The sequence below is a fragment of the Cupressus sempervirens genome, chromosome 1, assembly GCF_028749045.1.
Source record: "Cupressus sempervirens isolate cs-2001-9-10 chromosome 1, ASM2874904v1, whole genome shotgun sequence".
Lineage (NCBI taxonomy): Eukaryota > Viridiplantae > Streptophyta > Pinopsida > Cupressales > Cupressaceae > Cupressus > Cupressus sempervirens.
Window position 1 is genome coordinate 595,417,883 of NC_143118.1, and position 72,089 is coordinate 595,489,971.

General features: G+C 33.6%; 2 protein-coding genes and 1 long non-coding RNA gene across 3 annotated transcripts; 1 reads left to right on the top strand and 2 right to left on the bottom strand.

Moving 5' to 3' along the window:
• Positions 1–16,038: 16,038 nt before the first annotated feature.
• Positions 16,039–21,519, top strand: LOC149578834 (uncharacterized). Its single transcript, XR_016364866.1, has 2 exons — positions 16,039–16,505; positions 21,367–21,519. It is a non-coding gene; the product is annotated as an uncharacterized LOC149578834 (long non-coding RNA).
• Positions 21,520–22,640: 1,121 nt separating this feature from the next.
• On the bottom strand, positions 22,641–59,472 carry LOC149578835 (uncharacterized). The gene is made up of 19 exons (XM_089831981.1): positions 59,063–59,472; positions 38,559–38,868; positions 38,374–38,481; positions 37,862–37,911; positions 37,610–37,699; positions 37,383–37,466; positions 37,210–37,266; positions 36,975–37,063; positions 32,995–33,125; positions 32,758–32,891; positions 32,487–32,614; positions 32,235–32,286; positions 31,908–32,049; positions 31,458–31,648; positions 31,202–31,376; positions 30,676–30,804; positions 26,097–26,808; positions 25,522–25,852; positions 22,641–23,113 (listed from the first exon to the last, which is right to left on the bottom strand). Exons 1-19 carry the CDS (start codon positions 59,101–59,103, stop codon positions 22,819–22,821), a joined length of 3,249 nt encoding a protein of 1,082 aa, XP_089688107.1. The 5' UTR covers positions 59,104–59,472; the 3' UTR covers positions 22,641–22,818.
• LOC149578836 (uncharacterized) lies at positions 27,072–30,469 on the bottom strand. Its single transcript, XM_089831973.1, has 2 exons — positions 30,215–30,469; positions 27,072–29,297 (listed from the first exon to the last, which is right to left on the bottom strand). The coding sequence occupies exon 2, from the start codon at positions 29,284–29,286 to the stop codon at positions 27,283–27,285; it is 2,004 nt and encodes a 667-aa protein (XP_089688099.1). The 5' UTR covers positions 29,287–29,297; positions 30,215–30,469; the 3' UTR covers positions 27,072–27,282.
• Positions 59,473–72,089: the final 12,617 nt, after the last annotated feature.

Sequence of the window (72,089 nt, forward strand, 5' to 3'; positions counted from 1 at the left end):
ATGAGAACATGATGCATTCAACCATTGGAGATATGACAGTAAGCAATGAGATAAGCATGTTGAAGAAACATATTAGTAAACTCTTCATTACTTGCACATAATATAGAAAAGACAAATTCTTTACTTACCGAAAAGATCAAAAGGAAGTTAAATAAGGAAAGACAATTCAGCGTTTAGTCCAATACTACTTACTCGGCAAACATTATTAAAATTAGTTCATCTAAATAGAAGCAATTCATTACAATTGATACAAGAACATAATCGAAATGTATACACTCTTTATTGAAATGTTAAAACTACATTCGCAATTATTAAAATTTGGGTCATTTTTGAAGATGTTGGGCGTTTTGCAGGCTATCGACTTCACAAGAATGCATAAAAATGGATGAAAACTTGCTATCCAATTATGAGAAGTGGTTTGAGAGAAAATTTAAATATGGAAAACATCATTTTCTTCTCAAAAATAGCTCCAAATTTGAGGTTAAAAAATAAAAACATGATTCTACTCTTTGGACAACAATGTAATAAAATTTGCTTTCTGAATCTCTATGATGGAGACACTTTGCTCAATATGCATGCTTCAACCTCTATAATGCAGTGGTTTTGATATATCCCAATTGGGAGAGGCCATCTCACATACAAGTATAATAGGGAAAGGAAAAAAAGTGAGAACTCCTCATAGACATGGTAAAAAATACTGATGCAATAATTGTTGAATGGTAACACATATTAGGAGGAATGGTAAGACTTTAGGTAAAATATATATTTTGTATTGTTTTTCTTTTACATTATGATGAAATATATCATTTACGTTTTATAATAGACTATTTAAAATTATTATAAACATATGATCCATACGTACAAATATATATATATATGGTAGTTCATGATAGGGATATTTTTCAAAGAAATATTATTTAATAACTTGATATTATGAATCAAATGATAAAAGCAAGATATGACTTTATCTTGATTTCTATTCATTCTACCTATTATATTATGTTATTGTATAAAGATGAACAAATATATTTTTTCTATTGAATATAACCAATAATTATGATTATGGTATTAAAGAAAGAAAAATATGCATTTTCACTTATGAGATTTTTTTATATTATTGTTATTATTGATATTATTGGAAGTGTATCAGGGGATGGAGTTTCAAATGTAATCAAGAAAAGGCTTGAGTAAGATTCCACTTGCTACATAAGATCTGTTTATACATGCAATATATAAAGGAGATTTAGATTTGAAATGGTTAATTAAAGGATAAGTAGATTTCTTGTCCATACATGAATAATATAGGCCAAAGGTAGTATCGATGAGAAAGACCTATAATAAGGCCTTGATAAAGGTATGATTTTTCTTCTTCGCTCTTATAAAATGTTGGAGAGTTTTAATTTCATAGTTGTTATATATATATATATGAACATGTAAGTATTCTATATGCTAATTTGTTTATTGATTAAAGGAGGTTATAAATACATAATTTTATTATATGTTTTATATATAATTGAAAAAATTTTGTATAGGTGCATGTGGAAGCTTTGTGAATACTTGGGTGTAAATCAAGTGGGAGTCCAATATTTCATAAAAGGATTTTTTTGACTATAAGAGGTTATGAAGTTAATACAATTAATAGAGATTAAATTTTAATTATTAAGAATAGCAACGTCAGAAGAGGAGTTTCATTGGCTCGATCAAATTAAGAGACTTTAATATGAAAAATGGATATGAAGGTTACTTCATGCTTTTAAATGGCCACTCAACACATAAAGGTGATGAGGTAAATTATATGTTTTATTCATATATTATGAAATAATTGTTAGTATGTTTGTTATTATTGACACATTTTGTTATTGTGATAGTTTAAATACTTACTATCAATGGTTCTAATCAAATAATTACAAGGAAATGACATTTATTTTTAAGTTGACAATAACCAAAGAATGTTGTTAAAAGGACATCATCTTCCAAGATAAGGTAAGGCCTACGGTGGAATGGGCTGGGTGACATCACTCGAGGTACCAAATAAAGCCTACGGGTGTCGGGTAAGGCCTTAATGACGGGATATCTCAGGGTACATCATACAAAGGCGCTATCTTGGAGATGATGGTTGGAGAGAGATAACAATAATGAGGGAGAATGGTGAGGCCCACTGATTGGGTAACAGGGCACCCCATTATGGTATCTCCTCCTATAATTGAATGATAAGATTAACTATCTGATATTTCAAAGATTATGCTTTAAAAGACTTCTTATTGGAAAATAGTTGATAGAATCACCTTAAGATCATAATTCTCCAAGTTGAGATAAGGCCTACGGTGGAATGGACTGGGTGACATCACTCGAGGTACCGAATAAAGCCTAAAAGTACCGAGTAAGGCCTACGGTGACGGGATATCCTAGGGTACATCATACAAGGGCACCTTCTTGGAAATAATGGTCGGAGAGAGGTAACAATAATGAGGGAGAATGGTGAGGCCCACTAGTTGGGTAACAGGGCACCCTATTATGGTTTCTCCTCCCATATTTAGAAAATGATAGAGTTAATAAATAGGTTGAGACTATAAACACCTTGTCAGGAGATTGATTTATATATAATGTGTACTAATGATTTTTTTTTGGTTGTAGGTTCACAATTAAGGAAATGCATAATGTGTGTCTTATGTGTTTGCATCGTGTGTGCTCCGTGTCTTCATTTGTCTGCATTGTGTCTACTTCATGTTTTCATCTGTCTACATCGTGTTTGCTTCATGTTTTCATTCATTGAGATGTATATTTCATAAATATTTTAGGACTTTGGTATACAAATATGTTTGTATCTATGAAGGAGTTTGTATACGAATGATTTTGCTTGAGGACAAACAAATTCGAGAGGGGATGGCTGTGATATCCCCATTTCAATATATAAATTTATTATAAAGAATATATAATATTAATAATAGATATTATTGTAATTATATTAAGATACAAATACGAATTGTTATATAATTATAAATATTAATTATACATATATATATATATATATATGAATATTATCATATATTTAATTAGATATTTATATGTCATAGATAATTAATATATATCTATATGACAATAGCATATTATATTATATCTTTGTTATATATTAAAATAATATTTAATTAAAATAATTCATATGTAATATATATAATCATATATTATTATAATGTAATCATATATAAATAATATTAATATATTATTAATATATAATATATACCCATATATAATTAAATAATATAACTACCTTATTAAATTAATGAAAAGTCGCATCTCTATGAAATACTGATATATATATATATATATATATATATATATATATATATATATATATATATATGAGATATCGCATGTTGAATAGGGTATCATAAGAAAAATTATCAAATTGATATAAATAAATGTCAAATCTGAAGATGCCCCAAAAATGTGACATTACAGAAAACATCCACCTACAGGATGCTATGTTTTGTATGGGAGAAATGTATTAACCTATTGAAGTCACAAAGAATATTCTCTGTTTATTCCTCATTTTAAATTTAGGAAAAAAATAAATGCACAAAAAAAATAATAATAATAGAGACATATGTTTTAATATTCCAAAAATATCCCACACCCCTACCTAATAAACTTTTAAAAGTTATTGCACACCCCCAACCTATCCTAAGCCTTTCAAGCTACACCCTCTCATAATTATCTAGGTGTTGACTTGTTAAGGTTTCTATAAAATCTGCAAAACTAAAGAAAAAGAAATATGTGTGCCCCTAGGTGAGTTGACATATCACCTTCCTAGCAATAAGATTTTGGGCAAATGATTTTAGTGGAGCAAGTTTCAAGTTTGACTACAATGTAATTCTACCTTTTTGCCTCTGCCTTATTCCTTTATTCTTCCTTGTCTTTACCCAACGTGATCCTCTTCTTGGGTTGCGTTTCTACCTCCCTTAGGCTGCGTGGGGAGTTGAAAATTCTGCCATGTCAGTGAATTGACATAGGGCAAGCTCATTGGTTTGAGTGTTGAGGGATGTTGACAAGTATATTAAATATCCCCACTTAATTTCTTTTCTTTTCTTCCTTGTAGCAGTGTACCTTTCTCTTATGAGATGAGAGGAGTGGCATGGGAATGCGCAGGGCCTAGGGAGAGGAGTAGGGGGGGCCAAGTGGTTAGGGTGGTTAGGATTTCTAGGTTAGATTTAGGGTAAGCTAAAGTATAGGTTAGCATGTTTGTTAGTTAGTTTAAGTGATATATATGTTTTTTATTAGATAAACAGGTTTTATAGGGATCCTGAAACCCAATAGTTAAAACATATAAGGTTGATAATAAGTGTGGAAGCCCAGCCAAAAAAGTATAAGTTCAGAGGCTGATAATAAGCATAAAGCCCAGCCAAAAAGTAAAGTTCTGAGAAAAGACTAGGAAAAAAGACAAGTATTACGCTGGCCTAAAGCCAAAACAAAAGCCAAAAGACATAGAAAAACAAAAGAACAGGCGAGAGTTATTCCTCGTTCTTTCGCTCTAGCTCTTGCATAACCTGAGCAGCCTCAAAGGCTAGTTGATTCTCCTCCACTTCCAGCTGTTGCGCCCTTTGGTCCCCCTAGTCTTGATCAAGAATGGTGTGTTCTTTGCAGAGTCATCCTTTGTTCTGGCTTCTTCCCTGTCTTTTCCTTCCTCATCATCCTACATCTCTCTGTCTTTGATCCAACCCGTAAGAGAGATGATGATGTTGTTAATGGAGCTTAACAAAGAGAACATCTGATTCACAAGGTTGTGACTGTAGTTCTCCAAGTTGTGTATCCTTCTTTCTGCCAAATTGAGCCTGTCAGCTGAATCTGTCCTCTTGTTAGCATCCATCCCATTCCTTGTTGCCTCAATATGTCTCACCTATTCTTTGACTTCCTCTAGCTTGTGTATCTAAAATTGTCAATCATATTGTTATGAGCATTATTCAAGAGGTTCATCCTTGTCTCCCTCGCTCTATTCGAAATAGCCACTATCGTTGGGTCAATGAGTTCTTCCAGCCACGGTTCATCTTGATTTTCGACGAGGATTTGGGGATTCATGGCCTCCCTAAAGATTCCCATCTTCAAAGTCTTGACATTAAAGTTTTTCCAAGCTTTAATCCTATCATTGACCTGGACTTTCCCTTCCACATTCCCTACATTCTCCTCTTTTTGCTCCTTGGGTTGGGCTTGGAGGTGGACAGGAGATAGGGGCAGCACTGACGCCTCCTCAAACTAAGAGCGCACTTCCTCCAAATTCTCCCTCTTGCATTTCTTCCTTCCACTTTCATCCTTAATTTCCTCCTACATCTCCTTAACCACCTCCTCAGACTTTAGCTCCTCCTCATCATTGTTGTCTCCCTCCTCATCCTTCTCAGGAGGCTTCTGCCCATGATCCCTAGGGCTTTTTCTACTAAGGGTTATGGGGGAGGGCGATTTTTTAGCTTGGTGGGTCACTAATTTCCCTGAAGAAGAGATCCCTCCTTCCTCAGAGCTGAGGCTTTGTATATCTTCCAAATCAGAGGAGTAACTAGAACTACTAGACTCCACATTCTCTACCTGAGGGGGAGCAATGCTTATAGTCTGAGCCTTGAAGTGCTCATGGATAAGCAGCAGCAACCCCTCGTGCAGAGCCGAATTTGCGGTGGGCTTCTTTTTGAAGCTGTCCACCGCCTTGCTCATAGAGGTTAACAGATAATATGGAAAGGAAATATTAACATAATGCCAGAAATTATTCAATATAACAAAGTGGTGGGTACGAGCTCTATCAAACCTAGGGTCCAACATGATGTACTCGATAACAGCTCTCAGAACATACCTCCACCACTTCTTCATGGAGTTGGGGACATAGTAGGTGTCAATATTTCTCAGTGCCTTTAGTTCCTTCTCATTCTCCATAAAGTCCCTAACTGCATTGGCTAAGAGCTTCTTATCCCTAAAGAATTTAAAACCCTTGATAGGGATTTCAGTGACAGTCGCAATCACCTCCTCTGTTATCTGGAAGTAGACCCTGTTCACCTTCACCCTGCCATCCTTCCAGGACCCCACCATACTTTTGGTCACCTCCTAATCAAATCCATGCACTTCATGATATAATTGGTAACCCCACCCTCTTTTAGCTTTCCCCACACTTTCTCCCTACTTCTCCATTTCTCAAATCTCCCACCGGCTCCTTTCTACACCTTTCGCCTACCATTTCTACACACTGCACACCCTCTTTACTCATGTGCTCCTCACTCTTTGACTGAAAGAGACCTCCGAGAGTAAGCAATAAATAGAGAAAAATAGCCTTGCTATTGCTTCAAAAGCGAGTGTGAAAAAAAACCCACAAAGCGTGTCAATTAATCAATAATGAATCACTACAATTATGATTTCCCATGCTTCCATTTTGAAAAGTACCCTTATTTCTTAAAACCTTTACAATCATAATTATAGCTTGATTTTTTCCATCCTTCCTTGGATCTTGTCCAAGTCGATCAAACTTTTAACGTCTGTCGGCAAACAAATTTCGAGATACCAAGTCATATTTTGGTCTACGCTGACCCTAATGTTCACAAACCTGTTGGCAACCGAGTTTGCTTCTTGGAAGATATGAGTGACATGGATTCTATTAAATTTGGCGAGGGTCTCATGTGTCTCATCAATTAGATTTGCAATCATCCATGATGGATGTGAGTTGCCTATGATGCACTTTATAATGTTATTTGAGTCCCCTTCGAGCCATAAATTGGTAACACCAAATTCAAAAGCTAGTTTTACAACATTGCACGTGGAGTTCACTTCTGCAAAATGATTAGTTTGGACTCTCAGTGGGAGAGAAAAAGCCGCAATACTATCTCCATTTTCATTCTTTATCACATCTCCACTACCCAAGGAGCCAGGGTTGCCCTTGGAGGCTCCGTCGAAGTTGGCTTTGTGCTAGCCTTCAGGGGGGAGAAGCCACTTGGCTTCCTATCTTTTCCTTGATCTGTCTTTTACCTTCTCCTTTTTCCTGCCTCTTGTCTCAAATTCTCCCTCCTTCCTTATAGAAAAGTTTTCCTTTATGTTACTGAAAATCTTCCTCCCAACAACTAAAGTTGATTCCTCCCTATCTCTAAAAATTCGATTGTTTTCCTTTATGTTAAGTGATATATATGTTATTTAGTTTAGTTGTATGTTATTTTAAAAAAGTTTTAATTTAAAATTAGTTTAGTATTAGTTGCTTTATATATTACTAATGTTAGTTAATAAGTTAGTATGGTTACATTTATAAAGTTTTAAATTTAGTTAGCTTTCTTTTATTAATTTAAGATTAGTAGTAAATAAAGTGTTAGTTTAAGTTATTGGTTATAATTTAGTTTATAGGAGATCAATTAGTTTTAATTTTAAAGTATAGATTTAAGTTTAGTATAATTTGGATGGTGTTAGGATATTAGTTGAGGGAGCATTTATATTGTTACTATGTCTTAGTATATTTTAGCTGATGTGTTTTCATGATTAGATGTTATTTGGAAAAGTTAATACCACTATTGGTTTAATATGTTGTCGAAATGAGTTGGTTATTTTATTTAATCTATTTTTTTTAAAATTTGAAAAGGGGGATAATTTTAGATTATTTTGTCAAGTGGTTATATTGTCTTAAATCGAAAGATTGTGTTATTTTGTTTTAAATTATTTTGAGATTAATAGTGGTATCAAGATTAGTAAAATTTATGACTTGCTTGATACGTAAGTTTAAGTTATGATTAGTAATTTATTTAATTTTAAAATAACAAGACTATTAGATTAAACCCAAAGTGTTGAATAGACAACGAGATTTGATTAGTATGCTTAATGTAGACAATATTTGTGTTAAATATGATAGATGTTAGATAATGTAATTATTTCAAAATAAAGTTGAAATTTGTTTACTTAATTATATTAAGCTTAAAGTTAAAAATGTTAATGTAATGTTGAGTAGTATGTTCATAGTAAATTAAATTAAGTAGTCTGGTAGGAGGATTGTTATTTAGTTGTTTATTTTATTTTAGGTTTAATGCTATTATTGGGAATTGTTTTATTTGATATACAAATGTTAGAAATGGAACAAAATTGTTATTCGAATAAGGTTCAAATAAAGTTTATTTAATCGTAAGACATTATTGCAATTAGTAAGTTCTTTTAACCAACATTTCAAACAATTAGATTTATGTCTTTTAAAAAGGTCATTCTAATCAATTCATTCTAGGAGTTAAGTAATATTTTGCTTAATTGAAAGTTTTAATGATTAATGTTAACAATTTTTTTAAGTAGTTGAAAATTATGTTTGCTAGGAGTTCAGAGCACTTTTGTTTTGTGAGTATATATATATATATATGTGTGTGTGTGTGTGTGTGTGTGTGTGTGTGTGTGTGTGTGTGTGTGTGTGTATATATATATATATATATATATATGTATGTATATATATATATGTATGTATATGTATGTATGTATATGTATGTATATATATGTATGTATATATATGTATGTATATGTATGTATATGTATGTATATGTATGTATATGTATGTATGTATATGTATGTATATATATGTATGTATATGTATGTATATATACATATATATGTACATATATATATATATATGTATATATATGTACATATATATAATATATTATATATATATATATATATATATATATATATATATATATATATATATATATATGTCTGTTTTTGCCCCATATTTTGGGCATGACATTTTCTTCTCTTTCAGATATTTGAAAAAATATGTTAAGTCAAAGGACATTTAGAACTGACGATTTCTACGAGCATGTTGATCTAAGAAGAATTCATAGTGAAGAAAGGGAAAAATATTATCTTCAAAAATAATTTTTCTGGAAGCAGGTTTACTTAGGTTTCATCCTCTAGCTCTTCAAAATTTCAACCATTTCTATAGAGATTCTTTTTTTGATGAATTGGTTTGTTGTGAGGAGTGTGATCCCACAAAATTGTACTTTATTCTTGAGGAGATCTATTTAGAACAAGCCCCTTACCCCACATATTAAGATAAAAATGGTTCTCAATGGTTGAAAACAATGCTTCAAGCTCCATAGGTTAGTCCTCAGGGCCTAAAGAATTTCCACTATCATGGTCATTTTTTTATATATACAATTTGTTGGATTACTAGATATGCCTTGGAATAAGCATGTATTTGAAAGATGGGGGCCTCGGGTTTTTTTTTTTTGAATCTTTGATTTAGGAAAGAATAAGAAAAATTGTAATAGAACATATACCTACATGGACATAATCAATATGTGAATTTTTTTGTATTGAGGTACTCAGATAGTGGTACTTTGTATATGAGACAAAGAAACTTTGAGCAACTATACTAGTTTGACATATTAGATACTGGTGTTGATGACCTACTTTAATGAAACATGATTCAATGTAATGAATGTTGTGATTCAAATTCAAATGATCAATTCTTGATACTGTTGTAATCAATTTTTTTAAACATAGTATTTAAAATAATTCAACAATGATTTCAATGTTTAATCAAACAATTTCAAATGCAAAAAAAAGACATTCATAATCACATTTACTTATGTTGTAACTCATATTAGAATATAACATATTTTAATTTTTTCTCTAATTATTTAATATATTACATATTTGATCAATAGATTTTGTTATTTTTCAATTTAAAAGAAAAGCTCTCAAATTTTTGTATGAAGCATATTTATACTTTTAGATTACCACACACATGCTCTACACAATATTGATATGTTATAGTTCTATAATATCTTTATTTTTGTTTAAATTAAAAATGAGCATAATATTTTCCATGCATGATTTTTGAAAATAGGTGTGTGTGTGTGTGTGTGTGTGTGTGTGTGTGTGTGCGCGCGCGCGCGCGCGCGCGTGTGTAGTTTTGACATTTTCTTTTATTGTAAATCATACTTTCTATTGTATACATACTCTATATTTTTCTTAGCCACCATATATGATAAATTATATTAATAATTTTTAATTTTTAATTTTTATGTTTTATAATAGGATATAATGTTAATGTAATGGATCACTCTAACAATGAGTCTGAAATTATTATGCCATGTCTAGTTCTCGTAGTGAACTCTGATGGATCCCCTTAAATAGTTATTAATAAATGTGAAAAATCTACATTCAAGTGTTGTTATAAATTCCTTCTACATTTTGAAAATGTAGTAGCAAGAATTGATATTGTCAAGGAGCAACAATATCTAATTTTCTATATGTTTTAGAAGAGGTTAAAGTCGATCATGAAGAAAATGAAGCTCATAATACTAATCTCATTAGTGATTATTTTATAAGGTATTTACATTGGCTGAATTAGCTATTATTGATAAAAGATATGATATTATTCATGCATCAATACTAATGTCGTCAGTGGTTATTTTATTAGATCTTTACATCAACCAAATTAGCTATTATTGATAAAAATATATGATGTTATTCATGCATTAATTTTTTTTTAATATTATATAAACTATCATAGACTTTTATATCATAATGCACAATATATTTCTTCATTACATATATTTTCCCTTATTCTTTCAATTGCAAATTGTAACTTTTTTCTTTAATATGTGTGTTATATGTGTGTTTTATTAGTTACAATTCATTATTTTTAATTAAAAATGATTATTTCATAACATAATCATATCTACATTGAGTAAATGTGAGAATATTTATAGACCAAAGGAATGGGGGCGCTTAGGAATCAAGAACTTCAATTGGAAAAATATAGCCCTAGGAGCCAAATTGGTATAGAGGATGTTTATCGAAAAGGATAGTAAGTGGACACAACTTCTATATCAAAAATACCTTCACAGTCTAGAACCTTGATCTCTCTTTTGAACCATTAGTCCCCCTAAGGGATCTCATATATGAAAATTCATGATGCATTGTAGCCCCCTAATTTGCAAGAATATAACCTGGAATATAGGGAATGGTAGAGAGGCCCCTTTCTAGGAGGATTCTTAAGATGGACTGCCTACTTTAGACAATAGTGTTCTTCCCCCCAACAGCATAATTGCTTACAAATTTATGAGGAAATAAGGTTGTAGACTATAAATATAATTATAGGGACAAATGGAAATGGAAATCAATGGAAGAAACCAATCTCACAGCTTAAGAAAAAGCACCATATAATAACTTTATAAACCAAAGATCAACCAAACAATTGGAAAGGTAGGATAAACTAATTTGGGGTGCCTCTAAGCCAAGATCCTACAATGTAAAGAAATGACATGAACTAATAATTCATTCACAAAGATGGGACTAGATTTCTATTTTGCTAGCTCTATGTTGGGATCCAATATGCCTGCCAAAGGTAGATATTTTCCTATGGGTAGCTCTTCAAAAGATAATTTTAACTATAGACAGATTCACTAAAATGGATTTAGAAAGACCATCTAGATGCCCCCTTTGTAAAAGGACTCAGAAATAGCTAATCACCTACTGTTCCAATGTTACTTCGCTAAGGAATGTTGGCAATGGCTAACTCAAACACTTAACTAGTTTTGGGCCTTCCCTAACAATTTATGGGAAGCTCTACAATATTGGCCTAAAAGAGGCAAATCTAAGATAAATGATGGGCTATGGAAGGTATGCCCTACAATTATCTTATGGGAAGTATGTAAAGAGAGAAATAGGAGGATGATTAACAACAAAGAAATAAGAGGGAAATCTCTTCAGAACAAGATAGAAGCAATTATAGTAAAAGTTATAAATAATCACTTAAGAAACAAAATCAAGAAGAGGGTGCATTCTTGGATTAAGATGCAGAAATGAGGAAAAACATTCTAAACCCACCATTAACATACACAAAGGTTAATAAGCTAGCAAGGTCACTTTGTAAATGCATGCCTCCCCTTAAGGGATGTGCAAAGCTAAATTTTGACGGGGCCTCTAGAGGAAGCCCTAGCCAGACAGGCATTGGATGTATTATTCACTCTAGCTTCGAGTCTTGTATTGCATCCAAAGCCAAATAAACAGGGGTTAACTCTAACAATATAGTATAATTGGAAGCATTGATAGAGGGTTTAAAACTAGGATTGGGGCTTAAAATCCCCAAACTCTTTATAAAAGGAGATTCATAAATTATCATAAACACAATTAGAAAATGCTCAACTCCTAATTGGAAGATTAAATCAATCTTAAACAAGACCTACCTATCATTGACAAATTTGAAGATGTCCAAATTTTGAATATAAATAGAGAAGGAAACATTGAAGCTGATAAACTAGCCAATCTTGGTGTAGAAGGAAACGCTATAAAAAATTCTCAATTTAAAAGCATGAAGATACCTTAATTTCTAAAATTTTGTCGTAACTAATATACAAAAGTAGCAATAAAGATTGAAATTATTTCTAAATATACAAGATAGTCCACTTCAAGTCATAATTACCCCAAATATCATCACCCACATCAAAATATGGAATAGATACGATATGATAAAGACTGTGCAAACACACATGTGGAAAGACTACCCATGCACTTAATCCATCAACCCAATATATGGTAATAGTGGGCCATCAACAAACACCTCACCACCTCATTATGGAGTTTGAAGTACAACTTAAGGTCATTAATTTTATAACCACACTCCTATGTGTTTATGCAAACAAAAATAGACACAACCCAAATATAAGAGGAACATAATAAAGAGAAAGAATAGATCATAGATATATGTCAAACATTCAAACTTAAGGAAACTACAGAAAAAACTTAATCTGAAATATTAAAGAAAATGCAAACGTAAACTAAAAGTAAAACACTAAATTCTAATGAAACATAATTTGGCTTTAACCTATCGACCAAAAATAACTAAAAGACTCATAAAAATCTTTTGAGTGGATTAATTAACCTTAGATATGGACAATTTTGATAAACAAAAGGATTTCAATTTATGTTCTTTTTTGAAGTCTAACTATTAATAAATTCAATTGAGTTATGTATTAGGCAAGTTTATTTCAGCATTATACAAACAATCAAGACATCATGTAAAAACGTAACGTGAGAAGCAATGAAGGCTCTTAAAAGGGGTGAATTATCAAGAGCATAAGTTTCGTAAAAGAAATGAATATGTGTTTGTATTTGAATAAGCAAACTAGGGAATGCCCCTTTTAAGATGTAATCATTTTTTAGAGGACCATGGTCTTGGGCAAGACTGGAGGGTTTCTTGTTCTGTTCTTTCATACTAGCGCCCATTTGAACAAAGACAATGTATCTTTTTAATTTTTTAATATAATACAAGGGCTTAGGCCTTTTATCGAGCAAAAAAGACAAAAATAATAATAATCATATCTACAATTAAATTTTATTTATATATTTATGTATCAATTTAATCTCACTATGTTTAACAAAAAAAAACTACTTTTTAATATTAAAATAATAGTATATATTGAATCATATCTACGATTTTTTTAAAAATATATTAATCATTGAAATAAAGTATCCTTAAGCCAATAGTGACATGTTGTGATGGTTAAGTTGTTGAGTTGTTATCCTTGCCATCAAGTTTCAAATCTCACGGGGATGAGGTCCCCCATTTGTGGCCTCACTAGTTCATAGCTCCAGGTCAAAGTGTTTACCCCTCTTTTTAAAAAATAAAGTATCCTTAAAAAAATTAGATATAAAAAGTAAATTGAAATATTGAATTAAAAAATTCAAAAAAAAGTTAAATATTGCTTAGCCATTGAGAAATAGATAAAATATTATTATAATATAAGTTATTTTGAAATATTTTAATGCAAGAATATTACTACATAAATTATTTTGTTTATTTTGATAGTTATAATTTTTATTGTGAATACATGTAATATCAAAACAAATTATTCAAAACATATTTCATTAATTCTATTTGGTAATTAATTTGTAAATTTAATAAATACAATGTACAAAATTTAGCCCTTATGTTAAACTAAATCTACACTAAGCAAGTTTACCATTAATATGAAACCAAATAAAATATTATTCCTAACAGTATTCAATATGAAACTCCAATACTAAATTTAATTGAATACTAGATATCGTGTGTGTGTGTGTGTGTGTGTGTGGAGAGAGAGAGAGAGAGAGAGAGAGAGAGAGAGAGAGAGAGAGAGCCACACACACACACACACACACACACACACACACACATAAATATATGATATATGTAATAATATACATATGTGTAGTGCATATTAAAAACTAAACAAATTTTAAATATAATCCTAACATTGAATTAAACCCAATTTAAATATTATGTTAACATTGACTTTACACTAAACTAACTTACCTTTTATCACATACCCAATAAAGTATATATTTTTAAGAAATAAACAAAATTTATAAATACTCATAACATTAAATTACACCAAATTGAACTCTTATGTTAACATTAACTTTATTCTAACCTAACTTACCCTTTATCACATACCCAATAAAATATTTTTCCAAATAGTACAACTTATTTAAAAAATACTTGCAAATTTTATTGAACACTAGATACCAAGTCAAACACAAACAAACTATAGGAAATGTTAGAGAGTGTGCAAGAGAGACGCGAGGTAGGGATAGAGGATCATTTAGAGAAAGAGATCGTGAGATTAGGAAGGGGACATGTCAGAAGGAGTGGAAAAAGGGGGTGGAAAAAGGGGGAGAGAGTGAGACACATGAGGGTAAGTAAAGGGCAACAAATGACAAGACAATATAATAGCTACTATGGTTGTCTTATTCAATCCATGCATTCAATTCAAACATAACACTAACCATCAAAGGGAAAATATATAGGATAACCAAAGCTTAATCTTGACAATATCATCGAAATAAATTCATCTCAATTCACTCTTATGCACAAATCCAATTTCTATTAAGTATTAAAATGGAAGGTTTCTCTAAACCTAACTAAAAATTGAACTTACAAAACTAAACTCTATTGAATACAAATCTTAATAAAACCAAAATCTTATCAAAACATGAGAATGAAAATGAAGTCTACCCCTTTTCACAATTGAATATTAAGACAAATTATAATCTAAACCTAACCATCAAACCAAATACAATATTACAAAAATATCCTTTTGCCCTCTAACCATAAACAAAATCTTATCATGACAATTTAAAAAAAAAAAATTGATAGAGACCTATACTATATAATAAAATAAAATTATTTTATATAATTCTTGGGACTCACCCGTTCAGATGCTACTATATATATATATATATATATATATATATATATATATATATATATATATATATATATAGTCTTTTAAAACAATGGCTGTCTATAGATATCAAGATTGCAATTTACTATAGAATATTCACATTTAAAATTAAAAGCCTGTGTGTGTGTGTGTGTGTGTGTGTGTGTGTGTGTGTGTGTGTGTGTGAGAGCGCGCGCGCGTGCGTGTGTGGCGTGTGTGCGTGCGTGCATGCGTGCGCGTGTGCGTGTGTGCGTGTGCGTGTGCGTGTGCCTGTGCGTGTGTAAGTAGTCTTTTAAAACAATGACACCCCACTTGGCATCGTACTACAACAAATGATTATTCTCCTACTCATCTTATAAACATGTTGCTACATTAATTTTGTATCGCTTAAAGACAATTATTTCTGCATATTCTACTATCATGAAAGCACTTAAATTATATGCTTCATTTATTCATATTAGGTTTCTCATGCAATTAAAAACTTTCAAAATATTTATTTAGAGTAAAGACAATGTGTGTTCCTTTCAAATTTTCTCCCGACTTTTCTATAATCTTGAAAATATCACACAAAACATATGTTATTATCGACATAACTATTGCACCTTATTGATGCAAATGTTGGTTTAATGTTTATTCAATTATGACTTTAGAAAAAATGATTTAATTTCATCTAGCCTTTATCTATCCTCCCTTGATTACTCCCATGGGCATTATGTTATTATTTCCTACCTCTATAGATATAAAAAAATTCCCTCCTCCCAACATTGGAAATAATTAACTTCAACTCCCATGAATAAGTTTAATGAAAGTTTTTCATTATTTTAAATGCATGCCCATGGGAAATGTTAGCGAGCGAACTCGTGCTAGTTTCCACCATTTACCACCATGAGCACAAAGACAATTGGGGAGGATTGAAAAATTGGCTTATCTATTATATCTATCCTTGTGTTAGGCTCTCATCTAAGGTCTCGGCAAAAATCCCCAGATCTTGGGGTTTCGCATTTAACTATCGGCGAAGCTTGCCCTTGCTTTTGGATGGACTTTTATCCCGTGGAAGAACTTTGCACCTACAGACGCATATCGGGCTTGAGAGGGGAAAATTTCTGCAACTCTTCCCTATCTCAGTCATTTCTACACTTATCGGCGTAACAAGGCAATGTGCTGAATTTTCATTCCTGGTACAATTTTTGAAGCAACAATGTGTGTGGCTTATGTGCTAACCCAAGACTTTATGGATAACTTAAGCATCTTGCAACCTATTCCTTCCTTGGTGCATTTAGCACTTCCATAGCACACCTGGCACATGTAAGTAGATTTCTTACTACTTAGTTATTTTTCATCTTTCCACGCTTCAGCCATTTTCTTTGATTGTTCAACATCTGCTTCTATTTAGATGCAATAGGACCTTGTAGGTGATTCTGCAAATTTCTCTAGATAGCACTCACATCTGCTTCATTCAAATTCAAAACCTTAAGTCTGGAAATGCTCCAAAACTGCAACCTTAAAGCAGGGTAACTAAACTCCACTCAAGATTTAGGCAAATTCACCACTGCTCACTGAGACAAGAGGAACACAGGAGACCGAGACGAAAGCTACCAAAACAAAACACAGAAGACCAAGTGAGCCGAGAAGAAAGCGGGGTCTCATTTATAATTGGCGATGTGTGAATAGGTCACAACACGTAGCAAAGGGGATAGACTAGCGGTGCGTAGTTCGTTATACTCCCTAACATATCCACGTTGGAATTATAAGATCACATCCGTAAAAGAGATAGCTAACTAGATACACTTCGAGGGCCTTACACCACAACATTGGACAAAAGCAATCAACTGGGTTCCTCACAACACCTTGAAGGAAATCACTCCATTTGAAGATTGGATATGTAGAAAATAATTAATTAAGCGTGTAATGTCTCCTTTTTGAAATAGGAATTAATGATAAAAGAATAAAAAATTAAAATTATAAATATAAAAGAATAAAATTAAACATAACCATAACTAAAATTCACTTAAGTTTAATAAATAGTCTAATGGGATGAGATGAAAAGTTGCGATTCCTTACAACATGAGATACGAAAGGGAAGAGAAATCAAGAAAGAAATAATAGAGAAGAAAATAAGGGAGCAACTCCTTCAAAAGACAAACATTACAAAGGGTTGTGACTCTTTCAAAGTGTTGTAATTATGAGAGGTTGTGAATCTTTCAATAGGTTGTGATAATGATTGATTGTGACTCTTTTGGAGGGTTGTAATTGTGAATGATTTCGACCATTTCAAAGGGGCAGACATGATGGGGAGATGTGGCCTCTCTCTTATAGTGGAAGATACTGAGGAAAGAAAGTTTCATTTGAGGAGTAACGGCAAGAGAGATCAATTGGGAAATGAATTTATTATTCTGAAAGGGCAGCAATGGAGAGCGGCGACTCAAGTCTTATGAAAAGAGTCAACCCTTTCGTCAATGAATTCTAAAAGAGATCGTTCTAATCATTCAAGGATGACAGAAGCAATCACCACTCAAGTATCCACAGAAGCAATCGTCAATTATTAAATCAAGGAAATAATCTGTCAGCTAACCACTCTATCAAACACAAAAATATCAAACTAACACTCATTATATCATCAATCATCAATTATTAAAGAATCATCCAGTCAATCAGTCATTCATCAACAATCGAATAATCAAGCAGCAGCACCTATAAGAGAAGAGTTACCCATAGCATGTATATGTATTAGCAATCAGATCAGTAAATCATTGTTTATCGCAGGCTGTAGCATTACTATTTTGTATTGTTTGATAAATGGGAAATAATACGTGTAATAATATGTTTGATGAATATTTTTAGTAGATCAACATTGGCAATTAAATGAAATGATTAGACTTGCAATGTGTATCAATTTATTGGTTACCGATCATGAGGTTTGGAAAGAAATACTTGTGATATAACTTGATCTAGTTTGCTTCTTCTTCTGTAATGTCCCCATCTTTTTAGCAACTCAGTGGAGTTCTTAGCCTTTACATTCTCCAAAGGCTAAGTGGAGAAATAAATTGATTAAATTAATTTCTTATAAAGCCATTAAATAAAAGGTGACTTTATATTTAATTAATTTTCTAAAAGCACAATTAATTATTGTATTGCAATGGAGAAGCCTCTAGAGAGTGCATTAATTAATTAATTATTGTATTGCAAGAGAGAAGCTTCTAGAGAGTGCATTAATTATTGGAAAGGGGAAAGGCTCTAGTAATTTAATTTTTTAAAAGCACAATTAATTATTGTATTGCAAGGGAGAAGTTTCTAGAGAGTGCATTAATTATTGGAAAGGGGAAGCTTCAAGTAATTTAAGCACAATTAATTATTGTATTGCAAGGGAGAATCTTCTAGAGAATGCATTAATTATTGGAAAGGGGAAGCTTTTAGAGAATGCAATTAATTAATATTTTATTTCCTTCTTGAAGGGTGAAGGAAAAGAATAAATAGGGTGAGAGCCTCATTGTTTAGCATTTGATTATTGTGAATTGCATTTGATAAGAACTTGGATGTGTGAGTTACAGATTTGTTCTTGGCATTAGAGGACATCTATCCTCTCTTGTGACATTCTAGAGGTCGTTCCCTTGGGGTTTGGCCTTTGGAATTCATTGCTATCAACTCATTAACAGGCAGCTTAGATGCATTTCCAGCCATAGGCAGATTGAGTGTATTTAGTGAATTGAAGAGTTTGTTATGTATTTGATTTTATGATGTTGGAGTAATTAGTGGGTTTGCTATGTATTTAGTTTTATTAGTTTGAGAACTAATATTATTTCAGTAGTAGTTCAATCTTTTGAGCATGCGATAAGGGCTTTATAATTTCCACAATACCAGAGCAAGACAAAGTAGGAGTTTAGACTTGTAGAGTGAACAGTCTAGTTTATTCATGCAGGGAAACATACAATCCCGTCATACAGACACAGAGGAGATATTCTTTGAACAAGACAGCAGTATGGGTGACCGAGATGACAAGAATATAGGATTAGCTGGAGGCAGGAATACTGGTCTAGATGAGGAAAATGTAATGTTCAGATGGTTACTGGATACATTAGAGGAGGGGCGATGTATGCAACAAGAGCAGAATAAGTGAATGGATATGATGTTGCAGCTTATGGCTAGATAGATGAGTATCAATATTAATTGAGGTGATGACAACAATGGAAACGACAATAATAGGGGCAATGATAATGGAGCCCGAGGCAACAACGGTCCTGAGAATAACATTATTAGTAATAATGGACATGGCAATAATGCGAATGAGACACGTATAGAGCCACCCAGTTATGATGTTGGTGATGTGGGTGTTTCAGTGGAGTTAGTAGATGTGGGTTTACGCTCTAGTATTATTGATTCGCAATCTGGCGTTGAGTCATGTGTGTAGAATCAGGAGTCCACATATGAGACTTTGTCAGGGGATGACGATGCAACAATAGTGGGATTAGGAGAATGTGAGGATACTGCCATATCAACAGTCACTTCTGTGTCAATTTAACCATCCAAGGAGAAGTTTAGCAGTATGCATGTAGTTGTTGATGTGTGTTCTAATGATGGCGCACATGTTGATGGTTATGAGTTTTCATCGACTACAGATTTGGTTCAATTTTCTGTTGCTGTAGTTAGTGTTGTTCTTATGTCCATATATTTTGATGTGGCTACACCTATTGGCTATTGCTGATACAGTTGGCATGAGTGCATATGGTTCACCTGTAGCTACATCTTATTCAATGCATATTGGTGATGACTAGGATTCCAGTCGAATGTATATTATGTGGGTGGATACAGGGAAGAAGAGATTTCATAGATCTTTTACGGAGTTTCCTTCTGGTGGCATTCTGACTTCTACATCATCAACACAAGTTTTGGGTGCTAGGTTGCAAGACATGTGGTTGGTCCTAATGATGTTGGTTTGCAGTTGGTTTAATGTCCACAGGGATGTCACATACTACTTCATTTGGGATGCAGGTGGAGGTTGGAGTTCATTGTGTTGCTGGATTGCTCGAGGACAAGCAATTTCAATTATGGCGGACTGTAATGTCCCCATCTTTTTAGCAACTCATTAGAGTTCTTAGCCTTTATGTTCTTCAAAGGCTAAGTGGAGAAATAAATTGATTAAATTAATTTCTTATAAAGTCATTAAATAAAAGGTGACTTTATATTTAATTAATTTTTTAAAAGCACAATTAATTATTGTATTGCAAGAGAGAAGCCTCTAGAGAGTGCATTAATTAATTAATTATTGTATTACTAGAGAGAAGCTTCTAGAGAGTGCATTAATTATTGGAAAGGGGGGAAGCCTCTAGTAATTTAATTTTCTAGAAGCACAATTAATTATTGTATTGCAAGGGAGAAGCTTCTAGAGAGTGCATTAATTATTGGAAAGGGGAAGCTTCTAGTAATTTAAGCACAATTAATTATTGTATTGCAAGGGAGAATCTTCTAGAGAATGCATTAATTATTGGAAAGGGGGAAGCTTCTAGAGAATGCAATTAATTAATATTTTATTTCCTTCTAAAAGGGTGAAAGAAAAAAATAAATAGGGGTGAGAGCCTTATTGTTTAGCATCCGATTATTGTATCGGATTATTGTGAATTGCATTTGATAAGAACTTGGATGTGTGAGTTACAGATCCGTTTTTGGCATTAGAGGACGTCTATACTCTCTTGTGACATTCTAGACATCATTCCCTTGGGGTTTGGCCTTTGGAATTCATTGCTATCAACTCATTAACAAGCACCTTGGACACATTTCCAGCTATAGATAGATTGGGTGTAATTAGTGAGTTGAAGAGTTTGTTATGTATTTGATTTTATGATGCTGGAGTAATTATTGAGTTTGCTATGTATTTAATTTTATTAGTTTGAGAACTAATATTATTTCAGCAATAGTTCAATCTTCAGTTTGTATAAATTCCTTCTTGTTCATGTTATGTGGTTTCAAAGTCTATGCAAAAGCATTAAAGTCTTTATCAGCAGTTGGTTCAGTTCTTGGGCATTTCCAGGCTGCCCATTACATCTTCTTAAGGTCCTTGCTATGTTACTTTGAGCACATTGGCTTTATTTTTATTTATTTTTATCTTCTTTGTTATATTTTATAATACACAAAAGTGCATTAAATGAAAAACTGTGATTTTCTTATATGACAGGCTTTCACATAGTCACTTGTAGACAGGGAGACTAGACTTTGGAGACTGGTACCACTACTGGTATGGCTAATTTTCAAAAAAATTGGATATGGGGTGTTTGGAGATACTAATATTTATTATTTTCTAATATAATTTAATAATTTTCAAAAAGAATATCATAACATTGAACTTTGAAAACAAGAACAATGGAAAAGTTTAGATGGAATTCTGAAAATTAACTAACAATTTGCAGGGTATATTCCTCTAAGTATCCTATAAATTTGGTATCCTATGATAATGCTGTGTGTATGCCTCCGCATTTTGCATACATTTATGCTACTGGAGTTGCATGCAACTGTGCTGGCAAACGTATGTGCAAAATGTGCTTGCATTCACACAGCCTGTTAATGCTTAAAATTTTAAAATAAAAGCTTGAACCTCAGAATCTTAGTCTCATCGAATGCCGAGATTGCAGGCCAATAGGAGGTCGAACAACAATTTTTTTTGAAAAGAATTGTAACGGCAAACATGATTGCAGTCTTACGTGCATGTTTCACTCTTCTAGGGCACCTCTGGTGCAGCAGTGATTCCAATGGAAAATGGGGAAGGAAAATAATTTACAGTGTTATTTTTTATGCCCTTTTCATCAGGAGATGCTTGAAACTTGGTGGGAGACAGGGAGATGGTGAGGAAAAGTCTTCTACAAAAATTGTCTGAGTGCACGAAATGTTTCAGAGACTCATCTCAGGCTGGTGGAGTACGTTTCCTGATTTTAGTGGGTTTTCAAATGATCTTTTATTCAAAAAAAATGCAACTGCAAAGCAATCAATTCTATTTTTCTATGCTATTCATATAGCTTACCCATTTGAAACCCCATACTTTAACCTGAACTTTTAACTTAGAATTAAATGGCTATAATATAAACCATAGGATCAATATCAAATAATTAAAAAGTAATCACATAAATTTGTGAATAGTCATCTATGTTTTAGCACTAAATAGACAGTAATAAATTAATAATTCATCCAAATGGGAGAACTCTCTACATTCACCATTTCATCATAATTTTTAAACTCAGAAAGCCTTGGAAAAATATCTGCTACATGCCACTCATTTTAGAATTATCATTCCAAATCAACAGAGAGGAAAAGTTGAAAACACAAACAATTAATTCACATGGAATCTACAACATGGTAAAATTCGCTTGTCAAAAATTTTCTGCACTTTCCTCATCTTCTAAAAAACCAACTTCTTAACATACCCATTATTCTCATTTGAAATTCGATCTAGACCCATTTTAACACAACTCTCATAGATATACTTTAGATAATTTCACAGGTTACAACTTACTAGCAATATATTAGGCTTTAACATAAATGAGCATAGGAAGCATGTGTTCCAGCACCACCTTATCTGAGCATCTTCAAACAAATATGTTCAACCAATATAGCATGACTGTTTTCTACAGTTCTATCAATTTATCACAAACATTAAATCTCTGGCTACCAATATCTCAGCAGGTTGTGGATTGGTATAGACATATGAAACTATTGATTTATGTGTTCCTGCCGGCCTGTGAAGGCCCAATACAAGAATTCCATCATATAAAGCCTCTAAGAAGAGTTCCATAAAATTTCTCCCTACATAGCCTTCGGGGATTGAAAGTTGGTCAAGTTTTCCAACACATGCATGATTACCTGCTACTACTCCACCTGATAAGAACTTCTCTACTATATTAACTGCATTGCGATTAAAAAATTTAGCATGCCTGCAAAATTGAAACATTTTTAATTCCTCGTCATATAACATGGATAAGTTAAGTGTAATTTCATATCTATAAGTATATAATGGTTTTCAGGCAAGATACAAGGATTATGTAAGTGCTGCATGAAAACTTTTCAAACTCAATATAATCTGGCTGGATATTTATTTGCCATTGAAGCAAACAAGACTCCTGAAGATCACCAAGGAAAGGAAGCTTCCTTTGTTGGATCAACTTTTCAGATTTGCTCAAAAATGTGTGATGAAGGGCCACACCACCCGTACCAACTCACAACCAAAAAAGCAATAATATGGAGACAAGAGAGATGACAAAATGCTTCATAAAACTTCCATTAATACTTGAAATTCATTAGAATATTCTCCAAATGGAAAAACTCCAAATTCTTACAATATAAGAGAGATTGCTCGCTAAGAGCTTCTACAAGAAATTACATCCGAAGAGCTTCTACTTGAAGAGCTTGTCTTGAAGAGCTTCTATTTCTCCAACTTCCATTAGAAGAGTTTCCATTTCTTGAACTTCCTTACAAATGATAATAGGCCTTTCTTCAATAGGCACTTACCACCTAAGGCATGATTTATCCACAACATTCTACAATCTCCACAACCTTCTACAATATCTACAACCTTCTAGAATTTCCACCTAAATACAACTAAGCACCACTATGTGGCCCAATTAGAAAATTACATTTCTTTTGTGGATCACAACAAATATTAAATGCATGATGCCACCTACACACCTCAATTAATGGAATAACAGCTATTTTTATTATTTTTCTATGCATGATGCCACCTACACACCTCAATTAATGGAATAACAGCTATTTTTATTATTTTTCTATGCATGATGCCACCTACACACCTCAATTAATGGAATAACAACTTTTTTTATTATTTTTCTATTTACGCCACCTATGCATCTTGAAAATAGAAATTCCTCTTTTCTCCTTTTTCCCTTATTTTATTTTTAAATTATTTTTCCTCCTATTTTCGTCACTTTCTCTCTCCTCCACAATTTTTTTATTTTTAAAAATAAATTTTCCCATGCAAGATGCTCCTGCATCAGACTCCCTTGGTAGATAGAAAAGTGTGTCCCACACTTTGATGTCAAAAGAGAGATATAGAACCATCTTCATCTTCACCACAAGCTTCCACCTCAATAGGGACAAGAAAACCAACATGCAAATCTTCCACATTTTTTTTTCCTGCTGATGCATGATGCTCCTGCATCCGACTCCCATGGTAGAAATTTTTTTTGTGAATATGGAGTCACAAAATGAAGTAGCCATTGTTGACATAATTTTTTTTCCTCTTCCTCCAACACATAGCTGGAACAAGTATCCGATGCTGAAATTTCTCCTTTGCAATGAACTCTATCCAAGCATAAATCTCATTCTCATTCAATCTTGTTGAATTAATCACACCTGTAATAAATCCAGCAACACCATACCAATCATCCTTTGCATACCACACATGACTAACAAGATCCTCATGCAAAAAATCATCAATTAAACTCATATCAAAGACAACATCCCATGATTCATAAGAATTTACCTATTTGACATCTTCATCTTTGCTTGCCTCTTTTATGTCATCAACAATGCACGTAACTACTCCACTTGCTTGATCTCCAACTAAGGCACTATACTTCTCCTCCATTGCTGCAATCTTCAAATCATCTTGATCTACTTCGGGTTCGTAAGTCTTGTCATCTTTATGCTCTTCCTCTTCTCGTTCATCTTCTTCAACTTTAGGTTCGCAAATGATTTCCTCTTCATCCGCTTGCTCTTCCATTGGATCATCTTTTTTTTCCACATCCAAGGAATTATCAACATCTCTTTTCTGGTGACATGTTTTTTGTTTCCGCAACTCAGCTTCTAATTCATTCACTTGCTTCTGCAAATCAACTAGCAATGATTGTTGATTTCTTGCTCTAAATTTCTCAAGTCGAGGAATCCTCAGAATCCATCCAATCACAAAAGTCACCTTCTTCTTTCTCTTCTCCATAATCAAGTTTTTAGAAGACAAATCTTATGCAACACAAGAACCTTGTGCAAATTGCCTCATAGTCGGTGATCTATCTACACAATCAAGAACTTCTTGACAAACTTCAATCAACTCAAGGTCCTGGTGCAAACTGCCTCACGTTCGGCGATCTGTCCGCACTCTCAGGAACTCCGGCTCTGATACCACTGATGACGAGCCACACCACCCATACCAACTCACAACCAAAAAAAATGCAATAATATGGAGACAAGAGAGATGACAAACATCAGTGTTATTACTTATTTACAAGAGATCAAACTAACAAGTAAGTAAAATATGAGACTACATATATTTTTTGGATATCACTAGGAAAGCTCAATTAAAAATACCAACAAAGTTGAAGAAACTTACATCAAAAAATTAAGTACAGCAGGACTGAAACCCTTTCCCTCAATATATGAGGGTGAAAACATGTAGTCTGCTGCCCGGTTCCTAACATAAAGTCCAAGCTCAAACAGGTTCTTATCCATATGAAAGTTAGGCTTCAAATAATGAATGGCTGCTTCCTGCTGCAGTTCAACAACAATGCAATCTCTTGTTGGCTGAAGAAGGCGCTCGATAGTTGCAGCTATCAAAATATTGTTTATATCAAAAAAGGCTTCTGCTATACAAGATGAAGGCTGACTACTTTCATCTTTAGTTTCTTCCTCATGGCTGCGCTGTGCCAGTACAATTACTCTTTCTAGAGAAGCAAGACGAAACCAATCAAAAGTTTAAAACCACCAAGTTTACACAAAATAGTATGAATATCATACCAAAATTAAAAATCAGATGACAAGTTATCCCTGGAGTAAATATAAGTGTAGAGCCAAATGACAAATACTTTAAAAAGAGCTAAAAAATTAAATTCTAAATATGAAAAGATTAATATATCTGAAATACAACTGTCAAATTTGCAACAATGTCAATAAGGAAAAGTTACAGACCTGCCCGCATGACACCAGCACGTACCAAATCAAGCTCATAGAGTGGTGACCCTTTCACAAAATAAACATCTTTGAACATTCCAGCACAACCCCATTCCGAAGCAACTGGTTTACTAGGATGCAAAATAACAACTGGTGGATTTGGAAGATCTGGCCTTCTAAGATGGCTAATGAAATAGAAAAGATTAATGGGCCATTTTCCCTGAATGCACACCAAAACATGTGGTCCATTCAGATTACAGACTAGCATGGTTCTGTTATGCAGGTTTTTCACTATGACATCCATCCTTCTTTCCAAAATTGATGGATCAGGTTTCACTTGCCTCTGTTGTGGTGGTGGACAGCTTGTTGCAATATCCATTTCTTTCTCGAGTTGATATATGTTTTTCAGTCCTGTTGAAGAAGTATCTTTGTCAGAAAGTGAGTCGCTTGATGATTGGTTATTCTTCTTACTGGCATAAATTATATTTTGTATCTGGCTCTGACTTGGTCTCTCTCTATCATCATAACTGAATGAAAAAGCAGAAGTTATGGGAGCTGGATGAAATCTTCTCTTCTTAATGTCCTCCAAAAGTTCAGTGTCTTGTATGATATATTTTTCCCTGGAACTTCTGCAATATAAATACTTGTACAGTTGTTTCAAATAGCTAAAAGAAGTTTGGTGTCCAAATTTAGAAACTTCCGCTGCCTCCCAAAGGTCTTTGGCCATAACCTAAGTCACAAGGTTCGAGTTCGAGTTCGAGTTCGACAAGGATGAAGTTCGGATGAAGTTCGACAAGTCAAAAAACTCGAAAAAAATTCGACATTAAATTCGCCTCATGTAATTCTCCAAAAAATATGTTATTTATCATTATTATTGTATGTTTGAGTTTAATGCAAGGAACTTTTCAATTCATAACTACAATAGAAAACATCTTTTCATGTCTAACAATATATCCAATATATAATCAGAATAGTTTGAGATTACAAAATAGATTTGAAATCATTACAACAAAAGATATCACATTTATAAGATATAACCCATAAGAAACATGTGAAATCATGATTACAAAGTTCTTTTACTATCCAAAAGATAGATCAGCGTTTTATACTTCAAAGTTTAGAACTTCAAATAGCTCAAAATTAGCAAAAGTACGAAGATAGTTCTTGTCAAAATATTATAGTCAAAAGTCAATACTATTAAACTTCAAAAAAGCTCCAGGTTATCGAGAGCACTTGGCTGATTTACTCTAGAATCATCATCAGTGTCACTACTTAGCTCATCATCCAAGAAGTCTGGTTCCTCTAGAGGTCCAGTTGCCATGTCTTCTGAAATTCCTTTTTGTGAGGAAGATGTGGAGTCCTTTGCTGATTGGTTCATGAGCAATTTCAAATTGCTACGAACATAGACAAGATCTCCCAACTTTCCGGACAGCAGCTTGTTCCTCTTTTTAGAATGAATGTGGTCAAAACAACTCCAATTCCTCTCACATGCTGATGAACTTGCTCCTTGACTCAATACTCTAATAGCAAAGCGCTGTAGTTCAGGAGTTTGTGCCCCATAGCTCATCCACCATCTAGACCCAGTTACCTCAGCTCGTGTCATGTCATATTGTGCTGCTTGCATTCCAAACATCCCTTCTGCTTTCTTGTATCTCCAACATTGGTCCCTGATCAAAGCTGCAATGTTTTGATCCGGCTCATACTTGCTAATGGCATCATAAAGCCCTACCATAATTTCACTATCACTTTGTCTGTCAATACGAAATAACTTGGGCTCCAAATAGCAAGCTGCTGCATGTAGAGGTGTGTGCATCATTTTCCACCTAAAATCAACTGCCTCCCATATCTCCATGTAGTCTGCTTCCACATTCTTCAATGCTCTCTGAATGGATTCTTTACAACGGTCCATGCTTTCATAAAGCATGCCAAGGCAAGGAGCATCACCATCCACCATACGAAGAACCTCAACAATTGGACCACATATGCTCAAAACCTTTGATCCACTTTCCCAAAAATTGCTGTTTAAAATGATTTGCTCTATGTTCTTCCCCTTAGCACTTTTAGAAAGTGTTGAACCTTCCCACTCATTAGAACAAATCACAGATCTCAAAGCTGCCTTTTCTTCAATTACTCTCCTCAATGTGATATAGAATGAAGCAAACCTTGTGTCACAAGGCCTCAACAACTCTCTCGATGCATGTTTCCTGTAAAGACTCAAGGTGAGACGATGGTTTCTAATGAAATTTGCAACTGATCTCCCTCTATAAATTGCTTCATGTATCCATGGGAACTTGGCCAAGTCATGAAGCAACAAATCCAAACAATGGGCTGCACATGGGCTCCAATAAATCTGTGGGTACTTCTCTACAATCAGCTTCCCAGCTCCCACACAATTCGCTGCACTATCAGTAACCACCTGAACCACATTTTCTACCCCCACTTCAATAATAGCTTCTTCTAATATCTGGAAAATATATGCTGAAGTTTTCTTTTGATCGCTGGTGTCAATCACTTTCAAGAACACAACTCCTTCAGGGGAAGCCACCAATACATTAATCAAAGGCCTCTGACATATATCTGACCACCCATCACTCAATACAGTACAACCTGTTGCCTTCCAAGAGGCTTTGATCACATCTAACTTTCCTGTCACTCTGCCTTTGGACCTCTCCAAAAGAGTTGTTCTCAAAGCTTCTGAAGATGGAGGTGTGTAGCCTTTACCGAACTCTGCTATTTTCACAACTGCATTACGGAAATGGGGATTCCTTGCCGCATTGAACGGGACAGCACCAGTAAAGAAATAATCAGCCCATGCATCATCAACCTCTTGTCTCTCTATTGGTTTCCAAAAGCTGTTTAATGTTCCACTCTGTTTCATTGAACCTATGGATGTAGACTTGAGAAAACTAGAGGATGACACAGATGTGAACCTAGACACATCATCTTGAATTCTTTGTTTTTTCTGTATCTTTTTTCGATCAGCTTCACTCAAAAGGGTTAGTTCTCTCTCTATATCAGCTACCATTGCATCAGTGACCTTTGGACATGCTCTAACACCTCCTCCTGTACCCCCACTGATACCAAGTAAGTGGTCTCTTGCCCTTGTTAGACTTCCTGTAAAATCTTTCGTACAATTAGTACAATAGAGTTTAGCACCATCTTTTGTCACATAATTCCATACTTCAGACTTTGATTTTTTCGGAGCCATTCAATTACAGCCTGCATGATGCAAAAGAAAATTAATATTAAAAAACAATCAATATTTTCTTGAAAACGTGAAAAGGAAATATAAGAAATAATTATTTCAAACTCTGTAATGAAATATGAATAAATACCAAACTTTATTTTAATTAACTAGATACTAAAATAACCCTTTTAAACTCTTATAAAAAAATTAAAATATTCTAAAATTAAAAAATATTAAACTTAAAAACTAAGTAAAATCTAATTGTTTTAAAATATAAAGTAAATACATAATACTTTTTTAATGTTTTAATATACATTAGCTTTTTATTTTATATACAAATAATAAATAATAAATAAAAAGTATATAGTATAAATAAATTAATAATATTTATTATTAATAACAAATAATGATATTAAATCAAACTATTTTGCACTTTGCTTTAAAAATAAATAATACATACACAGTTAAATAATTACGCAAAGGAAATATTAAAAGCTTATGAATATTAATATAATGTTTTAATTTAAAAATTTATATAATAATTTAATATATATAAAATTCTATTGTTTATTATTGTTTTATGATAAATATTGTTATATTTATATTAAAATACAAATCTAATATTATTTGATGATTAAAATCTTAATATTTTATATTAAAATAACCTAATATTGTTTTATTAAAATATTCTATTTTTTTTTAATCTTAATATTTATAGCTTATAACTCTTTATGTATTATAATATTTTTAAAACTTTTTAAAATAAACAAATTTTAAAAGTTATAACAATAATTTAATAACAATAATAATAAAAAACAAAATTTTTAAAACATTATAATGTTATAACATTTATAAAACTTTACAAAACAAATGCAGACGCAGGACGCAGGACGCAGGACGCAGGAAGGAAAGGAATGAAGTTTGAACAATGGCGAACAGTTTTGCCTACCTGAGACCTCTGTCGTCCACGTGAGCCTCCCTCTTCCCTCTGCCGTTCGCGTGAGGTTGAACCAGTCACGACTCACTGCAGCGTCCAGCCTGCACTCCAGCATCCAGCCTGGAGACGGATTTTTCAGCCCCAGCAGCCGTTACAAACAGGCGTTTCAGCCTCTATAGCAGATGACCAGCGGGCGTTTCAGCTTTAGCGCTCAAATGATAGCTTTAGAAGCCTTAGACAGCGAACACCAAACCCAATAATTTGCAATGACGGAAAGCCTTTTTTAACAACTTTTTTAAGTCGAAAACCCTAAAACGGCCCAGAATAAAATAATATTTATGCAAAACGACAACAAAATAATAGCCGTACGAACTTGAGGCGAATTTTTTGATTTTTAAATTTATTTTTTAAGGTTCGCCGAATTTCGAATTTCAAGCCGAAAATTCGGCGAACCTTGTGACACAAGCCATAACTAAGCCAATAGCTGAAGATGAAATGTGGTGCCCTTTTGGGTATAACACTACTTCCCTTGTCTTGTTCTCCTTCAAAACGTCAAGACCAAATAACATAACATGATACTTCCTGTAAACTGCCTCCACAGCCTGTACAGAAGGGGGAAAACAGATATTTTATGACTATTTAGTAATTGGAGACATAAAAATCTAATCCCCTCCACATCAAAAGTCATACCATCAACAATATAATTTTTTTGCAATGGGGCTGAATCAAATATAGGCCAAATTATGAATGATTTGTTTCGGCATTTCAATCTAGCATTTTTGGATGTTCTTTTTCTTTGCCCTTTCTATCCAGATGCTACAAATTGCTATATAAATAGTTCAAATAGGAGTTGGTTGAAGTAAAAACTATATGTTAACACTCTTTTAAGTTACTACCTCACCATTGCATAGTTCCAGTCTAGAATAAAAACAAATGCCTTTCTGTCTTCGCATTGCATAGCTAGAAAGGTCAAAATGCAACTTAGGAGGAATGACTGACCTCTTCAAAAATAAATTCTTCTGTGTGAAACCAAGCAGGCAATATTACTGGAAACGCTTGCTGCTTGCATCCATCTGAATATTGTTTTACCCAATCTTCAGACCCAGTATGAGAGACAGCCAAGCCAGACTTGAACAGATTTGTCAAAAAGGTTGGCAGCCCTTTGACATGGCAACTGAAACGGAGATACAGGCAAATTTAAAACTCAAGTATATTTTAGCAAACCAGTTAATGGCAAAGGAAACAAAATAAAAACCTTTGGGCAAGTAGCTGAAAGCGGATAGCTTCCGGGCAGACAATTTCAATTTCAGCTCCTACATCATCTAAAATAGCACTCTTTTGATTCTCAGGTTTCAACATCTCTACAATAACTCGAATCCCTTTGCCACAGTATCTATGCACACTCAATGTACGGACAAATTGTGCTGCATCCTCTGCATCAGGATTCTTCAAATACATAATCATCAGTAATAAAATCACCTTATGCAGATTGATTAATTAGTATATGTTTTATTATGAATATGGTTAATGGTGACCACATCAGCTTAAGACTAGATGATCCTTATAGGTTCAAAGAGAGACAATATTCCTATAAATATCAGATTGATACAAAATGTTAGTATAACTTCTCCATATGTCCTTGTCAACAGTATTGCTAGAAAATGAAATACTCATTTTATAGGAAATACAAAATTTAGACTCTTACTGCAGCTTGTTGGTCTGCCTTCAAGAATACAGCTGAAGCCATCTTGGCCCTAACACGGTCAAGGTCATTTTCATTCAAAGGAGTGCCCTCAATAAACTCTACACGACCTTCATAATTTGCTATGAGTGTCTTCATCTCAAACCTGTACATTGCAAAATACTAATGTATTAAGAATACAAAAGAAATGTACCAGATGCAGCAGAAAGGAAAGGATTGAAGATATTTACTATGACAAAATTAGATGTTTAACACTTAAAATGCATGAATTCAGAGGCTACAGAATCATTATGAGGAATCTAGAACAGTTTTCAGAAGTTGGGAACTCACGAGGGCTTATATGGAGCCATAATCAAAACTCCAAGTGGAAATGCTGTCATATCTGAAACGAGAAAAATAAAAATGTAAAGAGTTATCCAATACTTTTAAATTGGAGAGTGTCATATATAATATTGTGCCAGAACGTGCATCGACTTGCACTGACTTGACAGACATTTTTTAGTTGTCACCTTACTTGTTTGGAAACACTACATAAAGAAATTTTAGCAAAATACTAAATGGTGCTTTTCTTAATTTCCCAACCCTTATCATGAGAAGGATGATAGAACTCGGAAAGAAAGTCCTGCACTGTTCGATATGATAATTTGCCACTGAATATAACAAATCTTGAATAATCAAATTTCTGCATTGAAGACTTTCCTCCATAAGGCCTGAAAATATACGATCATGTTAGTAAATTAGATTAATATAACTGTCTTATCATGAATAAACTGGACAGATATAGCTGTGTTAAATCATGCCTTGCAAGCACCTGAATTAACAAAGAATAATTTTAAAATAATTGAATGTGCACCTCCGTGATGTGAGCTCCATAATTTTATTAATCTGTACAGGTAAAATGACAAGGGCTATCAATATGGTAAGTAAGGCAACAGCACGACCCCACTCAGATTTCATATTAATGTCACCATATCCCACAGTCGATATCTGCTCCAGAGAGAAAATAATATCAGTTCTACTATGTATATCAAGATTCTAAATTTAAGGCCATGCATGATGTTAATGTAAAAACAGAGGATTTGAGGCATACTTTAACAATCATGAAGTAGAAGGCATGATAAAATGATAGACATCCATAAGGGCCACAATTATTCTCTTTCATGATATGAAGTGGGGTGGTCTTTTGCTCTACCCAGTGTAGCAGACCGGCATCAATAAAAACTGCCCAATAACATATCTTGTACCATGAGTAATGAAAATAGTTGCTTCCTTTATTGGCTTTTCAATGCATATAAATTAGGACATTATCTGTGTTACAGTGTAATTCTTTAGCCACACTTCATAAAACTAATAAGCAGCTACAAACATAGAATTGTTAAAACTCAAATACTCTAGTATAATTTTGCATTAATTTTCATGCCGGCAGCATTTCAAATAATTGATAAACATAACAACACATATTGTGATTAAAAAAACTAACAAACAGAATGACTTTAGGTACTGTTACCAGCCACACATGGCTTCATCAAACATTTTTTCAAACTACTAAAAACAAATATGTTTCATTTGAAACTAGAAATGGGATGGACACATATAGAGGAAAATACTAAATATCTATAAATATCATAAATTGCCAGTAGATGAGGGAAATAGAGGAAAACAATCAGGACCTCCAGTAGGGTTTTTTGTTTTGCTCTCTTAATTGCTTTGAAATTCTTAGAGATTGAAACATTAGGAGTGCAATCTCTCATGAAAAACTTGATACAGATTTAGCATGTTTTGAGTTTGGGTTGTGTACACTGTAGAGCTCCCCACAGGCCATTCTTTAAGATAAACTATGACCAGATCAACACCCTTCTATCTCCTGAAGGTTGGTAGAAGCTGCAAGCTGAGAATCTCAAAAGCACAAGGGCTGACAAAATAAGAGACCAAAAAATATATCTCTAGAAGTGTTAGAGAAGATTACAGTCCTTAGATTGGTTCAATAATACTTATTGTCAGAATTTTAAAATTGGGTACAAGTGAATTGTTTTGCAGCTTTCTGGGTGTACAACTTTTGTTGAAGAATCCATATGAACGAGCCTTTCAATTTTAAAGACACAGCATGGATACAAAATAAATTAATGGCCAAGAGGTTATTTTAGTGGAGCTTTTTGTAAATGAAGCTGAATTATGATTCAGATTTTTTCAGCTGGGCCCTGGTTCTAGGAAAATCCAGGATCGTTTATGAAAGATTGGCACCTAGGTTTTGAGTCAATGGAGGAGTTGCCCTCAGCTCCAGTCCGATTTGAATTCATTACTTCCCGATTTTTTTTAGAATGAGTGTCATGAAAATTGGCAACTTTAAGAATCAATGTCTTTGTCTATCCAAAATTACCTTGGGAAAGGGATTTGCTACATATGACACCATTTATGTTGTCTTAGAGCCAAATCAACCTCTGTCAAAAACCATTAATTTATAGAATTTTTGAAAGGTCCTGCAAATCAAATGAGTTTATTGTCTTTTGACGTTGTTTTTCTCATGGTCACTTTTTCAGAGATTGTTCCATAGCACCAAGGCAGGAAATAATAAGTCATGATGAGAGAAATAGCTTTCAAAAGCCAAAAGAAGTATTGTATCAAAAAAGGAAAGCAAAGTAAACTAGGAAATATAGTTCAAGTCAAACAATATACTTAGCAAGAATGGGGGACAATTTATTACTAGAGTGGCAGTATCAGAAGTAGAGTAGACAGAGAAAATGATGTAGAAATAAACAGGCATTAGGGTTATACTTTTACATCGATCAACAATTCTTTTGACATGATAGGGAAAAACACTAAGAATTCTCAAGAAACTCGAAACCAACATTAGTTGTAAAGAGCTGAAATCAAATTTTGATACCACAAAGAAGAGGAGAGAGCACACACAAGATATAAATGGATAAATCGGGTGTCCTACTAATCAATATGAAATAATAATAACCTTGAAGGCAAGAAAGTAACAAGCAATGCCATGATATGATGAGATCTGTATCTATCTTGCCTTAGTAGTAAGCTAAGCACAAGAGTGGGATGGTCCATCAATGCTTTATATGTTTCTCTTTAGTCTCTTTGTGGGATTAGGGTAACATAAGGTCATGTTTTTCCTAGATGGACAAACATGGGGTATAGAGTAGCAGTATCACATCCATGTGAATGTAGTATTTAAGGTAAACTTCTAGGATATCCCTTCAATTCTCTTCAACATAGTCACGATATCCTACTACAGTCTGTCACGAGTCGGAGGTTTAGGACCCCATTCGAGGATCCACAGACTAGATGTGTATTGAAAGGCTTTGAGAATATCTTGTCTTAGCTTATGATCTATTTTAAAATAATTGGTTCTTTAGTCTATTATTCAAGCTGAAATTTTATTCCAAGAATCTTTTGTCTCATTTTCTAACTTCACAGGTTGAACTCTCTGCAGTGGACTAGTGAAAAAATTCACTTTGATGTTTTTTTCTGCAGCAAATGTTGCATCTTTGGGTTTCTCTAAATGACGACATTGTTGGTAGTCTAAGACCAACTAGTTTCTTCAGTCAATTGGTATCTGCATAAACTGTGTTACTTTATTTAGATACTCCTTTTACAACCCTTTTTGCCCACACACACAGAAGATGATTAACACTGGGGCCAAGAGGACTTTTATTGAAATATATATAGGTTAGTTGCAACTTCCCCCACATTCACTCAACCCAAAGATGAATTTTTACATAACACGTTTCTTCCATATTCCAACGGCATCATCATCTTTCAGACTATCTCTAGCAACACCTGGTTGTATGAATTGATGATTCTAATTGGTTGATTGAGGGTTTGTTCCCTCTAGTTGTAAGTTGACATAACTCAAAACATCCCACTAGTTTACAGGATCTGTCATTGATGTCCTCTCCCTGGATTGGAGGGTGAGCACTTCAAGGTGCATTGCTTGCTGTGAAATTGATGATGATAATGCTTTCTTGAGTATCTCTAGCAATGCTTGGTCACGTGAGCTGATAAATTTAATTGGTCAAGTGAAGGTTTGTTCCTGCTACTTGTAAGTTGAGGCAAAAAAATACACATTCCATGAATTGACAGTATCTGTCATCTTTGCCCTCTGGATGAATATAAGGATGAACATGAGTTTTAGGTGCCTTGGCTGCTGGGGAGAGAGCATTGTTTTTACAGGGACTAGGTCCCCTAGCCACCTTCTTCCTTTAGCACGGCTAAAGGCACATGGACCTTTGTCTTCAAGTTGGTGCCACTTTTAAATGTCGAGCCTTTGGTAACTTGTGTTTCACATGCAGATGGAGATGGGTCTGAGACAAAATCCTCCAATTTACACACAACACTAGGGCTCATTTATCCTTGTAATTTTGCATCAGTTGTGTGTGGCAGCTAATATCTGTAGTCAAGAGTCTTCTAGGTTGTTGTCTACCTCCAAAGTTTATGGGACCAAGAATATTAAGACAGGTTCTAAATTTGTGGGAGAACCTACTTCCTTCTAGAACTATCGGGTGGTCCACTTAGCACAGGTCATTTTCCTATGGACATTTAATTAGATATTGTAGGTTTTACACTTTGAATTCTTTAAAAGGGATACAATACTATTGATTAATAGTTTTTAAGTTAATATTTTTTTTCTTTGATATTGCCCTCAAGACATCCTGTGGTACTTTCATCTTCCTAGACTATCTCTAGAAATATTTGGTTGTGTGGATTGATTATTCAAATTGGTCAGCTGAAAGTTTGTCCCCTCTAATTCTAAGTTGAGACAATCAACATATTCGCTGAGTTGATTGGATCTATCATATATATCCCTCTGCTTGAAACTACATGTTTATTTTCTTGAAAACACAGGAACTAAATAAGCTATCCAAATACACCTAAAACTGTGTAAAGGGATTCTCAAATGCCCGTGAATAATTAAATTATGGGATCAAACATAGTTTAAGAAACCTTCTTATTTTAAGCAATGGATAAATAAACTGGCATGATTAAAAAATCAATATGAAAGCTCAAGTAAGTCTTCCATAAATTTTACATTAATGTGGAAAAGTGTAATAATCTTACCAACTCCAAATTTATATGCAGTAAGAATAAATATTTGTTGTCCAATGGTATTCCTTGGAAGCACCACAGATGCCAAAGGAGGGATAATTCTGGTTAGAAAGAATGCACAGGAAAAATAAAGCATGCATCAGAACAAAACTCAACTAGTCTTCCACACTTTTCTATCAAAACACTACAGTGCAATCTTGTACTTTTTTATTAATTAAATCCAAAATAAACAAGAGTGCCTCTGGACCTTAAGAAGCGAAAGACCAGCATAGGTTGTGGAATTGCATTATCTTGTTCCCATGGGCTGCAATAAATGAAAGCAATTTCTTACATAAAGTTAATCAATTCACTTTTTCTTTTCATGATATGGTAAATTTAAGCTTATCAACATTTGATATCTAAGAACTATTGCGATAAAACCTCCATATCATGACCAAGGGGAGAGCACTGATGAAGTCAATTGCGCCTGTAAATGATATCATATAGTAAAGTCGAGCTGGTGCACTGCCATATAAGGGGACAGAAACGTTATTTCTGCCACATGATAAAACTTCCTGATATAAAAGGCCAGCATTTCTGGGAATAATATTATCCTCTTTAATCAAGTTTTGCAAAAGTAAACCAGCAATAACAGTTCAGGCCTGCACCTGTAGATTTTCAGTAAGTAGTCCACCACAAAGAATGAAGAACATATGGTCGTTAACACTTCAATGGAATGATGGTTCTCCAAAGTATAACTGTCAGATATCATGTTAGCGAGGTCCAAAAATGCAAATTACATCAGTATCTAAAGAAGCCATTTTACTGGATGTAGTAATTTTTTTTCTGATAAATAATAATGTGAGTGGGTGAAATGTGTGGGTTTGGTTAAAATATTATTAATGTTGAATAGCACATACGTTGACCTCACATAAAGGGTGATAAGTATCAGAGCTGCCAAAGATTCTATCTGCAGAAAATTCCACAAACATTAAAAAATAATTAATCTAGAAATCAGCATACTAGTTTATCCTCGGTGCATAATTAAAATATTATAATGCAGTCAATGGGCCCTTGGTCTACTGGTGAAGTTGAATGGATCTCAAAGAGCCCACCAGGGATCAAGTCTTGCCCATCAGGGATCAAATCTTGCTAAGTGCAAGGCTCCGACATCATAAGGGATGAGGCCGGGATCGTGCCACAGGTGATTTTGATGGTGTGGATGCCCCTCAGTCCTTGGCTCTAAGCCGGAGAGGTTTCAGGCACAAGTGGGCCCATATCGGGTTCCTAAATAGTTAAAGTGGTGGCCTTCGCTAGTTGGTGGCTCGTAGGTCTGATGCCTTCGCCGGTCTGAACCCTCCATCAAAAAAATATTATAATGCACATATAATTTATCCAAAGGTACTAGAATCAATAAAATCGTGACACTAACCCACATAAGGAGAGGACTCCATCTTCCACCATGAATGGCAGCACGAACTTGGATTGTTCGTACTACTTTTCCATAGAGAAAAGAATCATGGTAATTGGACAGGACATCCTGCATCCCAAAGCAAAGTGTATTAGGTAATTTTAATTGCAGAAGATATGAAGCAACGCGTGGTGATTGAAACACACCTTGCCGGCATGTATAATCTTTTTTTTCCTTTGTCTCCTAGCCTGAAGAAACCTTTCTATAAGACTAATTTTTTGACTATCAGATTCTATACTCCCCATTTGGGGGATAACATTAGGCTGTTGTACAGGTTCTTTATCTTCATTTTCAATAGCTGGAATACATTGACCACTAAGCGATATGTGCAATGTTTGAGAATGTGTAAATTTCCTCTTGGTGGAAGAATTGTATCCCTTGGGTGGCTCAATTGCTGGTTCATCTAGAGCTTGAACACACACGTCTAGTGAATTATCATCCTTGAGATTTCCAAGCCTGCTTTCATCACAAAAAGAACAAATCAGAGCTACAAGAAGTTTCACATAAATCTATCTTTTAGCTCAAGAGGACAAATGATTAAATTGCTGAATATGAATGTCAACCAGCCAGGCAATGAGAGTTCAAGTAGCAAGACCATTCCTAATAAACAATGCAAAATAGCAGAGGTAAAGACCAAAATCAATAATGGAACAACACTAATCAGTGAGAATCATGATAATACAAGAAATCATGCTATATAAATTTGTAAATTATATGTAGTACATGAAAAATTCTATATTTGTATGGATTAAAATAGGAAAGCAATTTCTGATAAATTGGTCAGAATATAATAACGAGAGGGATGAAACATGCATATAATAATCAGAGAATTGGGATGATGGCTAGGAGATCGTTGCTCCTGACCAAAAAGAAACCTCTACGGAGGGGTCTTGCATCTAAAGGTTGGTTTTCTATTTCAAAAAGAATGCAAAATGTATTGATTTTAAGTATTTCAAAGAAAAAGTCTTGAACAATTGCAATCCAGCATAAGAAAGGAAGTAAAAGGTATTGCTGCAAATGGTATGACATAAGCCTATAATTCAAATTATTCATCAATGCATCAATGTGAAGTCTCAACCTGTTTACGGCATCATTAGTTCTCTGAGTTAAATTGTTGGATTTGAATACTCATAAACATAACTTTTTGGTTAAGCACATTGTAAGCAAGATTAGATAGGAGGGTATGGGTAATTTCCTTCAAGGTGTGTTTGGTTTGTGGAAGATGATGGGAATTGGCTTTTCCATAATTTGGAATTTTTTTTTTATGCGTTTGTTTCAAAATTGGCAAAATGGAATTAGAATATTAGACTTATAATTTTGTTTTAAAACGAGGTTTTCAGACTTCCTACTAGCAACTAGGAATGGAAAATCAAAACCTGGTTATGCTTTTTGAGGAGTGTAAAAATAATAGATTGGACTACTTTTTGGAGTCTGCCTGCAACTCCAAGCTTACCCATAAAAATGTGTCTTCCTACTCATCTTCCAAGTGAAACAAATAATTCAAGTAAAATCCCAAAAATAGGAATGAAGATTTGCAAAATCTTGATTTGGCTAAATCAAGAATTGTAGAAATCTCGATTTCTACAATTCCACGAACCAAATGGACCCTCAGGGAATATGGCGAGTTACTTAGAAGTAGCAGAAGGGGAGCTTAGATGCTTGAGGAGATTATTGGATATTGAGATTTTTTAAGCTAGAAAGTTTATAATGTATACAATCTCTCTTTTAGAAGACTCAAGGAAACACATTCCAAGCGATTTCTCATGTTTTTGTTTAAGGAAAATAGGATTTGAAGGGCCCTGAAACCTTTTACATATCATAAAATTTTCAAAGAAAACCAAACCATTCAAAACAACAACCCCTAGGTGAAACAGGGCAACAATCAAGAACATGTGACTAGGGCAACAGGTTTTGAAGGGTGTCTGAAACCCTGTACAAAGCTAAAGATATTCAATAAGCATTATCTAGAAAGGAACATCGGACCTAGGTAGAACCGGTTATCAACCCAGAAGAGGGGCAACCCCGGTGACAGAAAAGATAGTCACCAACCATATCGAAACATAAAAAGGCCCATCATAACAAGGGAACATACGATTTACTCTTTGGTTTAGAGCCTTCCTTGCAGGACCAAAGATGCATATCTAAAGGAGGAAGAAAGGACTTAAATTTCTTTCTTTTAACAGTGGTCCATCCATCCTCAAAATTTGTGGCCTGAAGTTGCCAAAGCCCCGAAGACACTAAAGATTGGGAGACAAGAAGATCAAAGGCAAACATCACCACTTTCTCACTAGGAGAAACTGAATTCAGCGGCCCACAGTAAGAGCAGAAGGAACAACAGAGTCAGGGGCAGGAGAAAGGACATGATCTTGACCGACAGAGGGGACAATATCCAAATCAACAGGCCGGACATCCACAACAGCGACAGGAACAACAATGGATGGGATAGGAACTTGGCAAGCAGAAAGGACATGCACCAGACCAGAATGCCAAACATCCATAGCAGCATCAGAAGCAGAGGCCGCAAGAGAAGAGTCCCCCATAGGCCCTTGAACCACATCCTGAGACTTATGCACCATGTAGTGCTCAGAAGAGGCCCCAGACCACCAAGAGGGAGAACGCTTCAAAACATTCATAAAAGAGCATCGAACTACCAAGTGACCTGACATATGACATTTCCTGCAGCGAAAGGGAATACCTTCATAATCCAAAATCTATGTCCAAGAGCCCCACAAAGACGCCAAGCAAATCTTCTCAGGAAGACCCTTAGAGACATCCAACTCCACAAGGATCCGTGCATAAGTCAAATGGAGAATATTAGAAGTAACTAAGTCCATGAACAAAAAATCTCCAATAGCGTCCCCCACAGATTCCAAAATAGAATCCAGTCAAAGATTCATAGGGAGATATAGAAGCCGAACCCAAATAGGGATTTTATTGAAGGACTTCGTAAACGGATCAAAATCCATATGCCAAGGTTTGGCCATAAGAGAGTAACGATCATGCCAAAAGAAGCTGTTATCACATGGGATAGTCTTCCTATCTTCAATAGTTGCAAACTTAACAATGAAGAAACCTTTAGCAACTAGGAAAATCTAAACACCGTGACCTAAAATTGGTTCCCAATGTTTGGAGATCCAAGCATGAAGGTCAGAAAGGGAGGGCCACATCCCTCGAAAATAAAAGATAACAACAAAGGAAGAGAACTCCTATGTCATATTGAAGATTTCATCAGCAGTTTCTTGATCTAACACAACCCTTATAGGATTAGAAACACTCACAGGTGAAGCCACCCGAGAACGAGAAACCCCTAAACTAGCAGAAGGGGCAGCACTGTGCAGACCAACCTCAAAGGCAACAACATCAGCATAGGAGGCAACCTTACCCTGAGGGGAAGCAACACAAAACATAGGAGAGGCCTGACCAGAGCCCCCTACCGTAGCACCAGCTCCCACAATATCGTGGTCCACAACAATTGTGACCCCTGCCGCAACAACATCCACACCCATAGGTAGGGAGCCAGAACCACCCTTCCCCCACTCACTGAGCTACCAGCAAAGCCGGCAACATGCGTGGCACTACAGGCAGGGGGTGAGGGAAACCCTCGGGTGTGAGCAGAGGCATCACTGCAAAAACTAGAAACTGGGGCAGACATCAAGCCATCCCCAGTCGTGACAGAGCCTTGGACGGCAGGGCAGAGGCCAAAGAAGGCCTGGGAACAGGTGCACTCAGGAGTTGAATCGCAGGCCTTCGAGCCGTAGGTCTAGACACAGGAGGACGTGTGAGCGGGAGTGACATGTTTCCTAAAAAATTTCTTGCAAATAATATAAGCAATTTCTCATGTTGATACACAACTTAAATTTATTTGCAATATAGAGGCTAGTTTAGAGTTCAAATATAATAGTAATTGAAATTTAAGTGATGCAATCATGGGAGTTGTGTTGATGTGAGTTTTATGCCACTACAATATGTGAAATCAAATGCTTAGTATTTCAAATGAAATACTAAATCTCCAACTCTCTCTTGAATAAGTAAACTCACAAGCTAATTTTTTTTTAGATGGATTGTATGATCAAATAAGTCAAAGTTCCTTCTTATGGTGGATTTTTACTTAGTTATAATGATGTGATATGCTAACATTGCAAAGGGACTTATGCTAGCTCACTTAGACTTTATTGACTTGACTTTACAGATGATATGGCTTTATTAGTTCAATGAAGTATTTTAACTTCCAACTTGTGAAAATGATATGCAAATGAACTTAAACTTTTGAATCAGAACTACTTTTACTTATGCTTTAGCATGCAAGAGAATACACATATCCTTGCAATTTTACTAGGCTTGGCCTTGTCATCACTAAACTAGTGCAATCTTTAAGGTAAACTTAAGAATTTTCAAATTACTACAATGACATTAAGATCATCCATCGATAATTGGCAAAATATAATTGAAGCTAAGCTTATAACTAGGTCATTCAACCATACAAGAAAACCTTACAATCAAGAAGCAAATATTGGTTTGGTCTAAGAAATTTTAACAAAATTACATCCACAACTTTCATCCAACTAAACTACTTGAAGCAAATTCTAGCACTAAGTATTTGAATATATATATTCTACTAGGCTTGGCCTTGTCATCACTAAACTAGTGCAATCTTTAAGGTAAACTAAAGAATTTTCAAATTACTACAATGACATTAAGATCATCCATCGATAATTGGCAAAATATAATTGAAGCTAAGCTTACAGCTAGGTCATTCAACCATACAAGAAAACCTTACAATCAAGAAGCAAATATTGGTTTGGTCAAAGTAACATCCACAACTTTCATCCAACAAAACTACTTGAAGCAAATTCTAGCACTAAGTATTTGAATATATATATATATATATATATATATATATATATATATATATATATATATATATATATATATATATATATATATAATGAAAAATGTAAGAAATCATGCAATACTCCAAATGTCACAATATTCACCATGTAAACCAACAATGAAGATGGAATATTTTGGTAGTATTATAGCAACAATTTTCGAACAAATCCCCCCTTTACAAAGGACAAGGATTTGCCTTTATAGTATTGAGTACAATGAGTAGCTCTGATTGATTTGAGATCAAGGGCCAAGATTAAGCCACCAAAGCCATAATCTACCTAACAACTACAAGCATTAAATGTTGGCTAGTTACAATTGGGTGCCACCTTCTGGGCCAATAAGAAAAGTATAATGCCTTCATTAACCAATGAGAAAATGGATTAGGTGAAGGAGACACTAAATCAGTGGGCCAATGCAAACATTACAATGCTTTCCTTGACCAATGAAAAGAGAGGTTGAGTGAAAGCTTATAGAAGATGACACTAATTAGTTGGCTAGTAACTTCTAGAAAGAAAACATGGATATTGACATATTTAAATTTTGCCTTGCATGCATTCCCTAGTTGTATTGTCTTGCAAGACATATTAGTCATAAACCTCTCTACACACATCTTCACATGTTGCTCTAGAGATTTCATTGCCAAATAGGTGGGTGGATTACTAATGATTGGTCTCGTGTCTTTTAGAACTAGATAGGCACAAAAAATACTATAGACAGAATCATTCTCCATCAATCATGTAGCACCTTATGTGTTTAGTCTAGAAAACATGAATTTTAATTTCTTTGAAGAGGAACTAGAAGTCTGCATGATCCATGTACCCAATACCCTTTTGGGAAGAATTTCAGGTTTGATCTTAGATGGGTGGGCTACTTAGAAGTGTGAAATAGAACCATTTTAACATATAGATGAGGTTGGGCCAAGAATCTACATTATCCACGAACCGAATGTTTCTATTCCAAATATGATCCAAGATGAAAGAGAAAAAATGAGACAAAATGTCAATGAGATATGTGTTTCTAGTGAGAAAAAAAGATGAAAGTGTAGCTGATTTATTTGATAATACTCATGGTTTTATTAGTGACAATGAAGAAGTCCTTGGACCAACATCAATGAAGTATTTTGGGCAGTAAGATCAAATAGATTAGTTGGAAATAGTGTTTATTTCTCAAGATGTTGATGAGGACATTATGGTCTTCAAAGATGAAAATAGTGAACATATTATTTAATTCATCAAGCTAAGCATTGTGATCAAATAAGAGGGCCTCCTTTTGCATCAAATCCATGTGGAATATGTTGAGTAACAAGGATCGATTTTTTGTTAATGTAATTATATTGCTAGTGTTATAGATATGTTCCAAATGCAGATTTGGATCTCATATAAATAGGAAAGGAGGAGACATGTCTCTAAGGTTTAATCATCATTTAATTAATATTTTTAATAATAATAATTTGTATTATATAGATATGTGTGTGTGTGTGTGTATTATTATTACAGGAATATGTATATATAGGAAATGATGATTTACCAATAATAATAGCGTATATCGAATCAATCTGATTGAAGCTACAACTTTAATATTCCCCTAGGAAGGATTTGTAGAACACATTATGTTCTCAAGTATATGAAGAGATATCATCTCAGTATGATATTCAATTCGATAAGGCTAAAACTCTCAACACTCCTCTTTAGGAAAAAAAGAAAGAATCGAAGTAATTATAATACAAGATTTGAACACCACTTTAAGTGTGGTCTATGACAGATTTAAGTTATGGTGTCCAACAGGATCCGTCTCGAAGAACTATAACAATTGGATTTCATGGTGTTTGACAAAATTTGCCATGAAGAACCATGATGAGTTGATTATCAAGGTGTCCAGTGCCTGAAGAACCATAAGTTGGTTGTCAAGGTGTCCGACAAAATTTGGCTTGAGGAACCATGATAACACTTGCTTCATCACATTTTGGTGTTAGGAGATGGATCAACTATTGATAAAGTCATCACCTTACCATAGTTACCTTTTGGTTAATACATTCATTATCATATCTTCCAACATGCTGGAACAACAACTTAATAAAGTTTGTCATGATAACAAGTCTACCATTTTTATGATTGTCACCTTACAATGATTGCCTTATGTTTATACATATTAATGAAAGATCATCACCCTTCATTACATATTATATGTGGAATAGTAACCACCATGAACCAAGTTAGAGGGTGGTACAAAGGCTTTCACCTTAATTCTATCTCATAGAGAAGAATATATTACAATAAATTTAACTTAGAACTTCTCCTCATAGAGAAGATATCATTTACAAAGGATTGCACCTGAAAATTCTCCCTCTAAACATTGATTATGGGAAGTCAAGTCCTCTAATTACTTCCTTAGAAGGTCTCTTTTCCCAAGGATGCCTATCAAACTCATTCTAAATTTGATATCAATTTTATGATTTTTTGTTAATAAGTCATAACTTCCTCATGGTATACATAGGAGTGGGCCCATCAACATCATGCAGTCACACACATGTATTTCTTAAATCCCTTTGAGTACCAATATTCTAAGCTACCACTTTTCCTTAGAAGAAGTTTCATAATCCCTCTTAATGTAGAAGGATCTCATAATCTCAATCATCAAAGATGTTTTCTTCAAGAGCCTCACTTTATCCATCTTGATTATTAGGGTCTTTGGAGCTACTATCATTACACTGAGTCTACACAATATTTGGTGTAAGAACATCGTCAAACATAAAGGACAAGATCTAGGAAAATAACCCTTACAATATGTGTAGAATTACAAATAAGAGAGAGACTATAATGAGTGAATACATATAAAAGACAATAAAACTTATCTGCACATGAGTGTCCATAGACATTTAAGAATGGAACATCTTTTTTCAAGTGAGAATGAAACATTTGTTATGATTAATCACCCAAGAATGTAAAATTTCCACTCTTATATTTCAATTAAAATCAACTCCAATAAAACAATTACACATGAGAGATATCAACCTCTAACAATGCTCCCTGAGGAGAAATCACATTGATACTAGTGTACCATCAATTTAGCTTTTGAGTAGATAAAAACTGCATCATATCATCCATATCTTACTTGGTCTTGGTGCTCTTTTTATACGCCACATAACTTAACCTTTCTCTAGGTAGTCTTGTTATCCTTCCTTTTCAAATCTCCTTCATCAAACAAACAAATTATAATATTCAGACCAAAAAACAGTCATCTCACCAGCAAGTAACAAGTTTGATATCATTGAAAAAATAATGATTGTTCCATTATAGATTCCACATATCAAACAATCTATTTTGAGCAATCTCCTCTTTGGCATTGATGGCAAACCAATACCAACAACAACACCACAAAGAAAATTAATACCTTGTATTGAAAACTATCCCTCTATCTGCATGTACCCTTCCTTTGTGTAGGGTAATGTGATCGTTGTCAATCTCCTTTAGTGTAACTCTCTTATATCTTCCTCTTTTTGAGTTCCTTTCATAGCTCTATCATCTGATCTCTCTATCTATATTCAAATCTCTCTATCTACCTATACTCTAGTCTCTTTGTCTGTCTATACTTTGATCTCTCTAACTGTTTGTACTCTGATCTTTCCTCAACTTTCTCCCTCTAACTTTCTAATTTATTGATTTACTCACTCTTTAGGTTATCTCCCTCTTTCAATGTATATATTCGTCTTTGACAACAATGCCAAAGACTTGTCATCTTAACATGCAGATATTATCAATTTAGTTTTTCCCTTTGTCACCTTGCACATGATTGTAAATCTTTTGTTTCAACTCTTTGATTACTTTAGGCAGTCCTAAAGTAAGATCTAGTGCATCAAATTGGAAAATATGGCATTCAACTCAGTTGATGTAGGGCACTATTCTTTCTTCTTAAGTAGATTTAGATAGGGGTATCACCCCTAGTTTATCTCTTAGATACTCATGAGCATCCTTAGGTAAAGATTTTGTGAATATGTCAGCTATCTGTTCTTTGGTATTCACATATTCCATTCTCACTTCTTTTTCTTGAACTAGCTCTCTCAAATAATGATAATTGATTGCAATGTGCTTTTTCTTTGTATGCATCACAAGGTTCTTGGATATTTTTATAGCACTAGTATTGTCATAATTGAGTGTCATAGGTTCAACAATTTCCTCCTTCATGCCTTTGAGTAGTTTTTTGATCCATACCACATTTGCACAAATTCATTGTAGCAACCACATATTCAGCTCCAACAGTAGCTTTTGATATACAATTTTGTTTCTTACTAGTCCATGAGACTAATATTTTTCCCAAGAAAAATGCTCCTCCACTTTTACTTTTTCTATCATAAATACTTTCAGTCCAATCAACATCTATGTCGGCTCTTAGTTAAAACTTATCATTTTTCTTGTAATATAGACAATAGTTTGTTGTCCCTTTAAGATATCTCATAATTCTCTTTACATCCATCAATTGATTGTCCCTAGGATTTATAGAAGATTTTGCAACAATCCCAACAAATAATGCAATGTCAGGTCTGCTATAAACTACATATTGCAATTTTCCAATCATAGTCTTGTATAATATTTGATTCTCTTCAGCAGAATCATCAGTCTTTGATAGTTTGTGTCCTTTGATCATAGGTGTGCTAACTAGTTTTGAATCCTCCATACCAAAAAATTTCAATATTTCCTTCACATACTTGGACTGAGTAATGTAAATACCATACTTCATTTGAAACACTTGCAAAGCAACAAATAATTTAATCTCTCCAAACATGGACATCTAAAATTCTTTCTTCATTTCACCAGCAAATCTTTTACACAATACATTTTGTTTTCCAAATATGATATCATCAATAAAAATTTCAGCTAGTAAAATACCTTTACCTCCTTAAGTATTCAAGTATAGATTGCTATTGTCATCAGTTTTCTCAAAACCAATCTTCATAAGATAGTTGTGAAGCCTCTCATACCATGCTATTAGAGTTTTCTTTAAGCCATTAAAAAATTTGTGTACTCTACATACGATATTCTTTTTGTTTGGATAAACAAATCCCTTTAGGTATTCAATATAAACCTCTTCTTCTAATATACCATTCAGAAATGCAGATTTCACATCCATTTGGTAAAATTTGAAACCTTTGTATTCAGAGTAAGCAAGTAGAGTTCTTATTTTTGTTAATCTTGTGGTAGGGAAATATGTTTCTCCATAGCCAATTCCTTATTCTTGAGCATACACCTTGCAAACTAGTCTTGCCTTGTTCCTTGTGACTTCACCATTCTCATCCAATTTGTTTCTGAATACCAACTTGGTTCCAATAACATTTTTGCTCTTTAGTCTGGATACAAGTGACTAGGTTTTGTTCTTCTCAATCTAATCAATCCCCTCTCTCATGGCTTGACTCCAGTCATCATTTTATAATGCATCCTTTATTGACATAGGCTCATGCATGCTTAGAAAACACATGTACCACTTATCGGTTTTCTTCTTGTCATTCTTGTCTCCAATAATTTGTTCAATAGGGTGATGTCCTCTGACATACTTTGACAATCTTGGTTCTTCTCTATCAGGTAACTCAACATTCCTTTCATGTGCACTAATCTCAGTATCAGAATGTACCTCAACTTTTGATTGCAACCTAACTTCTGAATGCAACTTGACTCCTAAATTCCACTCTGCCCTTAACTACAACTCAACATTCATTGTGTGTGACTTGATAGTCACTGAAACTTGTTTTTGTTGATTTACAACTTGGTCCACAACTTCATTATCACTCATGTTTTCATAAAAGTATACACATTTTTTGTAGTCTTTAGATTCCTTCATAGGTTCAGCTTCATGTAACTCTGTACATTCATCAAACTTCACATTTGCACTTTTCACAACTTTATTAGTGTTAGTATTTAAAAACTTATAAGCTTTACTTGTGGAATAGCCTAGGAATATACTTTCTTCACTTTTAGCATCAAATTTTCCATTTTTGTTATCCTTAAGAATGTAGCACTTTCTTCCTAATACCTTAAAATATTTTACGTTGAGCGAGTATCCATACCATAGTTCAAAAGGTGTGAAATTTGTACCTTTCTTGATTTGTACTCGGTTCAGGGTATAAACAACAATACTTATAACTTATCTCTAGTATTTCAAAGCAACATTCTTCTCCATCATCAGTGTTCTATCACAATCCATTACAAATATGTTTCTCCTTTCAACAATACCATTTTGTGGAGGGGTCCTAGATGTAAAAGTTTGTCTTTCAATTCCTATATCATTCAAAAATATCTCAAACTCATTTGATGTGAATTCTCCACCTTTGTCAGATCTCAAACATTTCAAGCTCTTGCCAGTTTCTTTTTCAACTCTTTCTAAGTACCACTTAAACATTTGAAATGCATAAGATTTTATTTTTTCCAAAAACATAACTGTCATCATCCTAGAATAATCATCAACAAATAGTATAATGTACTTGTCATCTTTATATCTTTCTGCATTGATTGGTCCACATAAATCAATATAAACTAGTTCTAGAATTTCTTTTGAGGAGTAAGTCTTACTTTTAAAACTATATTTTTTCATCTTGCCTAAGTGACATTGTTTACAAATTATATTATTTGGTTTCTTCAGTTTTGGCAAACCTCTGACTCTCTTTATCTTTTTGATATTGACCAAATTATCATATTTTACATAACACACCCTTTTGTGCCATAGCCACACATCATCAAATTGTATTATAAGACAATTATCATCATTCATGTCAAGATATAATAGATTACCTCTAGTTTGATCACCATTGCCAATAATGTCTCCATTAGCATCATAAATCTTAGCTTTTATGTCTGCAAATTCAACCTTATATCCATCACTATTCAATTGTGACACTCTTAACAGATTGTAATTAAGTCCTTCTCAATAATAAGCATTGCCAAATATGATCTTATCTATCAATTTTATTGATCCTTTTCCTTTGATCAGACACGGTGCATCATTACTGAATCCAACACTATTACCATAATAATGCACAAGTGAATTAAATTTACTTTTATATCCAATCATGTAATTAGAACAACCACTATCAATTATCCATCTGTCACTATTGTTCACACAAGACACCAGTGCAGTTGTCTCATCTTCATCAGAATCATCCTTCATTGCAACATAGACAACCTAATCATCATGGTCATTAGATTCTTCGTTTGATTCCTCTTCGGCAATGTAGTGGGCTTTCTTTCCTTTATCCTTATAGCCTTTGTTGTTCTCATCTCTTTTACCTTTGTATTTGTCTCCACTTTTATTGCTCTTCTTAAGGCATCTTGCAGCAATAGACCAACCTCATTACAATCAAAACATATAATAGGTAGCTTACCTTTTTACTTTCCTTTGCCTCTGTGAAATCTCCTAGCCATCAATGCTTCAAGCTCCTCTACATCGTCATCATCTGTATCACTGTCACTAGAAACATATTTAACCCTTCTCTTTTTCTTCTCTTTAGACTCTTTCAATGAAAATTTAACTTTGAAAGCAAATTCTACATTTTCAGTTATGAAATTATCAAAATTAGAGAGTTCAAAGGCAATGAGTTTACCTAGTAGTCCTTCAAGGGTCAGATCATTACCAGGTGTGCATCTTAGTTCTTGTATGGTAGAGACTCTAATAACATATATAGGCAACAATGCCCTTAGTACTTTGTTGATTACTGTCTCATCTTCAATAATACTAGTTTCTCCTCTGATAGCATTAACAACTTATTTTACTCTGGCACAATATTGAACTATATTCTCACCTTCTTCCATTCTCATTTCATCAAATTTACCTTTGAGACTTTTAGATTTGACTCTCAACACATTTTTATCTCCTCCATAGATCTTTTCTATAGCATCCCACATCTTCTTAGCAAAATCACATTCTTTGATGTCATCGAACTTTGTGTAGCTTAGGGCAAAGGCAATCTCCAACATTGCCTAGTTGTCTTCTTTCTTCTTTTTCAAATCATCAACAGTAGGGGCTCCAATAGAGTCAACATGCTCAATGTAATGGTAGATTGTGCATAGTCTCCAAGTCCTCATAGATGTAGCTTCATCAGACTCTTCCATGTAGGCAAGTTCTTCTTGTTGAGCTTGGGTACCTCTCTTTTAGACATCATGATCTTTTGCTTTTAGTACCTTCAAACTGTTCCTCACAAGCACCAATGCTCTAATACCAATTGATGGAATACTTTAGAATAACTAGGTGTGGGGGTGAATCAATTATCCAAGGTCCAAATGTCCAAATAAAACATTTTAGCACTTAACAAATCACTTATCACTCTGTAGAAATGTAAACATTAAACACTACAAAATCATTCACACATTCTACATAAGGATTTTATGTGGAAACCCAGTTTGGGAAAAACCACCAGTAACATGCTACTAATTCTCACTCTTCTAAAGTGATGCGTTGTGAAGGCCAACCCTATTAAAGGTTACAATACACACTATTAAATGTGACCTGGTTAAAGGATTTCAATCACCATATTAGGAGTGAGCCTTATTAGAGGACTTTAGAACATTCCATTAGAATGTCACCTAGTTGAAGGATTTACAAATGACTATTAGGTCAACATTAATCCAAAGTATTTGACCTAAACTAATACAATGATTAGAAAGTAACAATAGGACTTAATCTAATAACAAATCACAACTCATTTACAAATTACAAATCTTTATTTTAGTCCTCCATTCTTTTTGGCATTCATACACTTCATCTTTGATAACTTGTGCACCCTTCAAGCATTCATCCTCTTAAGCCTTCTTGCCTTGTATGCCAATTGTAGACTCTTCTATTCGGCCACCATATGAAGCAACACCTTAGATTCCTTGTCTTCCTTGGGTTCTCGCAAATGCCAACTATTGAATCTAGTCATGTATACCCTTATAAAGAGAATTTAGGTCTTTTTTCGTTCAATTACAATGGTCCATTTTAGGGTTATGTCAACTTTATGGAATCCTCCCTCTAGAAACTTCTTTTACAATCCTCTTTGAATTTGCCTCAAAACAATTTATCTTGAATTCTGTGCCTCCAACTCATCAAGCTTATCTTCATCATGCTTCACACAATCCAAGAAATCAACTTTTTCTCCCCAGATTTGGTGAATCTTCGATCAAACTCTTATTGCTTACACTTGACAATAACTAACTTTTGATGCTTGACACACACTAGGTTTCTCAGCATCTACTAAACTTTACTTGCCACATACTATCTTTTTACCCTCACTTGACACACACTAAATTTTCTCGGTATACACTATTTCCTCACTTTGCTTGGCATTAACTAATCTTCTACTCGACTCCAATTGATCACTCGGTCAAGCTTAGGAGACACACTTTGTTTTCCTTCTTCTTTTATACTTAGCTAGTGTATCGATCAACTTTAGCTTTTAAGTAGATAAATAATACATCATATCATCCATGTCTTACTTGGTCTAAGTTCTCCTTTTATACACCACATCACTCAACCTTTCTCTAGGTGCTCTTATTATCCTTCCTTTTCAAATCTCCTTCATCAATCAAACAAATGATAGCATTCAGACCAAAAAGAAGTTGTCTCACCATCAAGTAGCAGGTTTGACATCATTGACAAAATAATGATTGTTCCATTATAGATTCCACACATCAAACAATCTATTTTCAACATGACATGCATATCTAAATACATTTTTGGGTGATCTAGATTTGGGTGTTAAAAGTTGATCAATCATTTTTTTGGGTAGAATATGCATATCTAGTTGAGAAATATATAAAGGAAATGTAAGATTAAAATAAATTATTTTCAATAATCCTAGAATTCATCAAATATGTGTGTTCATTTTGATGTGACACATAATGCAAATATGTTAGTAGTAATTGGTAACATTGCCAATATCTAGAAATAATAAAGTTTAATATACAACTCATTGGAATATTTTCTTGAGTCTTTATAAAATTAGAAATGCTAGACTCAAAAAATATTATTCTTCATAGAGGATAAGATTTGATCACTTTGAACTAAAAATATGAGGACAAATGTACAAAATCAAGATAAAATTGTTTTAAAAAACATCTCTTTGATGTTGTGCCAATCATAGCTAAATGTTTAATTGGGCTTGGAGGAATTAGATGTAGATGATCATCATTTTCCATGAACAAGATTTTTTTTGGGTCTCAAAAATTGGAAGAAATATATATCTGTGTGTTTGTGTGCACGTGTGTGCTTATGCATATGCATATGCATGTGTGTGGGCGCGCGCGCGCGCGTGCGCGTGCATACACACACACACACACACATACACACACACACATATATATATATAATTCTTTATTGATTTGTATGCATAATTAATTTGCATAGATTTAAATATTTTCATTTGGGAATTCCAAGTTCAACCATTTAACAAAGCAAAAACAATTTAAGAAATGTAATTGTGAAAATTTTATTTTATATGCAAAATCTCAAGAATAGGAGCAATAAGATACAAAGTTCTAATTAAAAAGTTAGGTACATTGGATAGATAGATAAAATTGGAATGTATTTATTTCTATCATAATCATTTATGCAAAAGAAGCATAAAAAAGTTGAAGGATAGAAATTAAATTAGGACATTTATAATACCCTATAAATACATGTTCTATGTCATTGTTTATTACTTAAGTCTCTTGGAGTCTAAATTTATGTAAATATATGTGGGGCAAAGTTAAAAGGACAAAAAATATAATCTTGGGAAAATGATTAAAGGATTAACAACAAAGATTTACTTTACATTTTAATCACACCAACAATGTTGTAAAATGTAGAGTCTAGTGCTTTCAATTAAGATCTTTGACCCATAATTTATAGACCTGTTAGATCAAAGAAAACCACTAGTTGATTCCCAAAATCATAAGTCAAAATCTATGAGTCTTGGTCCAACTAGTCAAAATTGAACCCATGCACTACCCTTTAAAGGACAATTTCTCTTGGAACTTAGTATAACTCCATCATAAAGTCCCTTAACCCTATAACCAAGGATGCAAAGTTTAATTCTCAAGCTCTCTATGTAGAAGCAAGAGATACACTTAACTCCATCATAAAGTCCCTTAACCCTATAACCAAGGTTGCAAAGTTTAATTCTCAAGCTCTCTGTGTAGAAGCAAGAGATGCACTTACAAATCTCTTACAAAATTATATTTAACCAATCAAAGATGATCTCTTAGGTTAGTTAGTAACATCCTCCTAAAAAACATTTTATAATCATCATAAGACAAATGAAAAGAAGCTTAATGTGTTAACCAAGAGATCTTAAGTTTCTTCCATGTGATGTTGCATTCTATAAGAACCTAACATTACAAAACATTTCAATAACTAGATAATGGTATATTCTTTAGTATTTTATAAAATTAATTCCAAATAAAAATGATTTAATAGAAGCTAATATATTATTGATTTATAACCGGTTAGATTGGAAAGGAGAAAACAAAGTTTTTGGTAATAATAATCATAAATTGTTTGATTTTATTAGTAAAAAATGATCATATAGGGTATATCGAAATCAACTATACCTTATTTTTAAGTATATTAAATCCTAAAATTTTGGCTAGATTCTATTTAGTTGGTAACTTGTTGAAGTTATTTCGTTAAGGCCATTTATGAAGGATGGATAGTGAAAACAAGACCATTTTCAATTATGTCATCACAACCAAAGATATCGAATTTTTAGAATCCATCATAATTATTTTTAGAGATTTCTAGATTTGATTGTGTATGTATTTTTTTTGCATCAACGTTTTAGATCACACTTTGTGATCCATTATCAGGATGAAGCACAACAAGAGATGTTTATTAGTAAGTTGTAGCTATGGACACACTCAAAAGATAAAAAGGAGGGAACACAAGAAGACACACAAAATGAGAAAAAATGATAACCAAAATGAAAAAAATAATTAAATAAAAGAAAGAGTTGGTCAACAATAAAAGAGCGCAAAAAAGAAGAAAGAAAATAAATTAAAATGTCAAGTGAAGCAACAAATTATAAGAAAAATAAAATGGAAAAGACACACAACCAGGGTTGGAATTTGATGCCGTATTGGTGATTTTTGCACTTTTGAGCTGTATAGATTAGTACTCTTTTTTTCTAAAACTGTATGACTCTCAAATTTACTAATAAACCATCAAATTTTATTATAAGCAAGTACAATATATTATTATTTAATAATCTAAATATATATATGTATGATATATTTTATTTGATAGTATCTATTTTTAAAATTTTATATATTTTTTAATACTATTTACAACAATATCCTTTAACAAGGTCCCTCTGTGGGTCAAGTTGCCGAACCTTCCCCTTCACCTTTGGGTGGATTCTATCCTGGAGGCAGTGGGGGAGGCCATTGGGGATTTCTTGCTAGTGGATTATGCTTCTTCCAATGTGTAGTGCACCACTTATGCTCGGATCCTAGTTGAGGTTGATATCTCCAAGGGTCTCCCAGGGATGATTTGTTTGGCCTCTTTGATTGGATCTTGGATCCAGTGTCTTGATTACAAAGGTATCCCTTTCCAATGCAGGAAGTGCCACAAGACCGGTCACCTTGCTGCTTGTTGCTCCTTTGAAAAACCTAGAAATAAGAAGTCTCCTTCTTGGTGGAAGAATGTGTCGGATGATCATTACACTATCCTCAAAGCCCCCTCTGTTGGGGATGGTGACCCTTCTCAAGACTCTCTGGTGGCTGCCACGATTGCTATCCTGGATGGCTCTCCTATGGCCCCTTCATTAGAAACCTCCTTTGTTCTACCCTTGTCTCTGGATGTCTCCTCTGTAGATGTTTCTTTGGTGGAGAAGGAGTTTGTTGTTCCTCCTAGTCCTCTTGGGGGCCCGGACCCTGTTCCCTCTCCTGGCCGCACCCCTGTTCTGGTCTTTCCTCTTGTTTTAGTGGGGGGCCAGCTGGCTTTGGGTTCCTCTAGGGAGATTGTTGTTTTTTCGGATTCCTCTAGGCTCCATTATTTTGTCTCTTCTTGGGATTGGACTGTTGAGGTAGCTAAGGTGGAGGATGGTTGGACTGCAGTAAGAAGAAAGAAAACTAGGCCATCTACTCCTCCTTTAGAAATAAATCTCTCATCATGCAATGGAGGCTCTAAATCAAAGAGCAAATTGTGATGTATCCGGCCTTGCCTCCTTGCTGGATCTTTTCTTTTGGCTGGTGATTGGCTTTTTGTCACCATGGTTACCTTTAGATTGGGGAGTGACCAGCTCAACATTTTTTTGTTGTACCTTTTGTTTATGCACTCATTGAAAATCTTTAGACTTGTACAGGGTTTTAGACACCCTTCAAAACCTATTTTTCTTAATAAAAAACAATTTAGAATGTCTTTAAGATAGAGTAAAGAATGTTATGAACTTAGAGACTTGCTTACTTAATTTGATACTTTGTATAACAAAACATATGATTTTTAGAAATCTATTCTAAATTTGTGACTTTTACTAATATTACAAAAAAATATTATTTTAAACTCATAATGGCTTAATCTCTTCAAAATATTTATATTTTTTAAAAATGTATTTAAATTATTGTTAAATTCAAATATGAAATTGACAATCAATTTTTTTCATAAAATGTATAATGAAAGGCATTAAAATGATCAAACCGTCACAAAAAATCATGTGACAAGCAAGGGTGATAGTCAAATTTGAGGCTTGCACACAACTCTACACAAAAGAAAAAGAAAAGACAAGGAGAGGCAAATGATAAGATGAAAACAAGAAAAAAAAAATTTTTAAATAAAAAACTAATTAGTTTTTTATGTTACAAAATGACATGCAAGGGCCATATATATATATGGCAAATAATAAAATGAAAACAAGAAAACAAAACATAAAAAACTAATTAATTAGTTGTTTATGTTTTGTTTTTCTTGTTTTCATCTTATCATTTGTGTCTCCTTGACTTTTTGATTTTTAGCCTCCCCTCTTATTTTAAAGTTTTAAAGTTAATTCTTGTCTTTGGATTTTTTTTTTGGTTCTTTTTCTTTTGTTTAGAGTTGTGTGTCTTTTCCCTTCTTTTTTAAAAATAATTTTTAGTTGTACATGATTTTTTAATTTTCCTTTAATTTTTATTTTCTCTTTCTTTATTTCTCTCTCTCTCTCTTTATTAATTAATTGTCTCTTTCTTTTATTTTTAAATTTAAAAAAAAAATTGGTTATCATTTTTCTTGTTTTGTGTGTCTTTTCTTGTTCCCTCCTTTTATCTTTTGAGTGTGTCTAGAGTTGCAACTTACTTTCTATTGTGCATCTTTTGTTGTTCTTCATCCTAATGATGGATCACTGAGTGTGATCTGAACATCGATGCTAAAAAGTAGACACACAATCGAATCCAAAAATATTTGAAACTAATTATGTCAACAAAGTTATAATTTTATTAAATAAGCACTTTTGATCACAATTATGGCAATAATATATCACCATAATTATGTTAAATTATTAGTGGTTGATAACTTTCTTTAGAGGTTGTGCATTCTGATTTGGCATATGGTGAGATACACGATAAATTTAAAATCATCATCATTAGGCATCAAACCAAATTAATAGGAAGACAATTCTTATAGGACAAAGCAAACAAAATATGGTGACTGTATAACATTAATAATTTTTTAATAATTTAGTTACATGTATCCATTTTGTTAATGGTTTCATTTCATCTTTTCTTGGTGGCATTTTGCATATTTTATTATATTTTTAAATTGTAAACTAGGCGATGTTATAAATTGGGACTTCATTTTTAACATAGAAATTGAATAATAATATCTGAATGAAATTGAATCTAGTTAATGATAAGAAAAATATTAACACAACGAATGACACTATCTAGTCTACACTATTATCCTCCCCTTATCATCCCCTTCCTTGTTAAAGAAACATTCTTCTACATAATGCAATTTACAAGTTAGTGAAAAAGAAGCAATATGAATGGTTAAGAGAAATAATTCTTTAATAATTTAGCAGATCGAATTCTTTAATAATTTCATCTAACCTTTTTCTTTTTATCATTTTATTTTGTAATCCTAGTAGTTATCATCATAAGTTACGAGTATATGGGGTTACAAATAGGAATCTTATCTCCGCTATATACATTCCATAATAACATTTCAACAAAATTGACTTCTACGATTTTAGCCTCTTGGTGCTCTTTGGTGAGTGGTTGTTATGATGTTGTCAACGAAGTAGCAGTTTTGTAACCTATTACAAAACCCATCTTGATTAAAATTTTCAAGCATTGGTCTCTTCCCTTGACTAAGTTTTCTTTATTGTAGGGGGTTTGGTTTGTTTCAGGTTGTAGGAACCCTTTCAAATCTCGTAAGTAGTCCTTTGTTTTCTAGGCTTTACTTTGCTTGGGAACTTGATTGGTTGGATGCTTAATTAAGGTTTCTCACAAGTCTCTATGGAGGTCAAGATCCCTCTTCCCACTAATTCTAGTTCAGTTCAAAAGCTTTCCCTTTAGTAAGAGTTTGTTCCTTGTTGTTTGGTGGTCTCACATCTTGTAAGCTCCATTGTTTCCACTTGCCTTTTGACTTGATGTTACTTAAATTATGTATGAATATAAATAGCTTTGAGTCATATCTTGAATTAAGTATAATCAAAATAAAATTCAAATCATAATAACAATAATAAACTATGCCAATATCGATAACCATTGTAAAAAAATACACCCTTTCACTGAATGCAATTCTTTTATCAACACAAGAAAGAAGCAAAATAATAAGGAGAAAAGAAAACCTGGAATCACGTGTCTTCTCCATGGAACTCATGATGGACATACTTCTGATCAGCACTGAATGAGCTATGGAAATGATTGTATAGAACTGGTTTGAATTCTATCTAAAGGGAAGCTTTTTGAACTCCATTGGTTTCCAGGCTCAAAACTAGTGCTTGAATAGATGAGCGGGTAGAATAGTTACTGTTTGCTGGATGGCAATTGCTTTCGTTTTCTTTGTGGGGGCTTTTAATTTTCATTAGAGAGTTGCGTAATCTGGACGTCAGTGCTGTTTTCATCGAATCCATATATACTTTTGAAACTAAAGAGAAAGGGCATTCTTAGTAAAGGAAAAGCGATCTCAATAGCTAAGGGGGGACCAAAGTGATATGATTAGTATTCTTATACTTAACAGATATTTCTTGACCCTTGGAATACATGAATTCGAGTCTATGCTACCAATTCTTTATGCTATGGAAATGATTGTGTAGAAATATCAAGTTCGGAATGGATAGTGGCCCTCAAAAGGAATGAAGAATGAGGTTCGACATGGCATTGAATTGTATCGTTTTCCTAAGTGCTCACTAATATTTTTATTAAATCCACAAGACAAACAACCCTATGAGGAATAAAAACTTTCCAAGTCAAATGATCATCAAAAGATTTTTACCACCAAGAAGCAATGCCCTTCCTATGACACGAAGGTTTGGACTTAAAGTTTGTTTATTTTAAATTAGGGTTTTAAGATTTGGTTTATTTTGCGGTTCTTTATTCTTTATCTCAAAGTTGATTAGGGTTTGATTTCCTATTCTTATTTTCACTTCATAGTTCTACTTTTCTTTAGGGGTTTGAATATATTTTTCACCTTCCTTTTCTTATGTTATTATTGTCATAAGGGGTTACATCCTAGTTAAGTCTTGAACTTAGCTATCTTATATAGTATTCTGTCATCTTCAACTGGGTATTTACATATGAGAAGGATTGTAAATGTTACTAAGTTTATATCAGATTTGTAGTATGACTTTCTTTTGATTCAAAATCTTATTGTTTGAATATGGATATGTTGTGGATTTAAACTTCAATGTTAATCGATAAGATTTTTTTAGAAAACTTTATATGTATATGTATTACATTATAAAGATAATAAATGATTTTAATCACTAAACTTTAACTATTATCCAAATCTTACTTTGTATGTATTGATTTCGATACTTGCAAGAATGAGTTCATTTGATATAAATAATTTATGATAGGGTACGCGGGTGAATGAGCATGTACCTTTAATTAGAGACATGACCATTCATGCTTATATCTTAACATAGATTAGTTATCAATACAAATTTCTAATATAGATGGGTTCACATAGTACTGATTCATTAGTTTGAATAACTTACACATAATACTTGCATGATTGTTAATATTAAGATGCCAATAAGGATCAACATTTCCAATCAAGTTGATAATTGTGTATGAGATAAATAATGATCGACATATATAACCATGTCAATAATCATATCAAATATATAAGTGCATCAGTCGTATTTAGAAAGCAATATCAGAATAACATCAAACTTATGTATTGATAAATATGTATATATGCATATCACTATGCAAGTCATATTGATATGATATATGTATACAGTTCATATTTGTTACTCATAGTGTTTGTCTAACTGAAGCTAAGTACTTTAACACTTCCTCTTAGCCACGAAAGATGGGAATATAGATTTCAATAAGTTTACCTTATTTGGAAGAGTGATATCACCTATCGTGTGACATCAAAAATAATAATATGCTTAAGAACATCAAGTTACATGATATTCTTCTTATATGTATATCCAAGTTATGGTACATGCACTAACACCAAGTTTGTTGGTGTCTGCCATAACAGACCATGTATATCCATAGATATTACGTATCATATATCTACCATGGTAAAGAAGCATAATGATCTTCAGCTGATCTCAAGTCTCATGATATCTAACAATATGTCCAACTAACTATAATAACATGTCCATGTACATATCAAGTATCATGATTTTTATATTGCTATCGAGACCAATATCATGAGTGGTCATTGCCATTTATGTAGTATATCTCCAAATCATTAGTCACAATGGATCATGATGAGATGACTAATATACCTGATCCTAATTGGGTGTGATTATACATGAATTAAGAGTTAGTGCCTGTAACCACTATTGTATATAAGTGTCAATCACTTAGTCATTTACAAGGTAGAGTCAAAGGATCATCACTACTAATGAGATACTCTACATAGGTAGAGTCATATACATAAGATAGTATGTATCAAGAAATTGTATAGAAGTCGAGTAAAGTATGGTCATTGAGAAATTTTCTATATGGACGAAGCTCATTCAATGACTAAGCAAGTCATTAGCAACTGAGTGAAATTCCAAGTATATAAGTACCAAGTAATATAGTATGTGCCAAGAATAGTATATGGCGAGAATCAAGAACTCAATAAAGTCCAAGCAATAGAAATATCAAGCACTAGTAACAATAGAGATCAAGCTTTATGTTCTCAAAGGTGGGACCGAAAGGAAAGCTTGAGTTGCAGCTGTCCCTTTTTTTGGTTTTCCTAGCTCTTTTGGCATGTTTTTCTTTGTTGTTTGACATGGTAAGGGACTTATTGTCTATTCCTCTTTTTACCATGGGTTTTAGGTGCCCATTCAAAACCTGTTTGTGTGGTTAATGAGTATTGTGTTATATGTGATGCCACCCAGGTCACTTTGTCTTGTTGGGTGACCTGTTTCTCCTTTGGGCTGTTGTTTTGTTTGGTACGGGCTTCACTAAATTTTTTATGATTTGTAAAGGGTTTCAGGCTCCCTTCAAACCTATTTTTCCTTAATAAAAAATAGTAGAGATTGAGCAATACAAAGTCTATATAAAATTCAGGAATGGAACATAGTTTTAGGGAAAACGATTATTAGGCAAAATTGGAAGGCTTATTTAAGTTTTTATGACGTTGTTATAGAAAATTTACTCATCATGGTTCCCATAATGCCATGTGTATGTTCAATGATCAAGTTGAAGAGGAAAAACATGGAACCATCAAGAAGACTCTTAATGGAATCTTTAGATAGCAGTGATCTTAACCTAGATCCTACACACACATAGAAAGGGGGGGGGGGGGGGGGGGGGGGGGGGGGGGGGGGGGGGGGGGGGGGGGGGCGGGGGGGGGGGGGGGGGGGGGGGGGGAGGGAGAGAGAGAGAGAGAGAGAGAGAGGAGAGAGAGAGAGAGAGAGAGAGAGAGAGAGGGGATCGTGTGCATGTAAAGAATAGAGAGGAGAATATCAAAAGTCAAGGGTTATATTATCATCTAATAGAACAAGTGACTTATTCATAAGTAGTAAAAGTGGTAGGGAAACACAAGAGTATTAGATCAAAGGATGAGATTACTCGAAATCAACTTATAGAGAAGACTGAGAGTCAAGTATTGAGTCATTTTAACAGACTTGAATCAAGGTAAATATCTTTATAGAGTGGTCTTAATAGATCTTTGTAAATATCCTAACCGAGTCCTTGCTTAGTTGTAAGTGTCAAATCTCTAACAAGGTGAAACCTAATAGTTTCTTAAGTCTTTAACAAGATAGACTCCTTACAGAGTAGATCATATATCGATGTAGTGCAAGGCAAGAGAATCCCCAATGGAGATGTCCTAACCCCCAAAAAATAACCACACAATGGAATACAAACAATAACACAAGATCTTATACCAATTTGTAACTCTTTATTCTTAAAATAACTGATTATAGGCAATATATCGGGCTATAAGGTCTTCCCAATTATGGCCACATACATGCATACCATACATACATACATACATACATACATACATACATACATACATACATACATACATACATACATACATACATACATACATACATACATACATACATACATACATACATACATACATACATAACATACATACATACATACATACATACATACATACATATACATATATATATATATATATATATATATATATATATATATATATATATATATATATATATATATAACATGGATGAATGGAGGAATGCGAGCGAAAACAAGACTATTTTCAATTATGTCATCACAACCAAAGATATCGAATTTCTAGAATCCATCATAATTATTTTTAGCGATTTTTGGATTTGATTGTGTATGTATTTTTTTTGCATCGACGTTTTTGGATCACACTTCGTGATCCATCATCAGGATGAAGCACAACCGAGAGATGTTTATTAGTAAGTAAGTTGTAGCTATGGACACACTCAAAAGATAAAAGGAGGCAACACAAGAAGACACACAAAATGAGAAAAAATGATAACCAAAATGAAAAAAAAAGAATAAATGAAAGAAAGAGGTGGTCAATAATAAAAGAGAGCAAAAAGAAGAAAGAAAAATAAAATAAAAAAGTTAAGTGAAGCAACAAATTTTTAGCAAAAAAGAAGGGAAAAGACACACAACCAGGCTTGGAATTTGATGGCCATATTGGCCAATTTTGCACTTTTGAGTCGTATATGACAAGTTGAAAATTTAATGGACTATATAGATTGATAGACTGTTTTTTTTCTAAAACTGTAAATATGACACTCAAATGTACTAATAAACCGTCACATTTTATCATAAGCAAGTACAATATAGTATTATTTAATAATCTAAATATATATGTATGATATATATTTTATTTGATAGTATCTATTTTTAAATTTTATATATTTTTAATATTATTTATAATAATTTAAAATGTCTTTAAGATAGAATAAAGAATGTTATGAACTTAGAAACTTGCTTAATTAATTTGATACTTTGTATAATAAAACATATGATATTTAGAAATCAATTCTAAATTTGTGACATTTACTAATATTACCAAAAAAAAAATTCATACTCGTAATAGCTTAATCTCTTTAAAATATTTAGATTTTTTTTAAATATATTTAAATTATCGTTAAATTTAAATATGAATTTGACAATCAATTTTTTTTCATAAAACATATAATGAAAGGCATTAAAATAATCAAACCGTCACAAAAAATCATGTAACAAGCAAGGGTGACCGTCAAATTCTAGGCTTGCACACAACTCTACACAAAAGAAAAGAAAAGATAGAGAGGCAAACAATAAGATGAAAACAAGAAAATAAAATATTAAAACATAAAAAACTAATTAGTTTTTTATGTTACAAAAAGACAAGCCAAGGTCATATATATATATATATATATATAGCAAACAATAAGATGAAAACAAGAAAAACAAAACATAAAAAACATAAAAAACATAAAAAACTAATTAGTTTTTCATGTTGCAAAAAGACAAGCCAAGGCTACATACATACATACATACATATTATATGTATGTATGTATGTCTATATGTATGTCTGAACCTTTCTTCACCTTACTGCCATCTTTTCTCGGTAGGGTTTGAAAATCTTTCAACAATTCACTCAAATTGCTTGAATGCTCGAAAATCACTCTGCACAAATAGCTTTCGAAAATTCGCAGTGAGAAATGACTTTGATTTCACCCTTTTTATCAAATTCTGCCATAAATGCATGGTACGATTGTTCACTCAAATTGACAAACTATCATCCACTTCATTTGCATTGAATGCTCGATGAAGTCTTTTGTGACTCGGTAACCACACAAAGGCTTTTGTTACTCCCGACCTTGCTCGATAAAGTCTGTGACCCGACCTTTCTTAGTAAGATAGTAATCCAACCTCACTCGGTAGTGACTTCCATCTTTTACTTGGTGATCCTTTTGCATCTTGAATGGTGATTTGGATTTTCCATCCTGCTAACTGGAATTGATATTAGATGTCTTCTTTAGTATCCTAAATGCAGTTCTCCTTAGAGAAATTAGGTGGAAAAGGTGGAGTCGCCTAATTCTTGAGTGACTTGTTTATCATAGCTTGGACTTGCATTCTCAGAAGATTTTGGAACACATTATTGTCTCATCTGTTTTATGATGTTATCAACTTTTGCCTTCTTTTCATCTTCAATTCTTCCAATATTCATGCAGTTCTTGGCAAGATGACCAAGTTCTGTGATGCTTTACACAATTCATTCCAATGTGTCCAAATTCTCCATAGTAATGACATCTGCACCAAGTGTTATAGTCCCAACCAAATATAGCTTTCACAATCTATTCTATTGGATTTAGTATCTTAGTTTTGCATTCTGATGACTTGTGCCCATGCTTGTTACATTTGTGACATTTGCCTTCAAACTTAGGTTTCTCTTTGCATTCATTAGCCTTATGACCATGCTGATTGCAATTGTAGCACCTTCCATTGAATTTTGCTTTCCTATTGTTCCAACATTGGTTTGATGAATGCCCTATCTTACCATAGTGATTGCAAGTAGGTCTTTGATTCTTCTGAGCTCCTTATTTGGATGATTCACCTTCTTTTGTATATCCAATTCTCGCTTTTCCTTTTTTTCTATCATGACTTTGCTCATTCAACCGATTCATGTCTACTTGGGATTTCATCATCCTTTCATTGATTTTCCTTTTAGTGCTTAGATCATTCTGCAATCTTTCATTCTTTGATCTTAGATTCATAATTTCTTCATTTGCATTGGTGAGCTGATTAATGAAGTCAACCTGTTGAAGGGATAAATGTTGAATCTCATTATTCTTTCCTTCTATTTCTTCTTTTATCTTGTTTTTCTCTTTCATAACTTCACATAGTCTTATTGACTGAGTTTCTTGCACTCTTCTTAGTTTTCTTACTTCTTGCAGTGAATCATTCTTTTCTAATAGTTCTTTGATTGCTTCATTGGCTTCATCTGGCTTGCTTATTGACTAAAGGTCTTCAATTCTTTCTTCAATGTAGAGATGATCATTCATTTGAATTGTAAGATGTTTTCTTCTTTTCAGGGATTGAGAGAGTTGCTCCTTTGCTTTCTTGAGTTGGGCAATAACCATTTCCAAATCTAGCTTCTCATTGTCAATAGCCTTGTCAAGTCTGAATATCTCCATAGCCTTTGATCTTTGCTCAAGATATTAAAATTTTCTCTGAGAACCACAAAAGCTCTGATACTAATTGTGGGAAATATTATGAAAGGCTAAGTTACTCAGAGGGGAGGGGTGAATCCGTAACTTGAAAAAAAAACCTTAAATACCAATTAATCCTTTATGTGAATCTAACTGCATGCATGAGAAACTGAAAACATGAAAGCATACACAACATGTTAACACACAAGATTTGGTGACCCAGAAACCTTCCAAATAGAAAGTAAAACTAGGGTGGAGATGATACCCACAAGCTTTAGTACTGCAATATAAAGTTGGCCCATTAAGGCTTACAATGATCACTTTTGATGATCTACCATGTTAGGAGCAATAAGGACTACTAGGTCCACCTTGTTTAAAGGATTTACAAACCTATAATGAAGTATGCACTCGGTAAAAAGATTTACATAAGACTATCAAGTCTACCTTGTTAAAGGATTTGACTAATCCACTTGTTAGGATGAAGCAGTAGCTGATCTTTGATTTGCAACTAGGTTTGTTGAATGAGATTCCTCTGAGTGTACAAATCACCTTGATGTGATAGATAAATCTTTGTTGCTCCTTATATTGTTGTAGCCTTTGTAATTCACTCTTTTGCTCTTTTTTCTTATTATATTACTTCCATTCAATGTTTTGGATGTGATACACTATATTACATATATACCAATCCAATTACAAAATTACAAAGTCAGCCACAATATGAGCTTACAAAAATATTACAAAGTCGGCTCATACTATAGGAACTCAAGTTCTGAAGACTGACTCAGTGAGGTTTTGATACTCGACATCCATTGTCAATTCTCGCCATTGTCTATTGGAAATGATTGAAAAAGATCATAAGGGAGATTGTTGGAAATGACTGAAGAGATTATACATAAAAAGTAATGGAACTGGTAAAGAATGTTCTCAATCATTGTTTTCTCATTGATGTCAAACTTGCTACTTGCAGGAATGACAATTGCTTTAGTGATCCAAATACTATCAATTGGTTGATTGACAAGGAGGAGGCAATCAATAAGATGTAACTAGAGTACCTAAAAAAAGGTTGAAGTTATGATGTTGTAATGAAATACAAGGATCAACTAAGCCATTGATGAAAAAGTGTATTGATGACATACTCTAAGACATAGAGAATGGGCACATTGAAACATATCAAAGATGTAAGGTTTTAGCTAAGTCATTTGTAAAGTCTAACTAAGTTCATTAGAGAGAGAGAGAGTCGAGCAAGCGAGTTAGTGCCGAACAGATTCTTAGTTGAAGCCGAGCAAGTTCACTTTTAGAGTGTGCCGAGTAAACATCAAGTGTTGAGCATGAAATAGGTGCCGAGTAAAGATATAGATACCGAGCAGAAAACAAGTGTCGAGTAAACATCAAGTGTCGAGCATGAAATAGGTGCCGAGTAAAGATATATATGCCGAGCAGGATACAAGTGCCGAGTAACATAGAACAAGATGAGTATCAGTAAACCAATAATGCCAAGTTGCTGCATTATTTTGAAATCGAAGATTCGCTAGATCTGAGCCGACAAGGTTGTTACCTAGAAGTTTGTAAACCAAATAGAAGATAAGAGTGATGAGCTTGTGGCACAGAACACCATGTAAAACGGTTTTTAGCAAATGCAAGTGGATGCTAGACAAGGTTTCTAGATGAAGAAGAAATATGGGGTAGATACATTGTATCCTACCTAATCTATTGAAACCCTAAAATTGGAGAGGGAGAATTGAGCGGGAAAGATATTTTAGATTTCTATTTAAGAAGTCATAAGGTCATGAAGTAGAAGTGTGGTGGTGAGAAAGTATGAAATCATGAGTTGCTGAAGAAAAGTGCTAAGGAGTAAGAGAGAAAAGAATACTCTGTTTCGTTGGATGACCACAGATATGATTGCATTGGTTTGATGAGTAAAGAAGACTCAAGGAAACAAAGCTTGAGAGGAAGACAAGTTAATAGAACTGAAGTGATTAAAAGGCCAAGCAAAGGATTGAACTGAAGTGTGATATGTAATTTGCAAGTTATGTTGTAAGTTGAATCAGATCAAAGCCATTGTTGTTACTTTCTAGAAATTGTAATAGTTAAGATAAAACCTATGGACTTAGGTTGGTTTAATAGCCATGTTGTAAATCCTTTAACAGGGTGACATTCCAAGTGAATGTTCCAAAGTCCTTTAACCAGGCCCATTCCTAACAGTTTGGTGAAATCCTCTAACAAGGTCACATTTAACAATGTGTTGTAGCCTTTAACAGGGTAGGCTTTTCACAGGGCAGACCATCAGAAGTGGTTAAAATCAATTGCACAGTTATTTTGTGGGTATCATCCCCACCCCAGTTTTACCTTCTTATTTCTGGAGGGTTTCTGGGTTATCAAATTCTTAGTGTTATGGTGTGATGCATGTTTAATTTTCTTAGTTATTTCAATATTTAAATTGCATGCATGATATTGTCAGTTATGCACCATTAAGGATTTGTAGAGAAAATAGAAAAAAATTTATTATGGCATTTGGACCTTGAATAACTGATTCACCCCCCCACCCCCCCCCCCCCCCCCCCCCCCCCCCCCTCTCTCAGTTATTCTAAAGAATTATAACATTGTCATGCCGATAGATGTAGAAGCTCATTCCATACTGATTGCTTCCAAGTAGTCTTGAGCTCATTCTACATTGGTGACTCAACGAATATTGTGAAACTCAACATATAAATTGAATAACTTGTTCACATTGCATAGCTCGGTCAATGTTATTACTACGAGCTCAGTATAAACTGAATCACTTGGTCAACACTAAGTGGCTTGGTCAACACTAGATTCACATCACTACAACTACAAACTCGGTAAACACTATACAACTCAGTTTGCACTGGTAAACTTTGTGTACATTGAGATGCTTAGTTTACATTGCTGATCATCACCATAGTAGTAACTGCTCAGTGCAAACTAAAATCTATCTAAAGGACTCGGTAGCAACTGTAGAACTTAGTAGCAACCAAAATGCTTGGTTAACACCATTAACTGTACAATGAGCTCAATAGATATTTACAATTTGAATAAGTGTATGTCACTAATAACAAACATGACTGGAATGTCAATACTAACAATCTTTGTAAGCCTTTAACAGGGCAGACCTTTCATAGGGTAGATCATATTTTATGATCAAATAATTGTAACCTTCATTGGATACACTTTACAACTATAGTAATGAAGATTTGTGGGTGTCATCTACACCCTAATTTTACCTTCTCATTGGAGGGTTTCAAAGTAATCATATCTAGTGTTATATGTGTGTGAATGTTTATGTGTTTAAATGTAGTAGATGTTTATGCTTAAATTGTTATTTTAGTTTACATACTAGAGACGGATGTGTGGTGAATGATTTAAAATTTAAGAAAGATTTATAAGGCTATGTGTACAAGGGTTTGATATGAACATAAAGAGTAGTTGGTTTTGATGATTTTTTCTTAACAATGAGGAAGCTCCTTCTGTGTACCTAGAAACTATATTAGTCAAGATTTTGATTTTAATTTTTCTCTATAATAAGGACATATTTGGCTTTCATCTATTGGTCCACACTAAGGGTTTTCATTGTTTTAAACTACAATTGGAACAATATTTATTTTGTCATTGATATGAAACCTTATTGGTGAGACAATTTTCTATTTGATCTAAGTGTCAAGTATATTTGATTGATAAAGAGGATTTGAAAAGTTGGCCATAGAAAAAGCAACTAGAGGAAAGGTTGAGTTATGAAGAGGAGACTACACATGGATACTTGATTAGTTGGACTTTGATAAGATAGAGTGATTTGTTTAAATCATGTTATAAGTAGAGAAGATAATTGTACTCAAGCTTAAAGAAGAGATCAAAGATAGACGAAATGCATAGGCTCGATCAACCAATAGAGTAGAAGATTAAGGAACTTGAAGTATATGTCAAGTGATGCTAGTGTCACTAAGTCATAGTATGTGCCGAGTAGAATGTAGTGTTGACCGAGCATTAGTATTGACCATGACAGTATATGTGCTGAGCAAGAAATTTACTAGCAATTGAGTGACCCAGTGATGACTGAGTGTCTGAACATAGTGTTGGACGAGGGATAACATTTTGAAAGTTTATGAGAAATCATAATTACCAACCAAGTTGATTTCTTGGAATATGGAAAGCATGTTGAAGATAAGGATGGATGACCTAGAACATTTAAATCAAGGGAAACCATGTTTGCACATTTCTATGTAAGGATTCATGACTAAAAGAAGAGGATGAACAAAAAGGTGGATAGATTCATTGTATATGTTGAATCTGATCATAAAAACTAGTAGATTTGGTGTTAATTTTTGACCTTATGCCATTTTCCATTTGATTTTAACTTTTTTTTGTTAAGATCCCGAGTTGGTCAAAAATTTGACCAGCATGAGTTTGTTTGGTCAAAATTTTGACCAAAATGGGTTATAAACAAAAAGAGAGAGAGAAGTGTGTGGGAGGTTTGATTTTCACTATGAGCTAATTAGTCGTGGGCACGGGAGGAGGGATCGAACTCATTTCTCTAGTAACTCATTAACTCCATGCCATTTTGAATGTGGGTTATCAGTTGCGAGATTTTGAACATAAGTTAATGACACTCTAAATAATTGTTCCCAGCAAGAATTTTTAAGTTAGGAGTAGATGTGGGCCAAATAACATTAGGATAGTAGAGTTGGGTTTTTAATGCACAACTTTTCTACCACAAAATGCACCAAAAACACCCCATATAATTGTAGGTAAGCCCCATTACTCTACTTCAATAGTGTAGTGCCCCTTCGATGATGGCGTTTTTTTTTGAGGAGGCATTCGAAGAAATTTTATTGCAATGTACAAGAAGCTCAAAGTTTAGAAATATTTAATCTATGTTTAATGGTAGAAGGATTCCAAGCAATATAATTTTTTTGTGCTCTTTACTTATGCGTATATATTTGTGGGATTATGATTTGTGTTCAACAATGAATGAGATTGATCTCTTCTTTCTATAGACTATTTCTTGTGGAGTAGCAGTCAAGACATACAATTTTGGTGCAGTAAAGATATGGCATAATTTAAAGATACACCTATGTATAAGGAGGTTATTGAGTCTTAAGGATTATTTGAAGAGGCACCTAAAACTCTGTAAGAGGTATTGAACTCAAAATTGAAAGAATAGAAAGTGATTTTACTGCCTGCATTTGCGATTATAGATTACTAGAGAGTGGGCATTGAGATTATTATGAGTTTACTTATCAATGATAAGATCTTGGAAAAAATGAAGTTATCTGAGTGTTATGAGCAAGGATGGGAACTTCATTCATGAGCCAGAATAGATTAATCATAGATTGCCTCCAAGTGGAGGTTGGTTTCCTTCATTTCTTGCAAGTCTTGAGACATTAAAATCTGGGAATAAGAAAGTCTTTTAGTTCAAACAAGTTACATATTTAACTCTATTTATCCTTCCCATGAAACTTTGAAATGCAATTGTTTATATTCAATCATATTTCAGTTTCGCTAAGATTTTGACCACCCTCGAATGATCATCCATAGATTCATATTGCAATATGCTATAAATTAATCATGAATATGTTGTCCTGGCCAAATAGCATTAGGATAGTAGAGTTGGGTTTTTAATGCACAACTTTTCTACCACAAAATGCACCAACAACAGCCCATATAATTTTAGGTAAGCCCCATTACTATACTTCAATAGTGTAGTGCCCCTTTGATGATGGCGTTGTTGTTTGAGGAGGCATTCGAAGAAATTTTCTTGCAATGTACAAGAAGCTCAAAGTTCAGAAAGATTTAATCTATTTTTAATGGTAGAAGGATTCCAAGCAATATAATTTTCTTGTGCTATTTAATTACACATATATATTTGTGGGATTATGATTTGTGTTCAATAATGAATGAGATTGATCTCTTCTTTCCATAGACTATTTCTTGTGGAGTAGCAGTCAAGACATACAATTTTGGTGTAGCAGACTTTAAAGATACGACATAATTTAAAGATATACCTATGTATAAGAA

What these genes read in the sequence shown, in the direction of transcription:
- LOC149578835 (XM_089831981.1), bottom strand. Translation starts at nt 59,103, where the DNA reads ATGTCCATCATGAGTTCCATGGAGAAGACACGTGATTCCAG. An exon ending in ATGGCTCCATATAAGCCCTC is followed by an intron (nt 32,050 to 32,234) that starts GTGAGTTCCCAA and finishes TGCAATGTACAG; the next exon opens with GTTTGAGATGAAGACACTCA. An exon ending in AAGAATTTATTTTTGAAGAG is followed by an intron (nt 30,805 to 31,201) that starts GTCAGTCATTCC and finishes CCTTCTGTACAG; the next exon opens with GCTGTGGAGGCAGTTTACAG.
- LOC149578836 (XM_089831973.1), bottom strand. Translation starts at nt 29,286, where the DNA reads ATGGCTCCGAAAAAATCAAAGTCTGAAGTATGGAATTATGTGACAAAA.